General features: G+C 48.7%; 1 protein-coding gene across 1 annotated transcript; it reads right to left on the reverse strand.

Annotated features, from left to right (window-relative positions):
- Positions 1 to 9,089: 9,089 nt before the first annotated feature.
- GNA11 (G protein subunit alpha 11) lies at positions 9,090 to 31,840 on the reverse strand. The gene is made up of 7 exons (XM_044453407.1): positions 31,661 to 31,840; positions 16,057 to 16,241; positions 15,405 to 15,559; positions 13,523 to 13,651; positions 12,190 to 12,319; positions 10,413 to 10,566; positions 9,090 to 9,531 (listed from the first exon to the last, which is right to left on the reverse strand). The coding sequence occupies exons 1-7, from the start codon at positions 31,794 to 31,796 to the stop codon at positions 9,341 to 9,343; spliced, it is 1,080 nt and encodes a 359-aa protein (XP_044309342.1). The 5' UTR covers positions 31,797 to 31,840; the 3' UTR covers positions 9,090 to 9,340.
- Between the last annotated feature and the right edge of the window lie 29,180 nt (positions 31,841 to 61,020).

Consider the following 61,020-nt stretch of genomic DNA (forward strand, 5'->3'; position numbering starts at 1 on the left):
TCCTAGAAGCTATAAAGGGAGGGTTTTTCACACAGAGGGTCCGAGAGGCGACGAGGGGGGGAAACATCCTTGACTTGGTCTTGACCAATAGGGAGGAGCTGATAGATGAAGTACAGATTAGGGGAGCTCTGGAGGCGAGTGATCACTCCATCCTTTGCTTTGAGATCAGGGGACTGGGGACGTGCAGGTCGAGCTCTAGAAGCTGGGACTTCAAGAGGGCCAACTTTGGCCAACTGAAGGCCAGACTGGGGAAAGTCTCCTGGGACAGGTTACTGGGAGGCAAGTGAGTTGAGGAGGGGTGGATAGCCTCCAAAACCTCAAAAGGGAGGTTTTGCAGGCGCAATCCTTCACAATACCTCTAGTCAGTTAGGTGGGGAGGCGGAGGAGAGTGCCGCATGGATGTGAAAGGAGGTGGTAAGAGGGATTAGATGCAAGAGGAACCTCTGTAGGAAATGGGTACTGGGGCAGATAGACAAAAGGGTATACCAGGAGGAGGAGGCCCGTTGCAGAAGGATTCTTCCCAAGGCTAAGCCTGATTACTTGCTGAGATTTGCCAAGAATATCAAGAGCAACAAAAAGGGCCTCTTTCAGCATATAAATAGCAAGAGGAAGAGGAGTCAAGTAGTGGGACCACTAAATAAGGAGGAAGGAGATCCAGTGACTGATATGAGGGAACAGGCACAGATGCTGAATGACTGTTTTGCCTCTGTGTTCTCCCCAAAGCAGGACGGGGAAGGTCCTCATGGGAGATTAAATGAAGCTGGGGATTTAGGGGCACAAATTAGATTCATCCCCCAAGAAGTCAAGGAGCTCCTCAGGGCATTGGACATTACAAAGGCACCAGGCCCTGATGGGTTACACCCGAGAGCACTTAGGGAATTGGCAGGGGTTCTCTCACGCCCGCTGGCCTCCATTTTTGAGGCCTCGTGGAGAACAGGTGAAGTTCCAGAGGACTGGAGGGTGGTATCAGTGGTCCCAATTTTCAGAAAGGGTAGTAGAAGGGACATGGGGAATTACAGACCTGTTAGCCTTATGTCCATTGGAGGAAGAACAATGGAAAGGCTCATAAGAGTGAGAGATCTAGTGATGCCAGGGAGGGAAGGGAGGCTGGCGGCCACACAGCACGGCTTCCGCAATAACAGGTCCTGCCAGACAAACCTTGTGGAATTCAACAAGGTTTCGAGGTGGCTGGATGGAGGGGATGCAGTGGATGTGGTTTACCTGGATTTCAGCAAGGCCTTTGACAAAGTGCCCCATGATATCCTGGTGGAGAAACTGAGGAGTTTTGGGATACACCAAAGCACTGTCCGGTGGATTAGGGCTTGGTTGACTGACTGAAAGCAGAAGGTAACCATTAGTGGGGAATCATCGGGATGGCGGTCAGTGACAAGCGGGGTCCCCCAGGGCTGTGTCCTGGGGCCAATCCTGTTTAATCTTTTCATTAACAACATGGAAGAAGGGGTGACCAGTCTCTGATCAAATTGGCAGATGACACTAAAACTGGAGCAGTGGCCACAACAAGGAGCAGGTAGTCCAGATCCAAAAGGATCTGGACAGACTATGGAAGTGGGCAGGAGACAACAGGATGGTGTTCAATGTGGATAAGTGCGAGGTCTTGCACTTGGGGCATGGGAATGGGTGCCATAAGTACAGGTTAGGGGACAAGTGGCTGGAGAGCAGCACTTGTGAAGGGGACCTCGGGGTGCTGGTTGACTGCAGGCTGAACATGAGCCAGCCGTGTGATGCGGTGGCCAAGAGGGCGAACGCCACCCTTGGTTGCATCGCCAGAAGTGTGGCTTCCAGATCAAGAGAGGTGTTACTGACACTCTATACGACTCTGGTGCGCCCGCAACTGGAGTATTGTGCTCAGTTTTGGGCCCCTCGTTACAGGAAGGATATAGCCAGGTTGGAGTCAGTGCAGCGAAGGGCCACAAGGTTGGTGGCCGGTTTGCAGGGGATGCTGTATGAGGTGAAATTGAGGGAACTGGGTGTCCTCAGCCTGGAGGAGACTCAGGGGATCTGTTGGTGACATACAGGTGTGTTAGGGGGCATCTCATGGAGGTGGGTAGAGACCTGTTCTCCCCTGTAGAGGAGTGCAGGACACACTCCACCAGAGCCGAGCTCAGGGAACCTAGGTTCAATTTGGATGCCAGGAAGTACTTCCTGACAGTTAGGACCCCCAGGGTATGGGATGGGCTTCCATGGGAGATATCTGAGCCCCCATCGGTGGGGATGTTCAAGGATAGGCTGGACATGCACATGGTGGGCATGTCATGAGTGGAGTCCGCTACAGCCGGGGGTCAGAGTAGATTGCCTGGGCGGCCCCTTCTGACTCACTCTGTTTCTATGTTTTCATTGACTCATCGAACAGTGGAGGTGGAAGGGGCCAGGAAGGCCATCAAGTCCAACCTCCTGCTGTTGCAGGACACTATGTTACACCATCCCACTCAGATGACTCTGCAGTTTCTTTCTGAATGTCTCTAGTGTGGGAGAGCCGACCACCTCTCCAGGCAACTGGTCCCACTGCTGTATTGATTTGATCATGGGGAAGCTTTTCCTGATGTCTGGCTTGCTGCAGCTGGACTTAATTATTACATGTCTTACATTCTTTTACCAGTGAGAAGATACCTCGGCCTTCCTCTTTGTGATAGCCTTTGAAGGACTTATTGAGGGATATCACATCCCTTCAGTCTATCAAGGCTGGACATGCCCAGTTCTCTCAGTCTCTCCTCACAGGGCTGTTTCCAAACCCTGGATCATTTTTGCTGCCCTCCCCTGGACCCTTTCTAATTTCCCTGCATCTCTCTTAAATCTTGGTGCCCAGAACTGGACACAGTATTCCAGGTGAAGTCTGACCAGTGAGGAGTATAGGGGAACTGCTACTGCTCGTGATTTGGACTATGAAGCCCAGATTTATCCACAGTCTAGTAGCTCCACAGAATCGGGCAGATGATCTCTCTCTCTCTCTCTCTCTCTCTCTCTCTCTCTCTCTCTCTCTCTCTGCATTCTTTTAATTGGAGAGTGATAACAGGATGAGTTCCACTTTAGTCAGTAACTTCCCCCTGCCTGTGCTGACAGCTTTCCAGCACACTGGCCACTAAAGCAAATAACACCCTGAGGGTGCTGGTTAAGGCCAGAGAGGATCTGAGATCAGCCAGCACATCTCAGGGCTGTTCGTATTCGCAATCCGGTCCTAGAAGTCCAAGTCTTAATACATCCTGCACCACCATGTTTCCCTGGCTCAAGAAAAATGTTTGGAACCCATATGGCTGGTACATGGTATGGAAAGCAATCCATTACTTTCATTTCGCCCACTGTGCAGATGCTAAGAGGAGGCTGGAGGAAGGCAGCATTAATCCTATTGCACTCTTACTGGGCCCGCCTTCATCGTATTTTGATAGCAGGCATAACCAGGGCTTTTGGAGCATCCCCTCCCTGTCCTGATTCTGGAAAAGGGAGCCAGTGCAGCTGATGGAGGACTGGCTCAGAACATATTACACCAGTTCTCTGTCAGATGCATTTGCTCCCTTTCCCAGTCCAGGCCCAATTCAAAGCATTGTCTTCGATTAATAAAGCCCTAAATGGCTTAGAACCAGGGCACCTGAAGGAGTACCTTTCTCCCTATATTCCTACCCATCCACTGGCACCTACGCTTTCCTTCAGGCACCATGTGAAAACTTTTGAAACAAAATTTCAGTTAGTCAATTTTATTTTTTGTTCTGGATCATGCATTTTTAATTTTGGTTAATTTACTGGCTGTGCGTATTGGTGTGTATGGAAATATTTTATTATGTGATATTCTATGTTTTATTGGCTTATCTATTTTATTAGATTACCAATTGTTTTATTGTATTGTACATGTTTCCATTTTGTTTTAGCATTGCAAGCCACCCAGAGAACCTTTGGGTTATGGAGTGGCATAGAAATGAGTTAAATAATTAGCAAAAGATGGCAGGTGCCTGAAAATGTGCTCATATGGTGCCTGACTTGCTTTGCGCTTAAAACCCAGAGGAGGTGCAGACGTTTCAAACCTGCTTCTCACCCAGAAAGACACTGGGGCATCAGAGTCCTTGAAACGGGCTTCTGCACATGCAGGGAAGCGAGGAAAGAGGTACGGGGGATGCAAAGGGGAGCTGGGAAGAAGCACCAGCAGGCAAGAGGGAAATGTATTCATGGGCAGGAAGAAGCCTCAATATACTGCTGAACACGATCTGTTTCTAACAACTTTCCAAGCGCTATGAACACACCCAAGTCTTGAAAGTGCTCAGAATACACCGAAATCTTGAACAAACCAGAACTTGAGTGGCCAAGGCTGGCTTTTTGGGAACTTATGGGGCCAAGGGAGATTTGCCATAGTGTTGCCAGGCTCTCTATTGTCACCAGTGAGGTATGGATGCCAAGGTGAGACACATCCTTGTGGCAGGCGCCATCCGGCACGCTTCTCTATACAAGTCACACGTGCCTCCTCGCACTTCGTTTTGATTCCGTTCTGCATCGCACTCTCCTTGCAGACTGCTGGTGTTTTGGCCAAACTAGGAAAACGACACCTGGTGGCCAAGGGGAAACCCATCAAAAGTGGAACCACCATCAGCAATCAAGGTGCTTGTTCAATGCACAATGCAAGCCTACAACAGATCGACTTTCAGGATGTAAACACGGTAGAAAATGCGTGCAGCACAGGACAACTGGAACTTTTAAGCACACAATGCTCCTAAATAGAGGCATGCAGCTGACTGGCGTGTTTGAACAAATCTCAAATTTGTTGCTTCAGCCCTGTCAATTGCCCCAAGTCTTCCATGCAGCTTACGAAGGTGGGCCTCTCCACCCACCTCAAATGCAGTTGGGCTGCATTTTCACTTGACAGGGTAGGAGAACTACAGACCACTATGAATGTACAGTTATTCCTATCGCACGGAAGGTTTCCATGACTCCTGGTGCTTGTATAAGGACACTGGGAATCAACAGGACGATTCTTGCAATGAAGCTGGAAGTGACAAGCGAATGGCTTGGTCACCCAAGGGCATCTTTGAATCTGATCAACCAAATGTAAAGGGAACCTGCCCCCCCCCCCGCCCATTGAAAAGTGACAACTTTAGCCTTTTTAAGTAAAGCATTGCACTGGAAATCTTTACATCTCTATCTTTACATCTATGTCTCTTAATATCATAGGATGGGGCATCAAGGTCACCTAGTCTTAAGCGTCAACTGAGGAATTTGACATCACCTGGGTACATGGCAGTCCAACTTCTCCTTAAAGGTCTCTAATGAAGAGTGCACCCTCTCCAGAGGCAGTCTGTTACAAGCTCTTCCTACTATTTTGTCAAAATCCCTTTGCCATTTGAACCTGCTGCTTTGGATCTTACCCTCCAAAGCAACAGAAAGAAAATTCACTCTGTGTTAAACCCTTTTTTAATAGATTTGTTGTAACCATTTGTGGATTTTTGCCTAAGCTGATTTAATTGCTGAAATGTAAAAACCTAAACAGATGACTTCCGCCAAGGAACTAAGATTGCAGCCAAGAAGAAAACGAGAAGAAAACAAACAGCCATTTTTATTTTTTTTTTAAGGAACAAATTTTATTCCAATTTCAAACAATTTATTCCAGGAGAAAGATATGAAAATCAATTTCCATCAGGTACTTCTAAACAATGAGGGTCAGCATCCAGCAGACGAGAGGACTGACGTGTTCCGAGAAATCCCATCCTGCCTCACAGGCCAGAGAGACACGCAAGGACCAAGGCCAGAAAGCCATTCCCGGGCCACATCATTCGAAATCCCTGCTCTGCCGCTGCCCTCCCTTGAACACCACATGCAATTTCAAAATGACAAAAAAGGTTTTAAAAACAGCTTTTTTATATATAGTAGTTCCGTTCTCTCTTTTAAATAGTATAATGTTTACATGTTTGCTTTTCAATCAGGATCTTATTTTAATATACAAGCATAACCAAATAATTTTCCACCACACTGTAAAAGAGTCTCTGGTACTAAAGAAAGAACGGGGCATTGGCACAAACCATGATAACGCTTAAAAAAAAGCACACATGCTCACACACAGTTACAGACTTTAACCTCCGATGGACTCAAACAACCTTTGTTTTCAGTGAAGCGCAATACAATTAATGGCTAGCGCACACGCCGGAAGGGGGGAAAAGCATACTTTAACATAGTAATAAAATATGTGGAAAAAACACAACACGGTTGAAGGCAATGGCAGATCGACTGATTTGACGCCAGGGAAAAGAGAAGACGTGGCAAGGGAAGGGGCTGGAAGCAGCTTACGGGCAGTCACTTTGAAGCTCTACAAGGAAATGGAATGATTACGGTTCAATCCTCTTCCAGCCAGTCAGGGGAGGCCCGGGAGCAGGTCACTCGGTCTTCTGCAGAACTCTCTTCATATAAAGTGCACTGTGAACACATTGGTCAGGCGGTTCCTTCATCTCGACGTCGAGGTCCTCCGCTCTCGCACGCTCGGCTTTGAGCATCCTGCACCAGCTTGCCGGCCACTCGGAGGCCTTGCTCGGCTCCTGCCGGCACAATCTGGGGTGCAGTGGGCAGAGCGTCAAAGCATGTTTGGCACTTGCGTGGAGAGCGAGCGAGCGATGGCTGGGCTGGCCTGGCCTGGGGGAGGCAGGCACGTCACACGGAAAGCAGGTCCACCAGAGGTGGCTTCACAAGGGTTATCTTCTCCATCTTGAGCTCTCTGCCCCCGATCCATGGCCAGCAGCTGGCCAGCAACTAGCCCTCTTTGTAGGGCCAAGGGCCCACTCAACAAATATGGCGGGGGCAACATTCACCAGGCCAAGCCCATTCCGGGAAGGCCCATGTTCCAGAGCAGTCGATCGAAGAGGTGCCCCAGGAGCGGCTTCCTAGCTCCTGGATCCCTCAGCGACAGGTCCCGTGGCCGCAGTGGGCACTGCAGGTCAAGGTGTGCGCGGGAGCAGACTTGAGGAGTAAGGAGGTGCTCCGGGCAAGTGGCATTCGGGGGAAGCCATGGCACAGTTTCAAGAAAAGAACTTGTTGGAGGGAAACAAGCATCTCGGGAGTCCAAATGGCACAAAACTTTCCTCACCTGTGCAGGGAACCCCCCCCCCCCAAACTCCTGTCATTCCAAATACATTTAGATCAAAAGGGGTGGGGGGGGAGAAATGTTTATTTTAGAAAGCATTAATTGAACAGCATTCCTCCCATCAACCCAAAAGGATCCCTCACACAGGAACTCAACTGCTTGTTGGTCTCCTCATTTTAAGAAGAGGGAGGGAGGGGGGAGGGAGTACCCAGAAATCCCTTCGAACAGTGGCTCACTTTTGCTTTTTTCTGTAGTGTTCCACGACATGGATTAAACCCAGGACATTTGGAGGGCAACTGGTCTCTGCCCTTCCACCCCACCCCACCCCACCTCGAATACTGCTGGTGTCCATGTGCAAGTTGGATTGTAGTGTTGTGACCCAAACGGATCTAGGGAAGGAGAAATCCCATTCTGCCTTGTGCAGACAAGTCTAGCGAGCGTCGCCGCACACGATGCAGACGCCCATCAGACGCACTGCAGCGAGTGGCCTTTCCCTCCTTTTCACGGAGAAAGGTCTCAGGCAGTCCAGGGATCTTCACTGTTAGCAGTTCTGAAGCCATGTTAGTGTTGTGTGTACCTCAAGGGGCCAGGGGGCACCTTCAGGAAAGCCCCCCACCCCCGCTCCCAGATTGTGCACGTAGTGCTGTGGTAATGCTTCTTCCAGGCAGAACCCGCAAGAATCTTGGCGTTTTGGCACCATCTCCCACTGGGGCTTGAAACAGGCGGTTGCCGAAGCATGTTTGGCACTGAAATTGCAAGAAATGCAACCTTCCGTGGTCCTCACTTTAAAGGTCAGGCACCGTCTCTATTGTTCCTGCTCATTCCGGATCCGGTTTCCTGGTTCGGGCTCCAGCTTGCTGCGGGCCTCTTCCACGAAGGCAGGCTGTGGCCCCCAGCGTTCCTGCAATACTGCCTGCAGAACAAAGTCTTCCAAAGAAGAGGCGAGCGAGGAAAAACAGCAGCTGCCACTCACACAAGCCTCAGCAACGCAGTCCGAAGTGTCCGTTTGCAGGGACACCAGAAAGAACTTTCCTTGGAAGCATTTCGCTAAGATGCTACTGTGGGTCCTTTCCTATTTTGCTCCTTCCTCTAGGATTCCCACATTTGGGTGGGGGATTTCATGAACTCAAGTGCTTCTTGGTGAAACACACACATACAGCCAATAATGAAGAGGAGGAGGACAAAACAAACAAAACACACAAACACACACACGCACACACGCACAGCTACGAGTATGTAGTAGAACTGCCAATCTTTCTTCTAGTCCAAAATCTGCTGCAGAATTTGGATTCCACCACCTAGGCAATGTCACCCTCTTGTGATTCCTTTACATCTGCTGGGTGAGAAGAATCTTTCTAAGTGAGCTACCTCTTTCCTTAAAGAAACTAAAACCCACCACAAACAGGCACTCCCCCCCCAGTCCCCGACCACCCACCCTCCTCCGGCTCATCTGCTATTACTTGGTTCATAGTCTATGAACAAAAGTAAGCATAGCTGGCAAACTATGCACAGAATAATAATTTAAAAAAATCACAGTTTCAATATATCTTTCATAATTGAAAAGGAAAAAAAATCTAGACTAACATGGCACAAAGGAATGAAGGAACGAATAGAGTACTTGTTTGGCATAATTGTTAAGGAGCGCTTGTCCCTCCCAAGATCTCTTCTGAGCGTACCCGTCCGACACATATCCTCCTGGGTGCGATACACGGAGGTACAGCGGAGAAGCGGACAGTGTGAGCAAGCTGCACCAGTAGCATCCTATGACACAAGGAGAAAGTGCTAGTAGCATACAATACTCCTACAGCCCAGCAAGCTCACGGTCTTGGCTGGAAACTCTGGGACTCATCTACCGCCGGACAGAAAGGAAAAATTAACTGGCTAATGCAACACAAATTCCAAGAGGAAGCTGCATGGACTGCTGACACGAAGGAAGTTAATAAGGTGCCAGAGAGAGTGAAACGTGTCCCCCGTTGTTGTTTTAAACTTTGAAATAAAAGCAAATTTGGTTTTCTTTTTTAAAAAATCAGCTATTCTGTGGGGCAGACATGAGACTCCAAGGTAACAGTGAGCAAAAAAGCCCTTGCCACTCCACAGATCAGACAATTTCTCATCATTACATCATTAAAAATTAAGATAGTTTTTCCTGTACATGTTTTGTTTGTTTGAATTCATGGGGTTCTCTCGTCTTACTTTCTTCACAACAAAAGGTCTCCCAAGGAGATTTGGGGAAGGGTGGGTAGAAGGGTGGGGAAAAGGACAGGCAGATCAAGGTCAGACTAGGTTATATTCCTTCAAGTTGAGCTGCAGGATGGTGTCCTTGACGGCAGCAAAGACAAACCGGATGTTCTCCGTATCCGTGGCACATGTGAAATGAGAGTAGATAATTTTGTCGCTGTCAGGGTTTAGATCCACAAACATCTTGAGAATGTACTCCCGGGCTGCTTGTGCATCTCTCGGGGGGCCTGCAAACAGATTGGGGGGAGGGCCACTGTTACAATGAGATTTCTATTGCGTTTGGAGCAATCTGATGTTGAAGGGGTTATATTGAAGCCACCGCCCTCAGGATGAGGGGAATCGGCAGTCGGGCGCATGGCAGGAGAGGCGATGCAAAATCACACGTGTTTATTATGAAGACACACAAGAAGGGAAGAGCCCTGCTCCATCAGACCAGGATTCCACCTTGGCAGCATTCTGCCCAGCCAGCGGCTACAAGATACCAATATGCCCCCTGCCTCTGTTCTCCAGCAACTGGAGTACGCAGGAGTTCCGCTTCAGAGCCTGGAGGAGGCTGAGAGCCATCAGGACTAGGAGCACACGCTGCCCTCCCCTCCCCTCCAGGGATTCATCCCATGCTGCCCAAACGGAGGTCCTACCTCTTGCCTGTTCTGCAAGCCCCACCAAGCACAAACATCTGGGGCTCGGGCATCCCATGATGATCAAACTGGCTGTGCTCCGCTGATGGTGGGGGCAGTTACTGCCCCCTGCAGCTGCCCACCTGGAGATCAACTGGCTTTCTGCCTGCCCAGCTCACCGGAGAGATGATGTCAGGAAGACACGGCCTGGGCCCCTCCTGCTTCCTGCGCCCCCTTGCCCGGCTCAGGCAGGCCAGAACGCTCACGAGCAGCTGCTCCATGCGCAGGCAGACGGCCTTCAGGAGGCTGGGAGCCTGCGTGCAAAGCGCACACCCTCTCCAAGAAGCTGCCGCTCACAGCTCAAGTCTCGGGCTTTCAGGACTGGCAACAGCGTGGGGGAAAGAGCTTATCTTGGATTGGCTTGAATCGCTCGCTGAGTACTTCTGAGGGACTGAAAAGCGCGTCCTAATTTGTTAAAAGCCGTTACTTACCATCATACTCTGGAAAATAATCCGCAATGTGAGAATACATTATCTTGTCTTCCAACAGATCTTTCTTGTTGAGAAACAGGATTACAGAGGAGTTCTGGAACCAGGGATAAGTGATTATTGTCCGGAAAAGGGCTTTGCTCTCCTCCATCCGGTTCTGTCGGGGGGAAGAAAAAGGGCTTTCTAGGTATCGCCTCTGCAATTGCCAAGGGAGACACACATGAAATGAGTGGGGGGGTGGCAGAGATTTATACCCCATGGAGTTCCATCAGCCCCACCACAGCAGGGTGTGAAAGGGATGAGGTCCTGATAGGACTCTGGGCACTTTCTGTGACAGCCAACACGGAAGTGGCACGAACCACTCTTGGCCTTCTCCATCACTACCACGCTTTCCACAATGGCCAAAATGCTAGGAAGCAGCTTTCTCTCCGCCCAGAGAAACAAGGCTTCCTCCTTCCTACCCTGCCTCATTCACCCATGAAGCATTCCATTTACTTCTCAGATTCAGACCCTCCTTTCTGAGCAACATCCCTGCCTTTTAAAAGAGGGATGAGATGATGCAGATGAGCAAGAGAGCTGACAGAGGCTTCCTCCTGCCTCGCCTCCGGACTTTGGAGCGTGCTCCCTGCGGAATCACTACTCGTCTTTATTCTCTTGCATTCACGGCCGGAGGCAAAACACATCTGTAGAGCACTTGTTTCAGAAGAGCCCTACACACGTGCATAAAAGAAATCTACTCCAAGACCTGATCCACCATTTGTTAAATTTGGAAGGGCTCCTATTTTGCCTCGCTCAGCCTTGGCGACACGTAGTTTCTCTGTAGCGCCGGCCCCGGGTGCTTTGAAAAGATGCTGAAAAAGGCGAAGGGAAAGAAAAGAGCAGCGAAGCTCGAATCACACCTGACTGCTGAAAGTATGCCTCCCTTTCACATGAAGAGTACAGACCACAAGGCTTAGAGAGACAACAGCCACAGTTCGCCGGGGCTTTTTCACGTCAAAACAGAACTTCTGCATCTTCTAAGTCCATCGCAGCTGCAGCAGGGGACGTATGCGCAAGGCCCTTGCTGTCCTTCCTGCAGAAATGCCCCCACCACCGGCCTGTCCCATGTTTTACAGCTCGCTGCACGCCCTGCACAGCTGGGAAGCGTGCTGCCAGTCCTCCCAGCACAAAATGAGGGGTTACTACAGACATGCGGCACCGCAGCGTTCCGAGATGCCCTTTCATTTCACACTGAGAGAGCGGCTGTGGGTCAGAAGCAGCGCCACGCCTCGTGAACGGCTTGGGGCCTGGAGGCACCGCCTGCCAACTGAGAATGCGTGCCTGGGCAGTCGCCTTTCATGTGGTGAGGGACGACTGACGTGTGCCTCAGCAGAGGTAGGGGAGACCTCCCCCAGCTGCTCAGGGCCAACCCAGAAGCAAGGCCTTCTTGCCCCCGCCTGGGAAAATCGAGCTGCCCGGGTTGGGCTTGGCTACGGGGGCTGACGGACCTCAGGCTAGTTCTAGCCAACGGGAGCTTTCTCAGACTTTCCAGATGAAGCCACTCAGAGGAGGCAAGGCAAAGAAGGGCAAGGGAAGAGGGAGAGGTGGCATGCTCCTTTTTAATTTTTTTTTGCTTTTAAGTTCTTGAAGGGTCTCCAGACCTTCTTGTGTTTCCCAGTGCGCACACCCCCTGCACACTTTTGGAAGCCGTTCCAAGAGCTGTGATCCCAGCACCGCAATGAGGGCTTAAGGAACACCAAGCCCCACTCGCTACTACCACAGTTTCGTACTTACAGCTTACCTCGTTATCAGATTCCACCAGAACTTGGTCATATTCGCTAAGGGCTACTAAGAACATGATGGAGGTTACATTTTCAAAGCAGTGTATCCATTTTCTCCGCTCTGACCTCTGACCCCCAACGTCTACCATTCTGAGGGGACAAAAAGGCAAGCCTTAACTCTTCCAACATTCATTCCATATCTCCAGTAACGGGGGAGGGGGGCGATGATCAAATACACCTACAAAAGCAGAACCACACGCGATTTTGGAAGAAAGGTAGCAAATGGAAGGCACTGAGTACATTTCAGTGAAAATGTACTAAGAAACCTTCCATCCGTGCCTGTCCTCATCATCCAGCTTTCGCAGGAAGTGCTTGTCCCCACTGCAGCCCGGGCAGGCGACCGTAATCGAAGTAACTGCCCACGGCTCTCTCCCGTCGCCCCCTCCCTTGGCTGCCTCCCCATTTATTTTAGAGCGCTGGCCCCCAGAGGCCGGTCTGGGGCCTGGCATTCCTGTCACTTCGTCACGCGCCATGTGCACAGGCAAAGCGGCCGTCCCGCTTGGCAAGTCGGCCTTCTCCAGCTAGGTGCCTCCCGATGCAACCACGCGGTTTGGAAATCCTGGGAACTCCACTCAGGAGCACCAGGGTGGGGAGGGCTGATGGAAACAGCACCGAGCCGGACGAACCAACGGCCTCTCCGCACCCAGGCCGGCTTCTTCTGCGTGCTCCGTCTCCTATTTACAACAGAACGAAGAACTGGGACGATGGAGCACAGGAGGGGCGGTGCGAGGAGGAGGGCTCCGGGCAGCACCAGGGAAGCACACAGCAGCTGCTCCCACGCGAATGAGTGCGGCGCTGCGGCTGGACCCCACAGCAGGCGGCCCACCGGGGCAGAGGCCACCCGGCGCCACGCTCCTGCCTGGCGGGGCAGTGGAAAGGCCAGGCCGGGGTGAGCTCAGAAGAAGCTAATCCAAGCATCGGTGTTTCCCGGGGGCTCCCCCGCCGGGGCGCCCGCTTCGCTGTGCGTTCGGCAGCGGCTTGCGAAGAGTCCCTGTCACCTGCTGCCCAGGGGCTTCTCGGCAGAGGCGGGCCAGGGGGCAGCCGCGGGTCGCCTGGCATCCGCTCTCCACTTCGGGCTTCTCTCAACAACGCCCCTGCACAGTTTCTCGCCTTGGGGTGGAAATGCTCGGCCAAGCGCAGGGAGGCCTGCTGGGCAGCGCCTCGCCCAGCCTGCGAGAAGCCCCCACAAAGGCTTCGGAGGGAGGGATGGCGGTTTATCATGCCATGGAGCACGCAGGCTGGCTTCGAGCGAGGGGGAAAGCGGCGGGGGCGGGGGGAGGCCAAGGCAGTTACCTGAAGATAATATTCTCTAGGTCAAAGGGGTATTCTATGATCCCAGTCGTTGGAACTCTGACCCGCAGGACGTCTTGCTGCGTGGGGAGGTACCCTGGGGTGGCGATACGGTCCACATCAGTAAGGTAGCTGTAAAAAGCATGTTCGGGGTGGGAGGGAAGATGAGGGGGACATGAGTTTGCTTGCCACACAAAGCACCCCCGCCCAGAGAGCGTAACTGCGGAGCCCCCCCACCTTCTACCCAGCCTCCCCCTTCCGCCAAACGTGCCCTCCTTGCTGTGAGGCACGCAAAGGAACAAAGCGGCGTCTGCCCAGGAAACCACCCGAGGCTCGCTTCTTCACAGGCCAGAGCAGCCTGGTTGGCCGAGTCTGTAGGCTGCCCCACCCCACCCCACAAGCTGCTCTGCTGCGAATGAGAGAGGAGAGCTGCGTTCCTGTGCCGAGCATGGAGACGGGGCCACGCACCCAGGCGCCCCCTTCTCCATGCCAGGCGCGCCATCCACCCCCCCCACACCAGCCCCCTGCTCGCGTCCCAGGCTGCCCAGCGCTCCCTGAACAGTGCAGCCGAGCAAGCCCCGCGCAAAAGCCTCCAAGACAGCAGACTGGTAGCCGTCTTCGCCCAGGCACACATCTAGCTTGTGCTGCTCATGTTGCCAAGTGAGAAAGCTCCCGGGAGACCAGAAAGATCAGTGCTACATGTGCTTTCTAGCAGCGCTTGGTCTCTCTGCACTCCAGTGAACTTCTGCCAGCTCTTCTCCACGCCTTCTCACCCTATTTCTCAGTGTATTGCAGGGCCAGGCAAAAACAGTGCCTCTGGGCATTAACTGTGCTCTCCTGGGCAGGGGAGGCAGGGAATTTGAAGGATCCTGAAAAAAGAGCAGAGTTTCTCATGTGCTCGCAGTGAGGAGTCCTGAGGGGGCCTGAACGTATGCGTGCACAGTGACAAGATGAGGAGGTGGTAGGTCAAAAAGGGGGGAACTGGCTAGCAAGGGACAAAAAGAAACGGGAATGAGTTGGCTGGCAGGCTGACGACGGCTGGAGACAGAAAAGCCACCCGCCTTCTGTGAAATAAGATTTCTGTTGGCGTTCTGTTGGTTCCACAGGACTCACAGAGTGAGTTGTGACACAGACCCCGCCTCTACCACACAATTCGCCTTCTGGGCAGGTGACTTGTCTTTTGTGTTTAGTTCCACCTCCATGGCAGCCATTTTGTGGTAGTGCCCAGGACAGGTTCTTGAATTGCCCAATCTGCCTAAGGGTCCAAAAAATTCCCTACTTTTGGTCTAACCCGGGGCAAGACTGCCATTCTCCTTCAAAGGCTGGGCCCTCAATTTCCATTCTCCTGAGCTTGTCAGGCCAATGGTGGGAACTGGAGTCCAAAACATGTCAAGAGCCACACAGGTTGTCCACCCATCCAAGAAGTATACCAATATTTATTAAAAATCGTGGACCATCTTCCTCTGATTATTACTTCCAGTATTTACCACTTCCCTTTGCAGCACGGGCAATATGAAAGGTCACAGAGGATAAAGCTCAGAAGCAACTATCAACTATTTTGAGCTTTGGGCAGCAACAAGTTGGCAGCATAAAATTGATCAAGAACACATGAGATACATCTCTGATGTTCCCAAATTCCTAAAAATACAGCAGCAGGTGAAGGACTGAGGATTCCTCCCTCCTCCAGTGCCAGAAGGGGATGAGAGAGTTTGGGGGCATCAGCCAGATGTCCCAAGCCACACTTTTTCTGTGAAATCCTGATGGTTGGTTGGTTGGTTGGTTATTTATTTATTTATGGGGGGGGGGGGGGGGGGATGCTCAGCAGTTGCAATGCCGCAAAAGTGCTAGCTTTGGAGAGCTGCTCAGAGAGGCCAGATCTGCTTACTATTTAGCTGAGTCGGACAGCTGGTACTCTCGCCGTCGGTCATAGCACTCCTGGATTCCTGGGTCGTTCCACAAGGTTTTAATTGCACTTACATAAGGCTGCTCGAAGGACGAAACCTTTTCTACATCCACGTCCCGGATCAGCAAGGCATTGTCCTACAGGTTGGGAGGAGAGAGAGAGAGAAGCCAGCTTGAAAGGCCCATCTTGGGAGGCCTTTCCCCCACTCTCCCCGCCCCCCCCCAGGTGAAGCCTTTGCCCCTTCCAGGGCTCCCTGTGATGGTGAGAGGCCCACACTCTGCTCCGAGTCATTACTTAGGATCCCGCCTGCGTGTAAGTAAAAATGCAGGCAGTGATTTTTAGCAGCAGCAAAAGCAACCGCTAGCCTGAAGCCTGAATGATTCACCCGAAACCTCTGCCCCCCTCCCCACCAGACCTCCACAAGTGGCTCCCTCACTCAACAGCATGCCATGCCAGTGCCCCACCAGGCCTGGGGTGGAGGAGATGCTCCCACCTCGGGGCCCAGAGAGGCAGGGAGCTTTGGCTACTCCTGGGCTGCTAGCTCGACTGGTGCTGCTGGACACAGGATTGCAAAGAGGCAGTGATGGGGCACAAGAACAGAGCAGTGGGCCGGGGGGGGGGGGGAGCGGCTCACCTTGTTCTGTTCATATTTGTAAAGGATCTTTAAGGTCTCCATGGCCCTGATCATTGACTGCATGGCAGTGAAGATGTTCTGGTACACCAGCTTGGTGAAACCCTTTTTGTCCTCCTCAGAGTAGCCCGAGCCATGGATTATCCGCATCTGTTTGATGAATGTGCTCTTCCCACTCTCTCCTGTGCCTGAAGGGAGAATGTGCAGCACAGCAAGAAGACATAAGGTGGCTATACTTTGGTCTGATTTCTGTTTTTGGGGTTGTTGTTTTTTTTAGCAGGTACTGTATAATTTTCCTCCTACTCCCAACAAAAATCCTATGCTGCAATTTGTTTTTGCAATACATTTTGCTATTACACTTTTACTACCTGGTGTTTTGGGAGCTACCCAAAAATATTATTCTAAGTAAGATGGCAAAAGCACTAATTACAAGGTGGTTGAACTGACTTTCCATGCTGGTAAGCAATTTGCTGCCGTAATAAACATCCTGTAAGAAAAGATGGGAGAGCACAAGAAGGAGAATCATTGAACAGTAGAGTTGGAAGAGGCCAAGAAGGCCATCAAGTCCAACCCCCTGTTGTTGCAGGACACCAGTTTATACCAACCCATTCCGGTAGCTGTCCAGGTTGACCTTGAACGTCTCTAGTGTGAGAGAACCCACAACCTTTCAAGGCAGCTGGTTCCATTTAAAACTCTCTTTAATGAAATAACCATTTATAATGGCCTGCCCTAAGCTGCTGTTCTTCTGATATGTTGGACTACACCTTTCATCACTCCCAGCAAGCACAGAATCATAGAAACACAGAACAGTAGAGTTGGAAGGGGCCAGGAAGGCCATCCAGTCCAACCCACTGCTGTTGCAGGACAACAGTTCACACCATCCCACTCAGAGGGCTGCCCAGTTTCGCCTTGAATGCCTCCAGTGTGGGAGAGCCCCCCACCTCTCCAGGCAGCTGGCTCCACTGCCATGTTGCTCTGACAGTGAGGAAGCTCTTCCTGATGTCCAGCCCAAATCTGGGTTGCTGCAGCGGGACTTGATTATTGCATGTCTTACATTCTTTTACCAGTGAGAAGATACCTCGGCCTTCCTCTTTGTGATAGTCTTTGAAGGACTTATTGAGGGATATCATGTCCCATCAGTCTATCAAGGCTGGACATGCCCAGTTCCCTCAGCCTCTCCTCACAGGGGAGTGTTTCCAATCCCCAGATCATTTTTGTTGCCCTCCGCTGCCCCCTTTCTAATTGACCTGCCTCTTTCTTAAGTCTTGGTGCCCAGGACTGGACACAGTATTCCAGGTGAGGTCTGACAAGTGAGGAGTACAGAGAAACTGCTACTGCTCATGTTTTGGAAGTAATACTTCTGTTAATGCATTTGCGCTTTTGGTGGCTGCATCGCATTGTTGGCTCATGCTTAGCCTATTCTCCACAATTACTCCAAGCTCTTTTTCAGTTCTGCTAAGCCACATATTCCACATCTTGAATTGAGACTGTGGTAGTCAGACAGTATACAAGTTTTAAATAAATAAAATTTTGATTTCTTTTTCCTAGGTGGAGGACTTGGCACTTGTCCTTATTGAATCGTATTCTGATGCTTTCAGCCCAGTGTTCAAGTTGACCAAGATTGCCCTGGATCTTTATTCTGTCTTCTTGGGTATTTGCTATTCCGCCCAGTTTTGTACCGTCTGCAAATCTGATGATCTTTCCATTATCTTTCCATTTTCTCATCTAAATTATTAATGCAGATGTTGAAGAGCACTGGGCCCAGGACTGAACCCTGTGGCACCCCAGTAGTTATGCTATGGTATTCGCAAAATTGTGCCCGACCCATCACAACCCCATGGGCAACACTCCTCCAGGCCCTCCTGTCCCCCACCATCCCCCAGAGTCCACCTTGCTCACGCCGACTGCTTCAGTGACCCCATCCAGCCACCTCAGCCTCTGCCTTCCCCTTCTCCTTTTGCCGCCAAAGCCCACTAGTTACCTTCATCCAATTTTAGAAGGTGCCATTGAAGAACAGTCTTTGTGCCCAATTTAGCAGGCAATTTTGGATCCACCTAATAGTTTTTTCACCTAGTCCAGTTTTTGATAAAAGCATGCTGGCTTCTATTAATCACCGCATTTTCGTCAAGATGCTTGCAGATGGATTTTTTAGTAATTTCTGCCAGAATTTTTCCAGGAATTGACGTCAGACTAACAACTGGTCTATAGTTCACAGGTTCATCTTTTTCCCCCTTTTTGAAGACAGGGACTACATTAGCCTTCCCCACTCATCTGGCACTTCTCTTGTTTTTCAAGATGTACTGAAGATAATAGCCAAGTGGTTCTGAGAGCTCCTCGGCTAGCTCTTTTATGACTTTGGGATGGAGTTCATTAGGCCCTAGAGATTTGAACATGTTTATTCTACCTAGGTATCCCTTGTCCATTTGTCTGTCAATCTTGGGGTGCCATCTCTCACTTCCAGCTGGAACTTCCTCTTGATTACAGATTTCCCTGTGGGAGAAGACAGAAGCAAAGTAGGACCTGAGCACCTCTGCCTTCTCTTGGGTCTCTGTTACTGCTCTGCCACCCAGTTTAAGTAGCTGGACACCCCTCTCTTCCTCATGTCTTTTGTTCTGGATGTATCTGAAGAAGGCCTTCTCATTGTGCTTGGCATCCCTTGCTCTTCTCAGTTCACCTCCGGCTTTAGCCTTCCGGATGCAATTCCTGCAATTCCTGCTCTTGCGCTTTGTCTTGTCCCTGCTATCCTGTACTTCTTTATCCCAGGCTGGGGACATGAAGAAGTCACTCATTCCTAAATAATCCTGTTAACATAGGAGCCCTAGTATGTGGGGTTTTTCCAACAGCAATGGAAGAAAGGCATTCTCAACAAATCCATTTATTTATTAAAACATTTCTATGCCGCCCCGTGCCGAAGCCTCAGGGCGGCTCACAACAAAAATACAATAAAATATAAAAATAACAATATAAAATTAACAATATAAAATAATAAATAACAATATAAAATCTAATTGTCTCTTCTCCTTGACTTCAAATCCTTTACCCAGATTTCTGCAATCAAGTTGGTTATTTTTCCCAATCAGATCAAGATGCTTTGGATGAGATGCTAAACCCAGCATTCCCCGACCTAGTGCCCTCCAGATGTTGCAGAGCAGCCTCCCATCTTCCAGACCATTGAACATTCTGAATAGTTTAGCTTAAAACACCTGGAAGGACCAAGTCAGCAAAGCTTGTACTAAGCCACAGCTCAGCATGCGGATAAAAGGCTCACTGAGGATTAACAGTGACGCCACCGACACATTTATAAATTGCCAGACTTGTCGTTGTCACTGTCAACCATTCAGTCATGTACAACCCTTGGTCACTTTATGGATCATTGCTCTCTGCCTCACAGTGCTTCCTTCAAGACTGCCATGTCTTGATGATGTCCAGCCAACGGCTGCTGGGGCGATCCCTCCTCCTTCCCCCACTGATCACTCCCAGCATGACTGAGCTCTCACGACATGGCCAAAGTATGACAGCCTTCGTCTGGTGATCTTGGCTTCAAGTGATGTCTTTGGCGAGGCTCAGTCTACGACTTCTTTGTCCGTGATTTCGGCAGATCATGGGATGTGCAACCGTCGTCTTCAGCACTACAATTCTGTCTTTTTCAGAGTCCAAGTTTCACAGCCATATGTGGAAATTGGAAAAATGAGTGTGTTGACTACTCTGCATTTGGTAGAGGCTGATGTCTTTCTTCTTCCAGATGGATGCTGCATTTCTTCCAAGTGCTGCGCACCTTCTGATCTCAGGACTGTGGTCACCATGTTGGTCAAGTTGAATTCCTTTACTGGGATTCAGTTGAATTCCTTTACTGTTTTGATGGTCTCATTGTCAATCGGCACGCTGACCCGTGTGTTCTCTTCAGTCACTGTTAAATTTGTTTTCTTGATGTTAAGGTGCAATCCCAATTTTCCACTTTCATTTTGGACTGAGCCACTCCAAATCTTCTTTGCTTTCTGTGAGCAGAGTTGTATCATCTGCATATTGGAGGTTGTTGATACTCCTACTGCCGATTTGATCCCAGTGGTAGTTTCTTCCAAACATGCGTTCCTTATAACTATTTCTGTGTATATGTTAAATAGTGTAGGTGACAGGATGCAACTTTGCCAAGCGGCTTTTCCAATTCTGAACCATTTTATGTCTCCCTATTCCATTCTTACAGTGACTTCTTGATCAGAGGACAGCGACTGAAGGAGCTGGATGTGGTGTGTTGATATTCCCAGTTCTTTGAAGCAGTTCCTGAGCATATCATGGTCAACACCATCAAAAGCTTTTGTGTAGTCAATGAAACACATGTAGAGGTCTTTTTGGTATTCCTTTGCTTTTTCCATCATCCAGTGTAGATTGGTAACATGATCCCACATTCCTCTCCCTTTACGAAATCCCGCTTTTACAGGCAGTTCTCTATTGGCAGTTGCGTTCAAAGGTTGTTGGATTATCTTCAAGAGGAATTTACTTGTGTGTGGTATCAAGGCAATGGTTCGGTAGCTGGAGCTGTCTTTCTTATCTCCCTTCTTTGGTACTGGGATGAGTACCAACCTTTTCTATTCTTTTGGCCACTAACCAGATTTCCATAAATTTTGGCAAAGCACTCTTGGTGCTTTTGTCGGCAACTCTGCTGGAATTCCATCAACTCCAGGGGCTTTGCAATTAGTCAACTGGTTGAGTGCCCACACTACTTCCTCCTCCAGGATATCTGGTTCCAGTTCTGTTAGAAAAGTTTCTTCTCTTACAGCTTGGCCTTCTCATTTGTGTAAAGCTGTTCTACATATTCCTGCCATCTCTGTCTGATTGCTTGTAGGTCATGCAATTCTTGCCCATCATGTCCTCTAACCATATCCTTTCTTGCCATAAAGGGATATCTGGGCTTCTTCACATAAGTGTTTAATCTCTTCCGGCCGTTTCCTCTAATTTCTTGCATTGTTCACTCCAGTACTTTTCTTTATATTTTCTTGCCTCTCTCTGGAATTCTGTATTTAGTCTTTGTACTTCTTCCCTGTCACCCAATGGTTTTTGCTTTCCTTCTCTCTTCTACATTCTTTATTGTGGCTTCTGATATCCACCTTGCCAACTTTGTTGGTTTCATGTATTGAATATATTTCTGGACTGCTTCAGTGATGGTTGTTTTTATATCCTGCCATAGTTCACCTGGTTGTCTTTCTGTGATTGACACACAGAAAGACAACCAGTTGTCTGGTTGAGCAGACAACCCGAACAGAACAGAGTAGAACCCTGTTGAGCAGTTCACATCAGTTTTAACTTCAATTGCATATGCCAGGGGACTCTCTTCAACATCAAAATTCTGATTTATGGATTTGACACTGCAGCCCCGAACCTTACCATGGCAGTTAGAAGCTTGTGGTTTGACCCACAATCTGCTCCAGGGAATGTTTTCACGGTGAGGATGGAACTTTTCCATGTCCTTTGGCATAACATGTAGCTGATTTGGTTTCAATGTTCTCCATTGGTGAGGTCCAAGTATATAGTCACTGCTGGAGTTGCTCAAACCACATGCTCATGATGCTTAGCTGTTGTTGGTGGCATATATTTTAAAATGTTATTTAACTTATTTGTTGTAAGCCGCCCCGAGGCTTCGGCAAATGGGGCGGCATAAAAATGTTTTAATAAATAAATAAATAAATAAAAATACCTGGATCAGTCATTCTCCTGCCTCATTTCATTTGCCAAGGCCAAACCTGCCTGTGATCCTTGTATCTTCCATTTCTCTCACTTTCATAATGAAATCTCTAATAAGATAGTGTCTTTCTTTGCTGTTTGTTCCAGAGTTTCCTGAATTTCAGTATTCTTCAGTGTTCTCTACCACTGAATCCACAGTGGAAGCATAAACTTGAAGAATGGATATGCTGCAAGGCTTTCCATTATCCTGTCACTGACTGTTCAAAAACTTCCTGTGGTTCTGCCCACTTTTTTATTCAGTATGAAGGCCACTCCTCTTCTTCTGGGGGTATCACTCCCAGAGTAATATATGATATGATCATCAGAGTTGAAGATACCACAGCCAGTTCAATGGGCTTTACTGATGTCTAGTATATTAATACTAAGCCTTTTCATTTCGTTCTTAAGGATGTTCAGCTTCCATAAGGTTTAGGCCACTGACATTGCATGTTCCTAAACTGAAGACCTTTGAACATGCACATGGTAGGCATGCCATGAGCAGAACGGGCTGAAGCCAGGGGTCAGACTAGATGGCCCAGGAGACCCCTTCTGACCCTCTCTGCTTCTATGTTTTTAACAGCACAGAGATCTATTTGCTAGGGGCTGTGTTAGCGTCTGGGGGGCCATTAGGGTTTGTCAGGGATGCTCCAGCTATGATGATCCTCTCTTTGCTCTTCCTCTGTGGCTTTATTGCTGCCTCCCAGCCAGGCGGCTTCACTGCTTGGGACCATATTGTTTGCCATTGAGTCGAACCACCCGTAGAGTTTTTTTGGCAAAGGAAGCTGGAGTAGGTGGACAGGTCCTCCTCCAGGCCAGAGCCATGCTGGCCAGCAGAACAGCACACTGCTCGCCCCCACCACTATGGTGAGGTACAGATGGACTTCAGGAGATGCCACCCACACATTTCTAAACTTCCAGAGCTGACCCGTCCCATAATCTTAGAATAACTTTCCCCAAAGCAACAGCAAATCAGCAAGGCACCAACATGGAAATCCCTTATTTCTATTGCTGCATCAGGACAGCGCACACATGACCGAGTCAACACCTATGATGGCAGATCCCGTCACCACACACAACCTTCTAGCACTTCCATTCAATCCATTTGGGTAACCTCCCAGTTGGACTACTGTAACGCACTCTACATGGGGCTGCCCTTGAAAACAGTCCAGATACTTCAGCTGGTGCAAAATAGAGTGGCCACACTGCGGATCGTTATTCTCACATAACGCCAGTCCTATACCAGCTCCAATGGCTTCCAGTTGAAGTCCGGGCCCAATTCAAGGTGCTGGTTTTGACCCTAAATGGCTTGGGACCAGGATACCTGAAGGAACATCTCCTTCCTTATACGCCCCCATGCCCCCTAAGATCGGCCGGGGAGGCTCTGCTCCGGGAACCCTCCCAAAAGGAGGTAAAAAGGACATATACTTGGAAAAGGGCCTTCTCTGCGATGACACCCAGACTATGGAATACGCTCCCCAGGGAGGTTCACCTGGCACTGAGCCTATATTCTTTTTGGCGCCAGGTTAAAACCTTTTTTATTTAAGTGTTATTTTAAAAATTAGCATTTTTAGTGATTCACAGTCGCCTTTGTTTTGTTCTGATTTGAGTTATTTGTATTGGGTTTTGGTAATTTTATTGTACTGTTTTATTGTTTTTATGATTATTGGTTTTAATCTTGTAAACTGTCCTGAGATGCAATAGTGAAGGACAGCATATAAGTGTTTTAAATAACCAAACAAACAAACCTGGAAATGCTAGCATTCAACCTTGGCCCCCTCTGACCAGCAGGTCGTGTCAGGGTTCAGGACCGCTCAGACCTGGTATAAATGCCCAAAGGCTGGATTTTGATCCTCCCCGATCAACACAGCAGTTAACTCTTGCCTGCCCCAGTAATGACCACAGAGATCCTGGATCAGACAACCTCCATTCCGGCGTTATGGCTGCCAACCTGGTTCCCCTCCCCAGTGCAGAACCAATGGCAATGAGTATGTTTATATGAACTCACCAGTTTGGTACATAAGATATGCCCTTCTGGAGGAGGAAGGCTGGCAACACTGAACAGTGCTGTATATAAAGAAAAGGGAAAGCAACCCTCTCTCTTTCTTTCCTTTTTTTGGGGGTTGGGTAAGAGTAAGACAACAATTAGAAGCACTCTCTACAAAATTCAACAGCAGGTACATGTTATCAGAGAGAATCCTCATCACACTGATCCTGGGATTTCCAGAACATATCATTTCCTTGGGATGAGCTTGCTGAACATCTGCTGAACCAGGCACGTTGAAGTATCAAATGATGTGGACTTTCCAGAAGGCTTCCAAATGTCCTTCACCGTGTTAAATAGATGGCTCTCTCGTTTTAATTGTTTTTTAGCATTTATATGCTGTAATCCCAGGTAAATTGTGCCACGTTAATATCAAAAGCCAAAAGTAATTGAGATGAAAATGTGTGATGAAGAGTCTGTCCATCACATTTTAAAATTTTTACATGCTAAACAGCCACACAGATCCAACACTGACTTGGAAATTTGCCGTGCAAACTCAACAGCGTCCCCTTTTAATTACTTTTACTGAAGAGACTTCTAGAGTGTTGTTAAGAGCAGGATCCCTCCCAAGGTGGCTTTATACAAGGGAAGAGATTAGGTTTAGCATGCCTGAAGCTTTAGGGATTTAGGGATGGTTCCCCGGAAAAAAACCCCAAATTTCAATTTTAAATGATCACACTGTCCTGCCTCTGGGCAACCCAGAATGCCATGCCGTGCCTTCCCTTCATCTTCTAATGATAAAAAACCATTTTAACTGGTCTGCCAAGTGGCTAAGCAGCTTGTTCTTCCATGGCAAGTTAGGGACTCCAGCAGCCTTATTTACAAGGTTGTGGTAATGTATCCACTCTAACTGCCAAATCTGACTTATTATATGCTGCATCTCTCCCCATGTTACTAATTTTATGCAACCATGATGCTTTTTTTTTTTAAGAGATGACAGCAGGAATACAGCAAAGGAATTTTTTTTCTGGCAAATATTTTCCACTCTTGTTATGAAATTGCTGTTATTTCCCAAGATGTGCTCCAGCCCAGCTACATTTGGGGATCACCAGAGAAAATCCCACAGTGGAACGGAGAAGACCAATACCCCAGATCCCAAAGGCTATGTAGGGGTCAGAGACACAGAACAAGATCAATTCCTTTATTTACTTATTTATTTATTTGCCCCAAGGATGCTTCCACACCCCAGGAAAGAGATGGGGGTATCATTTACTACCACAACCACTGACGGCTTTACATTGACACCTTGCATTTCTTCCTCCGGTGAGGAACCCAAGCAGAGTTCTGGGTTGCAGAGTTCTCCTTCTCGCCATCACCCTGCGAGGTAGGCTAGGCTGACTGGCCTTAAGTCACCCAGCGCGCTTTCTGGCCATGTGGGGACTAGAACCCACATCTCCTGCGTCCCCATCCTGCGCACAATAACCTCTACACCACACGGGCTCTCTTTGGGGATTTGCGGATTTAGAGTGCCTGCCATCCTTCCAGAGTAACCTTCAACCTAGCAATCTCTCCCCAAAGCCAAACCTGCTATACTATGTGATCTAGCAGCAGGTGAAGCAAGGAGAGGTTTCTGGGATATAGCTTTTTTAGGGACACCAACCTAAGTAGGCAAAACCAATGAGTATCTTGTTTAGTTGTTAAAAAAAAAAACCCTCTTTTTTTAAAGGCCAGATTTTGTAGATCTGCCTTGCCAGGTGGCCCGGGAGGGGCTCTTTAGCCACCCCAAGTGAGAGGGCTACAAACCATCCAGCCCCTGCCCCCAGCCAGTCTGAAGGGCTGCACTACAGCAAGAATCTCCGCATGACTCACGACCATCAGCAACAACGGATAACCTTCCTTCAAGTAAGTGCTTTCCACTCACTGCCACTTTAGTCAGTAATTGGCAGGCTGATGTGAAGAGAAATATTGGACAGGCTAATGCAGGGAATAAAACGCTTCAAAGGGGAGCTTATACCTAGTGAATCGAGAGAGCTAGGCTGCTACCACCAGATAATGCTCGTGGCCACTTCTCCTATAATCTTCCCATTAGCCACGTATACAGCCCATCTCAAAAGTTATTTCTTTAAAGTTACAGGGGCTAGGGAGACCAAGCAAACGGCTTTTGGTTGCTGATGTTTACTAGCTATCGGAATAGCTTAGCTGCTTCGGTGAGGGCTGAGCTCTGCTGGGGGGGGGGGGAATAGTCTGGGATTAAAAGGCAGGCAAAGCCCAACTGCTTTAAAAGATGGGCATCGCACGTGGGTGGGCGCTGCATGTGGATGCGCCTCTCATCGAGAAACACAGCTGCAAACAAACAGCCCCAGCCTTCAAAGTATCTTTCTTATAACAAGAAAAAATAATCTTACAGCAAAGGAGCCCATGAGCTTTCCTCCATATGGCACAGCACAACGGATGTGGATTTATAAACACTGGTCCTGCAAATACCTGGGATTTTCCAGCCCTAATCAATGGACTGTAGGCAGTATACAAAGAACACAAACTGTTTACAGAGCCAGTGAGGTATAGGGGTGAGGCGTGTGGGACCGGGACGCCGGAGATCTGGGTCCTAGTCCGCACTTGGGCTATGGAGCACAACCCACCACTTAAAGCTGCTGTTGTGAGGATAAGATTCAGAGGAGAATTATACAAGCTGCCGTGAGTTACTTGCAAGAAACAAAAGTATATAGTTATAAAAAAATAATGTTCGGGTTTGATGGACAGCCTCTCTGTTTCAAACCCTTCCCAGAAAGTCAAACCCAAACCAAGACCCTTAAGAGTCACAGTTATTTATGCATCTGAATGCACCTCGAAGAATCAGCTTCATGTAGCGTGAATCAGTGGTTTTCAACCTTCTTACAGCTGGGCAAAAGTAGGAAAATTATTTTGGGGACTGCCGAGGCAGAAATGAAAAGCATTATATACATAATATGGTATTTTGTGTATTCATTTTTTAAATCCAGTACCAAAAAAGAGAAAATTCTCTAAAATAACCAGAAACCGAACAGTGAAAAATGCCAGTAAAAGAATACTGAAATTAAATGTAATCAAATACAGCTGAAACTTTTAGAGCAATATGTAACTCAAATAAGGCTACTGCAAAATCTGCTGTTGTTTCTCTTCAAGAATACTTGATCAAGAATTTACAATAGCAAAATACAAAATCAATATAAATGCAATATTATACTTAGAGCAAATACAAATTCAAATACAGTATCAGCAACAGAGCAATACAAAATCAAAGTTACTTAATACAATAATATTCATAATGTTAAACAGTGATATAGAATGACCCCCCTCCCAAATTCCCATACATACCAGCACAGACCAGCTGAGAAAACCCTCTTAGCACAAGCCTGCCTCAGCGTCTCCCTTTCCAGTAGAAAACACAGCAGATAAAGGGAAAGGGGTCCCTGCCCAGAGGGCAGATCCTGGCTCCCACTGAGCTCCCTCCCACACCCCCTCCCCCTCCCCCTCCCCAGAGAGGAATCTGCAGCAATAGCACAGTGAGCCCGAGCTGGTCCGTGGCTCTTTCACGGACCCGGAGAAAATGCCAGCCGAACGGTGGCTGACCCGTCTAAATGAGGTGGGAGTCACAAAAGAGTTTTAAATTTCCTGGCATTTCCCACTTTCACCTCCATGAGAATAGCCCATCCATCTAGCACAACAAGGAGCTAATACACAGTGACTTAGAAGAATTCTCTCTGCAGTTCATCCAGACATTAAGCCTCAGACCTCAATTCTCCCAAGTTCTGTTCAACCTGGAAAGCTAAAGCATAGACATATTTCTGGTTTAATCTGTGCTTCCACGTAACTCCCACACTGGCTACTGCCAGGGGTAAGTTATGGAAGTTGCAGCAAAAGCAACACTATGCCCATGCCCAGCAGCACATGATGTGCCTGGCTCCCCAAAATATCTTGTGAGTCCCCCAGACACCCAAACTAACTTCCACCTCTCTGCAAGGTCCAAAGGGGATGCTCTGAGGGTACAGAAACCGTAGGACCTCGTCAGAGGTACTTCTAAATAAACTTTTAAAAATGTAAGGAGACAAAGGAGTCTCTCTCTCTCTCTGGAAGACAGCGAGGAGAACAGCTGTGTGTGTGTGTGTGCATCTGTGCAAGTGTGTGCATGTGGGAAGGATGAGGGAGTGTGTACATTTCCCTGGATAGGACACCAAATGGAACCCTCGGGGCAAAGAGGTTGTGCACAGCGCGCACACACAGAACACCTTTCCTTGGCTGCTGAGGAACCACAACCTGCCGGATATATTAGATGGGCAAGGCTTTTTGAACACAAGCATGGAAGGAAGGAATGAAGCATTTGGGAAATAAGCATGGACCACATTTTGCTTGCCCGCATTTTCTTAAATAGTGGTCGAGTTCATGAAGGATCTGGGGTCACTGAGAATCTGTGCACAAAGCCACATTCACAACAATCAAGAGCATTAAAAACAAACGAACAAGCAAACAACCAAGCCGGATTATTGCAGCAGGTGAGCTTGGCCGGTACGCTGTTAAGACCACTGCCTCGGGAAAACAAACAGCTAAAGACTCAGGGTAAACCTCCTTCAAGTTCATTACTTCAGGTTCATAAATAGAAATACAACTGAGAGGAAGATCACCGTTTTGTTAAGTTAGCAAACAAGGAGATTTAGAAGCAGTATTTGGGTTAAAACCATTTTCCATACTAACTCCAGCTGTATTTGGGGTTGATGCCTAACTTTTTAAAAGCTGCTACTGCAGCTTTCTCACCTGAAGGAATGTGATGCTACATTTCAGGTGGACGCATGAGAAAGGTAAGAAAGATTGCAACAATTAAATACTTGAGAGCACCACCTGTATAGAGGAATACTTAGAAGGGGCACAAAGAGAGACCTCATTAAGACAAAGTGCAGAGAAGCATACCAAGGTCAGAATTCTGAGACAGGATGGGAGAGTTCCTTAGAACGGTGGACAAAGTCCTTGGCTGTCAGGCAGTCATGAACTAAAGAGAAGAATCAGATGTCAAGAGGAAAACAGAAATGATCAGAAAGGTTGAAAATGGGAAGGGGGGGGAGCAGGTTTTATGCCTTAGCAAGGCACCTATTCCCTATGTATAGATGGAGATATTATGCAGAGAGGGGTCTTTAGCAATTGTCAGGAAGGAACCACTAGGAAATCCTTTTAGTTTGTAAGCAGGATGTAAACGCTAGAAAAGCAGGGAAGTTATTAAAAGGGACAATTACTGCATGGTGAAAGAGGGTGGTGTCCTTAAGATGGGTGGGGCTGATACCTTTCTGCACCTTGGAAGGGAGCTTTTGTTTTTCATAGAAGCAGCTACATCAAAGGAAAGAGCTAAATGGTCAGGAAGTGGAGCTATTAGGGGAAGGAACCTCACTCCCAGTACAGTTATGTTTTAATGCAACTGATTTCTATAATCACATTGCATTTATATCCCACTTTTTTTCTGTTCAGGATAAAATGGGACTGTTATCCTCACAACAATCCTGTGAGGCAGGCTGGGCTGAGAGGAAGCGACCGGCCCAAAGTGACCGGTGGCCAAGTAGGGACTAGAACCTCCCAATTCCCCAGCCCAACACTCACCACAGAACTAAACTGGTTTTTAACAGAGTGAGATTTGCAGCCTGCCTCTGACCCCATAAGGCTCCTGTGGGGACCAACCTTTCGGACTCGTGTTATCCTCCCTTTTGCCACAGTGAGCTAATTCCTAACACTTTGGGCTTTTTCCCAAGACTTCTATTGTGCTTCCTAAATAAGATAGCTCTTCCTCTTGACAACTGCCAGCCTCTATGAAATAGACACATGCAGCCCAACCATCCATTCCTTAACATTCCAAGTCTTTTAAGACTATTTCTCCTCTGGCAAAAGGACGAGTGAGAATTCTCTGAATCTAAGCCTGAGAAAATAGCTATTGTTAATAAACTGTTCAAAGAAAAGTGATTGCAAAGACTGAAAACGACGTGATCTAGAAACAGAAATCTTAAAGGTGAGTGAAATTGCCCAGGGAGCAGCCCAACTGTATAACAGCTATAGAATAATAATTATTGTCAGGGAGTGATTGAAAGGGATGGATATTATGTGTTGGTGACAACTGCTGCGCAGTAAACGTGTATGCATTATGGTTTTGATGCAAGTGGCCTTGGGATCGTCAACACAATGAATGGCCAAGACCCGGGATGCAGGTCCTAGAGAAAAACTGTAAGAACAAACACGTATCACCAGAGAAAGCACGTTCAAACTGTACTGTAGCTATATGATCAAGGTTGGGCGGGAAGCTGTTAATGGAATGAAAGGTGACAGGAAGGGATGTTTGCTGGTTGTTTGTTCTTAACTGGAGAGGAAAGGGGTCTAGGAGGGTTTAAAAAAAATCCTAGAAAAGAATTCCAGCTCCCAGTCATGCCAACATCACTCATGTTTGTTACAAAGAGATGAGGTAGGGAGGAGTGCAGAGGGAACACCATGGAAAGCTACCCTAAAAGACATTTGAGGGTGCAGAAGCTGGCAAAAAACCTCAGGGAAGAAGTCAAGCCTAGCAGCAGGAAGAAAAGAGGGTGCCTAGGGTTGTTTCACTTGGAGGAGAAAATGTTGGGGGAATTTTTGGTTGGTAGGACAAGAGATTCTATCTTGCCTATCGAACCCTAACCCTGACCTACCTCACAAGGTTGTAGTGAGGATTACCACCACCTTACACTCCATAGAGAAAGCACAGAAGGGAAAAGCATATACATATAATGTTGTTATATGTATATAACATACATGCTTTTTGCAAAGCATTATATGTATATGCTTTGCAACAACATATTGTTGCAAAGCATATACATATAATGTAAACAAGAAGTAAATACCATCACAAGTATTGTATATACAATGCAACAAAATGGAAATGTCAAGAATAGACTGCTGCATAGATTGAGCATTATTTATGTACATACCATGAATGAAAAATCCAACAAAATATGGGTGGGTAAATGGGGAAAAGGAAAAGATATCTCAGTACAAGGATACAGTCAGAGTAAATAAAAACAGAACGGCTACATCAATTTAAAGTCAGACAAACAAAGCAGCAAAGAAATATAAACAAGGGGGGCATGCACACAAGCCAAACACAAATACCTAAGAGCCAGCGTGGTGTCGTGGTTAAGAGCATGGGATTCGGACTCACGCAATCAGGGTCCTAGTCCCACTCAGCCATGGAGTTCAGTGGGGGACCCTGAGCCAGCCACAGACTCGCAGCCTGGCTCACCTCACAGGGCTGTTGTGAGGATAAAATTAGGAGAAGGGGGTCTGTGACAGCTAGTGGGGTGTGGAGGACGAGAGCACAGGACGGGGACCCAGGTGGTCCGGGCTCTCGTCCCCACTTAGTCATGAAGTCCACCGGGAAACTTTGTGGCAGCCCCGACTCTCGGCCTAGCCTCTCTCAGAGCTGCTCCTGCGGACATCAGACTGAGTGCATGTCAACTGCCTGGAAGAGGCAAGGCACGGAGCTCAAAAAGCGAGCGAGCAAGTCCTGGCTCGGCGGCGAGTCTTGGTCTGGGGCTCGGGAGAACTAAGTTCTGGTCCTGCGCGGCCGGGAAGTTTCCCAGCGGACCCAGCCGACCCCGCAGGGCTGCCCCGCGGAGCAGACCGAGGCGAACGGAGCTCCGGCCGCTGCCCTGCTTCCCTCGCGGGGACGGGGACGTGACAGCGCAGCCCGGCGCTCCTCCCGGACTGCCTCGCGGGGCTGTTGTGAGGCGCCCGGGAGGAGCCGGGCGGCGCCGGGAGACGGGCGCGGCGGAGGCAGCGGGGCAGGGCGGGCGCGGGCTCCGCGCCGGAAAGGGGCGTGAGGGCCGGGAAGGGACCGGCGCGGAGGGGCGGGCGGCGGGCAGGCGTACTGACCGAGCAGGAGCAGCTTGAGCTCCCGGCGGGCGTCGCGCTTGTCCCTCCGCAGCTGCTTCTCGATCTCGGCGTTGATGCGCTTCGACTCTTTCGCCTCGTCGCTCAGGCAACAGGCCATCATGGACTCCAGAGTCATGGCTGCCGCCGCGCCGCCGGTACCGCGGGCGGGCGGGCAGGGGCGGAAGCGGGCGGGCGGTTGGTCGGCCGGCCGGCCGGCAGGGAAGGCAGGCAGGCGGCGGAGGTTTCCCGCGTCCTCGCCGCCTTTCCCTTTGCTCAGCCCGCGGCTCCAACCGAACTTCGCCGCCGCTCTCCTCCTTCTCCTCCTTCGCCTCCTCCCCTCGCGGTATTAAAGGCTCAACCGAACATGCCCCCCACCCACCACTGCTAGCAACAGCACCGACGAGCGGCAGCCGCGTCCAATCGGAGGGCCGCGCGGAGGCCCCTGGGAAGGCCGGATTGGACGCTGCCCCGCGCCGCGCGCAGACCAATCGGTGCGCGCGCGGGCGCGGGGGCCCCCCACGCCCTCTGGCGACGGGGGCGGCGTGGGAGGATTGGCTTGGCGGCCGCGCCCTGTCCAATGAGGGGAGCGGAGGGGGCGGAGCCTCGCGAAGCGGATGCGCGTTCTTGCTGGCCGGGATGGAGGGAGGAGGGGGAAGAGCGTTAAGTTATTATTTGGCTTTGGGCCACGCCCCCTTTTCGGGGTTTTTATATGTTTGGTTCTGGCTTAGCCGATAAGAGACGTGAGGAAAAAAACGGTTCGGGTGAGAGGTGTGGAGTGCGCTTGCGCGAGAAGGCTGTGGACGCGCGGCATTGCGGGATAGTGGAGGACTTCGAGCGGGGCAGAGGAAAGTGGAGGGCTAACTTATCTTCCCCCTGTAAAAGTAAATGTTTGTGTTTAAGGAGAGAAAGCAAATTAATCCTTGAGCCTTGGAACCTCCTTCTCTTGGGTGGACTGCGAATATATTTGGGAGATGTGAAGTTCCGGTGATAAAGTGTTCCTCTGAGCATGTGCAGAGTGCTTTTCTCCTCATCTCTTTTTTTAATCATGGAAGGCTCTGAGCAAATGCAGCAACGTTAACCTGCGTCTCTGGGTTTGTAACACACAACGTTTCTACCATTCCTGCTTCCTTTTAGCTCAGAAAGGGTTGCTACCTCAAAACCTACAGTCTCATTCAGACAATAAAACAACATGAAGGATTATCGGTTCGTACAAATGGCATTAAAAGGGGTGCATTGTGTACATTGCATTGTGAACGACATCCCTGCAGAAACGTCAGTTGTGCAAGATTTTTCATTTTCTAGCTCAAGCATCCAGAAATTAGAAGAAAATGAAGATTTGGAAGGACAGCAATGAAGGAACTAGAAAAGTTAAGTGTAAAATGTATGTTTTACTTATTTATTTATTTATTTATTTAGCAAACTTCTATGCTCCCCCATTCGCTGAAGCCTCAGGGCGGCTCACAACAATAAATACACAATTAGCTATATAAAACAATATAATTGGAGACGTCCTGGCCGAAGATAGAAAATCAATAAATAATATTAACAATTAAAATGACGTTTAAATAAAAAGGTCTTGGCCTGGTGCCGAAAAGCAAATAATGACGGCGCCAGGCGGACCTCTCTGGGGAGCGCATATTTAAAATATAGGTATATTTAAAATATACCCTGCCCTATACACAAAAGTGTTTCAAGGCAGCTTACAAAAATCAAAATAATCCAACAATTAACAATCACAAATGAAAAGAAAATCAAAGCAGAATCAAAAATAAAAACATGAGCATAATCAAAATGAAAGTTGAAGACATGCATGCACAATGAAATTCTGAATATAAAATGTAAAAACAATAGATTATTTTGTATTAGTTACATTTTTCTCTCTCTCATTCTCCCCTCTCCTTTTTTAACCTCACACCTGCCCTGTGGGGTGTGTTAAGCTATCGCAGCCCAACAGAGCTTAAAACCTCCCAAAATATGAAATAACCAAAACATCAAAAAAGCAACCATCTCTGGCAAATAAAAGGAGCAACTGTCTTGAATTGGTAAGATAGATTATACCTACGTCTGTGGACAAAAGCCCATTGAATTAAATGGGGTTTGCTTCTGAGTACACAAGGGATGAATTTAAAATGCCCATCTGCATTTCTGTTCTGAAGTTGTCCCATTGCATTCACTACCATTTATCCCAAATGTGGGTAGGATTAAAACTCACCCTTTTGTCCCACTCTTAATTACAAGGGTCAGCTGATTAAAGAAACCCTCTCGCTGATGGATCCTTTGGGATAAGTGCGGCTATTTGACTCAATTAAGCTTCCATAATTCTGCAAAACAACAAAGAGAGCTGCTGCCTCTCTTTCCTAATTATGCCCTTCTAAGTCCTCACCCGCTCTAGCAGACATTTCCTCCTTTGTGAGATAGCACTTGTAAAATATCCTTTATGAGAATCCCCATTAGAAATAATAACTGCAGCCTACTTAGCTACCAAAACCATGAGGTTGTTGCTGTGGTTTTTACACTGCCAGGTGTATTCCCACTGTGGTAGTTAACAATCCGTTTTTCAGAGTCGCATCCTGCTTTCCACAAAGTTTCAAAACCATGCTCATGCCGTGTATTTTGCCATCCAAAAGGGCCGAACATTCAAACTCCACAGTCGGAGCATAAGCTTTGCTGTCTGCCCCAGACTGCAGCTGCCTGGACTGCTCTTCCTAGAAGTAATGGAACTGGAGGTGTGCAAACATCAGAACAGGTGGGGCACAGCTGTCCAGGGCTGGGTGCTGAGCCTTCAAACACTCCTCCACTTTCTCCCTGGTTTCCCCCAATCGTCCAGGAGCTTGTGGCACCCTCCAAACAGCTTTCTCTGTCTCTCTATGTAAAGGCTTGAATTCGCTTAGGGAAATGAATGTTTGAGCTCCCTTGTGGTGTCCTGGTTAAGAGTGCAGGACTGGGACCCCACAAATCCCCCTTCTGGTCCCTCTCTGGCCATGGAGTCATGGGGACGAGGGGCACTTTGAGTCAGTCACTGACTCTCAGCCCAGCCTGCCTCATTGGGTTGTTGTGAGGATAAGCATGAGAAGAGATGTAAACTGCCTCGAAAGGAACAAAGGGGAGATATAAAATGCCAGCATGCATGAGTGTTGGCGGGCCTGAACCCACCGTGCATGTAGCTTTCCTTCTCACACACCAACTCCCTCTGCATCCCATTTTCCTCTCTTTCACCAATCCCTTATTCTCAAATTGATTTCCCTCTTTTCCAGAAACCCTTCTCTCTAACACTGACACTCTGTGTTCTCTTCTGACACTCTGTGTTCTCTTTATGAGCTCTTTCTTGCTCTCATTTGGACACCCAATTTTATCCTCTCCCCCCGCACCACCAATTCTCTATGACTCACTTCATTTCACCTTCTTTCAGCCAGCCAGCCAGCCAGAAAGGGGTCTGAAACTGATAGTTTGCAGGGAACCACACCTTGTTCTCCCCACAAGTTACACTTTGCAAGGCTAACAAACCAAGAAATCATAGCACTCATGAATACTATACAAATTCAGTATGCACTGTTGTCTGCGAAGAACTTTAAATCTTTTCTCAACAATGGCTTGGGATTCTGTAGAGCAAATGACTTTCTATATTTTATGCATTTATACAATCTTTAATCATCCTTCTATATTTTTTTTAAAGCCTACAACACTCAAAGCAATTTATTCTCTTAGAGATTCAGTGCAATTTATACAATGCCTTGAGTGGATTTGGTTCTAAATGGTGGTATAGAAATATGTAAAGGAGATTTTTTTTCACATATACAAAGGGAACACATTCTGAAATTTGTGGACCTGAATTAAGTACTGAAATTCTTGGGCAGGAAATTCATACACACCCCTCTCCATTTAAAGTTGGTTCTCCAGATCCTCATAGAATCCTAGAATAGTGGAGTTGGAAGGGGCCCTGAAGGCCATCAGGTCCAGCCCCTGCTGTGGCAGGACACTAAGCTACACCATCCCACTCAGGTGGCTGCCCAGTTTCCAGCCTCAGATAATCATATTGCAATCATTAATGATACTTTTATCTTCCCCCTGCCCCAAAAGAAAAAAATCTTCCTGTAAATGCGCTTGAGATCTTGCCATTATCTGCCAATGGAAACTCCACATTCAGAAACAGTCTACCAGGAAATCTAATACTAAATGTGAAGAATGGATAATAGGGAAGACAATTTTCATACTCTGTTAGTAGGTTTCTCAGAATTTTAGTTTTGAAGGACCTCTGTGCAAATCAGTTCCAAACTTGTGTAGATGGCCAGGCCAGAATGCCTTAGGCATGTGTAAGGAGCTTTCTGGAGGATACTTTATGAAGATTTTGGACTTCCAATTGTTTCACCACAGCATGAGTAGAATACATGACTGAAATGAAGCAAACCAGTCGGGGATAACCAGGAACAGAGTTTCGTGCAGCATAATTATAGCATTGCTTATTTGTTATTCCAAACAAAATTTGCTTTCATGTATTTGGATGCAAGTGGCACAGTGGATTAAACCGCTGAGATGCTGCACTTGTCTGCTGGAAGGTCAGCAGTTTGAATCTGAGTGATGGGGTGAAGTCCCATTGCTCTCGTCCCCATTTGAAAGCATGGAAGTGCCAGAGATAAATAGGGCTCCAGTTTGGTGTGAAACAGCATTCAGTGTCTACACAAATGCTGGCTCTCTCAGAAAGACACAAAGAACAGCAGTGCCCTCTGGTGTTGGACACGACTGGACTTAATGTTGTTCCGAAATTTCATATATTAGTGAGGAAATACCAGTGTTCTCATCAGTGGCAGAAAAACGCTGGTGCCATTTGTTGCTGAATGGACCTGCCTAAGCATCTAGTCCTGGGCTCCTCAAACTTTTTCAAGAGGGGGCCAGTTGAAAGGTGGCGGCGACTGGCACGGGGTGGTGAGGCAGGGGTGCCCAGGGGCGCAGGCAGTGAGGTGGCGGTGGGCACGCACGAAGCAGTGTCGGGCACACGTGGCGGCGGCTCACTTGCTTGGAGACCTCCCAGTGAGTTCAAACCATCTCCGAGTGAGCAAGCCACCGCCTCCCCGCCCACACATGCAGGCAGGCAGCAGGCACGGGCGAGTCCAAACCTCTGAGGCAGGCTGGATAAATGGGCATGGCGGGCTGGATCCAGCCCGCGGGCTGTAGTTTGAGGACCCATGATCTAGTCCCGAAGAGGCAAGTGCCTGTGCAGTGTGGTTGTAAGACCAAATCTCCTGAATGATTCCTGCATCAGACGCACTTGCGTGCTTAAACAGACATGTTTAAACAATTTGCGAGACTGACGTATCAGTACAGCAATCAGTGATGTTTTCCATACTATCATTACCAGTATTTCTGATGGTTTAGAATGTGGGTCCTCAAACTACGGCCTGTGGGCCGGGTATGGCTCACCAGGCTCATTTATTCGGCCCGCCTCCAAGCTTTTGGACTCGCTCAGAGAAAAAGGTCTCCAAAAGTTCTGAGCTGGTGCAGGTGTTCCCTGAAACTGAGCAGAGAGCGAGTGCATGCACCAAATTGTAACGGCTCAACTGCACGTGCCCCCGCCCCCTCCCCCATTGCGTGCATATACAGAGAGGTAATGTTGTTGCTAGTCGTGAAGTCGTGTCTGACCCATCGCGGCCCCATGGACAACATTCCTCCAGGCCCTCCTGTCCTCCACCATCCCCCGGAGACCACCTAAGCTCACGCCGACTGATTCAGTGACTCCATCCAGCCCCCTCATCCTCTGCCGTCCCCTTCTTCCCCTTCAATCATTCCAACATGAGGGTCTTCTGCAGTGAGTTCTTCCTTCTCATTAGGTGGGCAAAGTATTTGAGTTTCATCTTCAGTATCTGGCCTTCTCAAGAGCAGTCAGGGTTGATCTCCTCTAGGACTGACCGGTTTGATCGCCTTGCGGTCCAAGGGACTCGCAGGAGTCTCCTCCAGCACCACAATCCAAAGGCCTCAGTTCTTCGGCACTCAGCCTTCCTTATGGTCCAGCTTTCACAGCCATACATTGCAACTGGGAAAACCATCGCCTTGACTATACGCACTTTTGTTGGCAGGGTGATGTCTCTGCTTTTTAGTATGCTGTCTAGATTTGCCATAGCTTTCCTCCCAAGGAGCAAGTGTCTTTTAATTTTTTGGCTGCAGACCCCATCTGTGGTGATCCTGGAGCCCAGGAAAATAAAATCTCTCACTACCTCCATTTCTTCCCCTTCTATTTGCCAGGAAGTAATAGGACCAGATACAATTATCTTAGTTTTCTTGATGTTGAGTTTAAAACCAACCTTTGGGCTCTCTTCTTTCACCCACATCAAGAGGCTCTTTAGTTCCTCTTCAATTGCTTCAATTGAGTGGTATCATCTACATATCTGAGGTTGTTGATATTTCTCCCGCAATCTTAATTCCAACTGGTGATTCATCTAGGCCTGCCTTTCTCATGATGTGCTCTGCATATAAGTTAAATAGGCAGGGCGACAGTATGCAGCCTTGCCAAACTCCTTTCTCAATTTTGAACCAGTCAGTGGTTCTGTGTCCAGTTCTCACTGTTGCTTCTTGACCCTGGTATAGGTTTCTCAAGAGACAAATAAGATGGTCTGGGACCCCCATCTCTCTAAGAACTTGCCACAATTGGTTGTGATCCACACAATCAAAGGCTTTAGCATAGTCAATGAAGCAGAAGTAGATGTTTTTCTGGAACTCCCTAGCTTTCTCCATGATCCAGCGTATGTTGGCAATTTGATCTCTAGTTCCTCTCCCTCTTCAAAATCCTGCCTGTACTTCTGGTAGTTCTCAGTCCACATACTGCTGGAGCCTAGCTTGTAGGATTTTGAGCATCACTTTGCTCGCATGTGAAATGAGTGCAATGGTGCAGTAGTTTGAACATTCGTTGGCATTGCCCTTCTTTGAGATCGGAATGTAAACTGACCTTTTCCAATCCTGTGGCCACTGTGGAGATTTCCAAATTTGCTGGCATACATTGTCTTTTAGGATTTTGAATAGCTCAGGGACCCTGAATCCAAAGACTATCGTTCTTCTAAGGACATTGTACTCCTACAAGAAACATGGATCCAGGGGGCCTTGCTACTTAACGGTTTCCAGTCATACTCCATTGATGCAGTCCCTGGGGCAGGCCATGGAAGGTGAAGGAGCCTGATTAGCTTAGCTAACTTACTTGGTTTTAGCTTAACTAACACTATTTGCTTTTGTAAACAGCTGCTTGCATGAAAGCTTGGTTAGCTTAACAAGTGCTGTTTGCTTTTTTTTGTAGAACTGCTTGCTTTAGAGAGGAAAAAAGGCAAAAGAATGGTGATAAAGACAAAGCGGTAGTGTGAAGAAGACGACCTCCCCCCCACGCAAGGCCTGGCACACTGTGATCACACTCCGATCTTACCCCAATACATATGTGATCATGGGAGGGGACTTTAATGCCAGGATGGGCCCAAGAGATCATGCCTTATACTCGCAGCAAAAAGCTCAGCCCCCTAAACCTTGCCTGAATGGGCCTCCTTTTATCAGGCAATCCAAAGACATAAAATCTAACTATGCTGGGCTCTTACTACAACAACTGACCACAAGGCTGAACCGGCACACCCTTAACGGTGCATTTGGAAAAGACCACCCGGTGGAATTTACTTACCTGGCAGGAACTAAAATGAGCGAAATAGACTACCTCATTGCCTCAACAAACTTGATTCCTCTTTTAGCGGACATGGAGGTTGCCCCAAAACTTTGCCGTGGGCATCTTCCAGTCTCATTGATTTGGAAAGCCCCACACCCCTACCCATGAAGTACCACTCAATACATACCTATGATACTCTCAGAGGGGGAAACATATTGCCTTCAAATGGACTCCAAGAATGGACATGGAATTAAGGGACTTACTTGCATCAATAAAACATCAGGGCATCTCTAATGTCCAACACCCAAACTACCAGCCTGGTGGAATTATATCAGGAGTTAGCCCGAGAACTGTAACAAGCTCTCACTCAGAGAGCAAGGATGCCTCAGCAACAGCGCCATCCAGCATCGAAGCTCTGGTTTGATAGGGAATGAGTTCAAGCAAAGAAAGCCTTACGGAATACTTATCAAAAGTACAAAGTCAGCTCTGATATGAAGGTGGCTCAAGATCTCCTTGAACAGAAAAAAATCCTACAAACAGCTATTGATATGAGAGGAAAAAGGCTCAGACGAACTCTGTGAAATTAATTCAGGCAGCCAAAGCTAAGGATTCATCCATGTTCTGGCGGCTGATAAAGATCTCACCAACTTGTGGACCAACAATGCCAGAGTGTAACATCCACCCAAAGGTTTGGGAGATGCGTTTCCATGAACTATACAAAGATCTTGATGCTGCCAGTGTGACCTGGAATACTGTGTTTGAAGGTGTTCCACCTTGACCACTGGTCCTGATTTCAGAAAATTATGAACTAGCTGCCCAGACGAAAATGGGCAAAGCCCCAGGAGAAGACCTGGTTCCTCCAGAGGTGGTCAAAGACAACTTTGAATGGTGGGCTCCAGTTCTTGCGTCACTATTCGCCTATATTGATACGACTGGGCAGATTCCAGCAGATTGGGGCTCTGCCATCATTGTCCCCCTATTCAAGAAGGGAAAGAGAGACAACCTCTCTGATAGAGAGATGACCCCATCAGTCTGTTAAGCATCATCGTTAAACTATATGCCAGGCACCTATATGTGAAGCTCAAAGATTGGCTGGAACAGAACATGCTATTGGCGGAGGAGCAGGCCGGCTTCAGGGAGGGTCGCTCTACCATGGAGCAATGCTTGGTGCTACAGCACCTCACTGAGAAATGCATCTCAGGCAAAGTCACCTCGCTCTACGCAGCCTTTATAGACCTCAAGGCAGCTTTTGATTCCGTCTCGAGGGTTCAACTATGGGAAAAACTAGAGGCCTCCAACATGGATAGGTGCCTTCTCCTACGGATTCAGACGCTATGCAGAGGCACCTCCCTCAAGGCCAGAAGCAGTGCACATGGTCACCTTACAGATGCTGTTCCAACACAAAAGGGTCAAGCAAGGCTGTATTCTTGCTCCATTCCTGTTCAGACTCATTGGTCGGCCAGTTAAATCACATGGATCTGCAGCCCTGCGAAGTCGCTGGGAGGCAGATCACTGCAGCCCTATATGCAAACGAGGCCGTTCTCCTTCAGCGCCTCCACTTGGGCTCGCAAGGGCGCCGAGGACGCTGACCGAGCCTTGCAAGGAGGACAATCTGACAGGGAATTCTCAAGAACAAGCCCCTGACCGTTGCGAAAAGGCCAAGAGCTCGATTGTGCCAGGCAAAGCAGCACAAGCCCCTGCAGGTTTGCCAGTGCACGTATGCAGGTGCAGCCCCACACCCAAACGGCCCCAGGGAGGCCCATGGCGAACACGTGGCATCAAATGCCCAGAGAAGCTCGCCAGCCAAAACGCACTTCAGGAGACGCGGAGGGGGCCAGGACACCCCCGCGGCCTCCAGCTGCGCCAAGCGGAAGTGCTGCCTCAGCCCTGCCTGGGCCTCCCGAACACCCGAGTACTGCAGCGTGTCCAGTCCGAATTTCGGGGGGCAGTGCTGGGTGTTGCTAGGAGGCCTCCAGCGCAGAGAAAGGACGGGAGACCAGTCAGACCCAAGCTGAGGCTGGGCCTGGGGGCCATTCCTGCGCTCTGGGTCAGGTAGTGGTGCCTCCCAGGTGGCCCTGCTCCACTGATCCTGCAAGACGGCCGCACATCCACCTGGCCTGAATCGGCGGAGCAGAAAGCCCTCATGGGCCTCCCTTGCGCTCTGTGCTAAAAGTGCGTTTTGAACAGGCGACGGAAACCATCAAGCAGCCGTTGCAGAGGCTGGAAGACAAAGCGATCCCAGCAGAGGCCCGGGATTGTATATAGACACAGAGGGCCAGCTGCAGCCGATCTCTAACCGGTGGAAGCCCATCAGCACAGAAGGGCTCTTTCCTCGGCCCGCCCTGACGGGCTCCCCTGGCAGGGTTGGGCAGACGGTGTGGGCAGGCCCCCTAGTCGGAGCGCCTCTGCCCCTGCGGTGTGGGATGAAAGGAAACTATGAGCACATCCTGCTGAGGTGCACGTTCCACCTGGCTATTCGCACTGCTCTCATTTCCCCACAGATGAAGCACTTCCCGGGCCGCACGGAACTGCAGTATATTCAAATTTTGATCTCTGACAGGAACCCACCAATAACATATGGTGTCTGAAGACAGATCCTGGGGGATTGTGGCTCTGCGTAGTCGCACAAAGACAAAGTCTGGGATTGTCACCAATTTAAGGTAACATGATTGTGCTGAAGCATTTGTTAATCTGAGTGGGGATTTAAGATAATGTTTTATGTATTTACGTTTTTAATCTATGTAGTTATTGAACATAGCTGGTCTTTTATCGAAATAAAGTTTTCTGTCTATCTGAATAGCTCAGCTGGAATGCTGTCACCTCCACTAGCTTTGTTGTTGCTCAGACTTCCTAAAGCCCATTTGACTTCACATTCCAGGATGTCTGGCTCGAGGGCAGTGACCACCCCATCATGGTTTTCAGGGACATTAAGATCTTTCTTGAATAGTTCTTCTGTGTAATCTTGCCACCTCTTCTTAATCTCTTCTGCCTCTGTTAGGTCCCTGCCATTTTGGTCCTTCATCCTGCCCATCTTTGCATGAAACATTTCCTTCATATCTCCAGATCTCTGGTCCTCCCTATTCTATGGTTTTCTTCTATTTCTTTGCACTGTTCCTTTAAGAAGGCCTTCTTTTCTCTTCTGGCTATTCTCTGGAATTCTGCATTCAGTTGGGTGTGTCTTTCCTTTTCTCCCTTGCCTTTTGCTTCCCTTCTTTCCTCAGCTATTTGTAAAGCTTCCTCAGGCAGCCATTTTGCTTTCTGGCATTTCTTTTTTCTTTGGGATGGTTTTAGTTGCTACCTCTTGTACAATGTTGTGAACCTTCATCCATAGTTCTTCAGGCACTCTGTCTATCAGATCTAAGTCCTTAAATCTGTTTGTCACCTCTACTGTATATTCATCAGGTATATGATTTAGGTCATACCTGAGTGGCCTAGTGCTTTCCCCTACTTTCTTCAGTTTAAACCTAAATTTTGCAACAAGAAGCTCATGATCTGAGCCTCAGTCAGCTCCTGGTCTTGTTTTCACTGATGGTACAGAGTTTCTCCATCTTGGCTGCAGAGCACATAGTCAATCTGATTTCTGTGTTGACCGTCTGGTGAGGTCCATGTGTAGAGTCATCTCCTGGGTTGTTGGAAAAGAGCGTTTGCTATGACCATCATATTCTCTTGACAAAATTCTACCAGCCTGTGCCCTGCGTCATTTTGTACTCCAAGGCCAAACTTGCCTGTTATTCCGGTTATCTTTTGGCTTCCTGCTTTAGTATTCCAATCCCCCATGATGATAAGGACAGGTGTTAATTCCAGAAGATGTTGTAGGCCTTCATAGAACCTGTCAACTTCAGCCTCTCCAGCACCAGTGGTTGGGGCATAGACTTGGACTGCTGTGATGTTGAATGGTTTGCCTTGGATTCGAACTGAGATCATTCTGTCATTTTGGAGATTGTATCCCAGTACTGCTTTTCCTTCTCTTTTATTGACTATGAAGGCTACTCCATTTCTTCTGAGGGATTCTTGCCCGCAGTAGTATACCTGATGGTCACCTGAATTAAATCCACCCATTCCTGTCCATTTTAGTTCGCTGATTCCCAAGATGTCGATGTTCAGTCTTGTCAGATACATCCGTAACTGAGTGTCCTTTCAGCTTTGCCCCAGTCGCTTCATTCTTTCTGGTGCTACTAGTACTAGCCCTCCGCTCTTCCCCACTAGCACATTGGACAGCTTCCGACCTGAGGGGCTCATCTTCTGGCCTCATCTCTTTTTGCCTTTTGGTACTGTCCATGGGGTATTCATGCCAAAGATACTGGAGTGGGCTGCCATTTCCTTCTCCGGTGGAATACGTTTTGTCAGAGCTCTCTGCTATGGCCTGTCCGTCTTGGGTGGCCCTGCACGGCAGAGCTCATCACTTCATTGAGCTACACAAGCCCCTTCGCCACGGCAAGCAGTGATCCATGAAGGGGAAGGCAGTAATACAGAGTGGGAGAAAAAGAGAGCAGGGCGAAAGAGGAGACAGAGAGAGAGAGAGAGGAGGAGGACGACACTAAAAGGTAATATTGAAGGTAAGAAAAATATAACTTTTTAAACTTTTAGGTATGTGAGCCACGTCCCCGGCCTGCGGGCCAAGCCACCACTGCCTTGCTAAGCCTGGGGGCAGCCACTCGATGGCGGCAGCGGCTTACCCACAGAAGGCCATGGTGGAGGCCTGGGAGCCACGGCATTCTCTGGGCAAGCCACTGCCGTCGAACGGCCACCATGCTTCTTCCCCCTGAGGTGGGGAGAGAGGGGAGGTGGCCCACTAGGCCTCCGCTCTCTGGGGGAGCCACCCCTTGATCGCCTCTCCGGCCTCCCGCTTCTGCTTCCTCTCCTGCTCCCATGGAACTGGGGCAGCGGTGAGGACTATAATTCCCATCACGCCCAACCGGCATGGCCAATGGAAGTTGTAGTCCAACTCATCTGGGCAGTACCAGTTTTGGCAAGGTGGCACTAAAATATGGTGGTCATTATCTCTGCATCCAAATGCAGCCATTGTGTATTAGGGAATTGTTCTGGGCTGACTTGCTTCAAATACTACGAGTGGCATTGACAGTATTTGTCCTTAGTGTTTTTGCTTCATTCTTCGTAAATGCCAGTCGCAGTCCTCAGCTGCATTATGCAAAATACTCCATTTGGTTGTGTTGTAGCTCTGTCCCTTGAACAAGGACATGCGCTTCCGCACCTCATCCTGGACTTCTGCTGCAGCCCAAGGGAGCAAAGCAAACATTTTTAATTTTTTAATTAATTCTTTTAATTTTAATTAATTTTTAATGTGTACTGTGCATAGGAATTCGTTCATATTTTTTCAAACTATAGTCCGGCCTCCCAACAGGACAGTGAACCGGCCCCGTTTAAAAAGTTTGAGGATCCCTGGTTTAGAACATGTCATGCCCAAAGATGTCAGGAAACTTAACACTCTGTATTGGTGTACGTGACTAGCAGGTTATAAAAACATCTGTACATGGACTGTAATTTTGCGGTTGGTGGTGAGAACCACTACCCGGGAGCATGCGGTGGTTAGTAACTGCAGGAAGCCTGGGTGATCTTTCGATAAAACTGCTGAGTTCAAGGAGAAAGGGGTGTTTTTGAACTTAACCTGGTTATCTTTGCTGTGGCTGCCATCGAGGCTTTCCGGACAATGTCATGGGGAAAATTTACATTTACTTTTTGTGATCATGCTCTGGTAACATCCTGGTTGGATTACTGTAACACACGCTATGTGGGGCTGCCCTTGAAAACAGTCCTGATACTTCAACTGGTGCAAAATAGAGCTTCCAGGGACTGGCTGTTATTCTCACATAACGCTAGTTCTCTACCAGCTCCAATGGCTTCCAGTTGAAGTCCAGGCCCAATTCAAGGTGCTGGTTTTGCCCTATAAAGCCCTAAACAGCTTGGGACCAGGATACCTGAAGGAATGTCTCTTTCCTTATATGCCCTCACGCCCCTTAAGATTTGTAGGAGAGGCCCTGCTCCGGGAACCCTCCCTGAAGGAGGTAAAAAGGACCTCTACTCGGAGTAGGGCCTTCTCTGCGGTGGCGCCCTGATTGTGGAATTCACTCCCCAGAGAGGTTCACCTGGTGCCGAGCCTATATTCTTTTTGGTGCCAGGTTAAAACGTTTTTATTTAAACGTTATTTTAAAATTTTAAAATTTTAATAACAGTCACATTGATTTATTTTATTGGTTATATATTATTTTATTGTACTGTTTTATTAATTGTTTTTATTGGCTGTAAGCCATCCGGAGATGATTGTCATAAAGGATGGCATACAAATGTTTTAAATAAAGTAAGTAAATAAATAAATCTATCTTGTTTAAACAGCCCTGCATTGGTTAAGCTAAATGATTATTTTGCCTCTGTGTACTCCCCAAAGCAGGATGGGGGATATCCGCATAGGAGTTTAGATGAGGCCGGGGACTTAGGGACACAGATTAGAGTCACCCCCCTTGAAGTCGAGGGGCTCCTCAGGGCATTGGACATTACAAAGGCGCCAGGCCCTGCCGGCTTACACCCGAGAGTACCTAGAGAGTTGGCAGGGGTTCCCTCACGCCCGCTGGCCTTCATGTTTGAGGCCTCGTGGAGAACGGGTGAAGTTCCAGAGGACTGGAGGGTGGCGTCAGTGGTCCCAATTTTCAGAAAGGGTAGTAGAAAGGGCATAGGGAATTACAGAGCAGTTAGCCTTACGTCCATTGTAGGAAAAACAATGGAAAGGCTCATAATAGAGAGAGATCTAGTGATGCTAGATAGGGAAGGGAGGCTGGCAGCTACACAGCACGGCTTCCGCGATAACAGGTCCTGCCAGACAAACCTTGTGGAATTGTATGACAAGGTTTCAAGGTGACTGCATGGAGGGGATGCAGTGGATGTGGTTTCCCTGGATTTCAGCAAGGCCTTTGGCAAAGTGCCCCATGATATCCTGGTGGAGAAACTGAGGAGTTTTGGGATGGACCAAAGCACTGTCCGATGGATTAGGGCATGGTTGATGGACCAAAAGCAGAGGGTAACCATTAGGGGGGAATCATCAGGATGGCGGCCAGTGACAAGCGGGGTCCCACAAGGCTCTGTCCTGGCACCGATCCCATTCAGTCTTTTCATCATTGACATGGAAGAAGGGGTGAACAGTCTCTGATCAAATTCGCAGACGACACTAAAACTGGAGCAGTGGCCACAACTGAGAAGCAGGTACTCCAGATCCAGAAGGATCTGGACAGACCATGGAAGTGGGCAGGAGACAACAGGGTGGCGTTCGATGTGGATAAGTGCAAGGTCTTGCACTTGGGGCATAGGAATGGGTGTAATAAGTACAGGTTAGGTGATAAGTGGCTGGAGAGCAGCGCTTGTGAAAGGGACCTCGGGGTGCTGGTTGACTGCAGGCTGAACATGAGCCAGCCGTGTGACGCAGTGGTCAAGAGGGCGAACGCCACCCTTGGTTGCATAGCCAGAAGTGTGGCTTCTAGATCGAGAGGGGTGTTACTGTCACTCTACACGACTCTGGTACGCCCGCAACTGGAGTCTTGTGCTCAGTTCTGGGCCCCTCATTACAGGAAGGATATGGCCAGGTTGGAGTCAGAGCAGCGTAGGGCCACAAGGTTGGTGGCCGGTTTGCAGGGGATGCCGTATGAGGCGAGACTGAGGGAACTGGGCCTCTTCAGCCTGGAGAAGAGGAGACTCAGAGGGGAAATGTTGGCGACATGCAGGTGTGTGAGGGGGTGTCACACGGAGGTGGGTTGAGACCTGTTGTCCCCTGCAGAGGAAGGCAGGATGGGCTCCAATGCAGCCAAGCTCAGGGAACCAGGGTTCAATTTGTTTGCCAGGAAGCACTTTCTGACAATTAGGACCCCGAGGGTGTGGAATGGGCTTCCCTGGGAGGTGGTTGAGGCCCCATTGGTGCGGTGTTCAAAGATAGGCTGGACATGCACATGGTGGGCATGTCGTGAGCAGAGCCAGCTAGAGCCAAGTGTCAAACTAGATGGCCCGGGAGGCCCCTTCTGACTCACTCTGTTTCTATGTTTCTAAATTGCTCAGATTTCAGGGTAGCACTGAAGATAAAAAGGTAAAGGTTTCCCCATGACATTAGTCCAGGCATGCCTGACTCTCGGGGGCGGTGCTCGCCTCCGTTTCCTGGCCGAGGGAGCCTGCGTTTGCTGACAGACGGTCTCCGTGGTCGTGTGGCCGCATGACTGAACACCGAGGTGCAGGGAATGCTGTTACCTGCCCACCGAAGTGGCACCTTTTAATCCACTTGCATGCTTTTGAACTGCAAGCTTGGCAGGAGCTGGGACAGAGTACGGGAGCTCAACCCATTGTGCGGATTCAGACTGCCGACCTTTTGATCAACCAGCCCAGCAGCTCAGCAGTCAAGCCCCCTGCACCACAGGCAGCCTCATAGCACTGAAGCATCTTAATAAAATAAACCAAGTAATTCAGGCATTTAAAAGACACAATAAATAAAATACATCGAAGCTTTATATGCTGTTTAAAGACCTGAGTAAACAACAGCACCTTAGCCTTGTGCCTAAAGCCATGTAAAACAGGTCCCAAGGAAGATGCCTTCAGGAATCATATTCCACAAACCAGGGAGCCACCACTAAAGTGACCCTCCGCTTCAGAGTTGAATACTACATGAAAGTAACTGGAAAGGAACCTCTGCGGAAGGTCTTCAGGCATGGAGAAGGTGGGGCGGGGGGAATGCTGCCTTTCCCATAGCTGGTCCCCCAAACTTCTTAGGAACTTAGAGGCATCTTCGAGGAGCTGGAGTGTGCTCAGAAGCAAACAAATGACTTGGAACACATCCTGCCGACCACGAGATTCAGCCTCTGGCAACTGGACCGGCAACCCACTTGCAAAGCAAATATGCAAACAGATTCTTTACACATCTTTATAGGCACACACTGACTCACACTCACACATACCTCCTGTCCTGTGGAAAAGCTGCTCCTCCATTTTTGAAATCAGCAGAGGGTGCTATTGCTCTTTGTTTAATAAGCATTGTGGTCCAATTGCAGAAGCAGAGGAGGAAGAGGAGGAGGAGGAGGAAGCAGCAACAGCAGAAGAAGAGGAGGAGGAGGAAGAGGAGGAGGAAGCAGCAGCAGCCGAGGAGGAGGAAGAGGAGGCAGCGGAGGAGGAGGAAGCAGCAGAAGAGGAGGAGGAAGAAGAGGAGGCAGCGGAAGAGGAGGAGGAGGAAGCAGCGGAAGAGGAGGAGGAGGAAGCAGCGGAAGAGGAGGAGGAGGAAGCAGCGGAAGAAGAGGAGGAAGCAGCAGCAGAAGAGGAGGAGGAAGCAGGAGCAGCAGAAGAGGAGGAGGAGGAAGCAGCAGCAGCAGAAGAAGACGCGGAGGAGGAGGAAGAGGAGGAGGAAGCAGAAACAGCAGCAGAAGAAGCGGAGGAGGAAGAGGAGGAGGAGGAAGCAGCAGCAGAAGAGGAAGAGGAAGCAGCAGAAGAGGAGGAGGAAGCAGCAGAAGCGGAGGAGGAGGAAGAGGAGGAGGAAGAAGAGGAGGAGGAAGCAGCAGCAGAAGAGGAGGAGGAAGCAGCAGCAGAAGAGGAGGAGGAAGCAGCAGCAGGAGCAGCAGAAGAAGAAGAGGAAGAGGAGGAGGAGGGAGAAGTAGCAGCAGGAGAGGAGAAGGAGGAGGAAGCAGCAGAAGAGGAAGAGAAGGAGGAGGAAGAGCAGCAGCAGAAGAGGAGGAGGAGGAGGAGGAAGGACACAGAAGAAGAGGGGCAAGCAGCAGCAGATGCTGCTGCTTGAGGAATCTTTCAATGGAATCCCTATTAAAAATTGTCGCTTTTGCCTGTCCTTTTACGGCATCCGCCCCTTCTGCTCCGTCCCCTCCGGCTCGCTGGCAGTGCTCTCCTTGTTTCAAGGGCTGTCCAATCAATGCCTTCTCCGCAGCTTTATTTATTCATGAGACTTCGATCCCCCACTTTTTTTTTTAAGAACGCCAAGCAGCTCATGCCGTTCTCTTCCTCTTGCTCTCCATCTTATCCTCGTCACAGGCCTGGGCCATAGGCTGAGAGTCCTTGCCGGCCCTGAGATCACCGAACCAGTTTTGTGGCCAAACAGGGACCAGGACCTGTTTCTCCCGTCCCTCCTTCGAAAACGCTTCTCCTAAGGGGGAGTAACTGGCAGCTACAGCTTTGGGTAACTATATTCCAGATGCTCCCATCAGCGAAACAGAGCTGTTACTGTTTGGATTCTGACATCCCAAGAGTCTGCCGGCAGGCTTTTAGCGGTCTGTCCATCAATCGCAACCTTTCTCCTTCTGCAAGCCAGCTCTGGGTCAAGGGGGCAGCAGGACCCCCAGGCTAGTGGGGCTCAAGGTCTCCTCTCAGTTGCATTCTATTCTTTTCTACCCTGCCCTATATGTAAAAGTCTCAGGGTGGTCCAGCAGCAAAGGCACAGCATAATAAAATCCTGACTAAAATTAAAAAAGAAGTCTTAAAATAATGGGAAAATAAAAAGGTTTTGGCCGGGCATTGAAAAGAATAAATTGTCGGCACCAGGCACACCTCTCTGGGGAGCATGTTCCACAACTGGGGCACCACCACAGAGAAGGCCCTGCTCCAGGTAGCCACTCTCCTAATTTCTTTCAAAGATGGCTTCTGGAGAAGGGCCTCCATTCCAGATTTTAAGGGGCGGGCAGGCACACAGGAAAGGAGATGCTCCTTCATATAACCAGGTCCTAAACCATTTAGGGCTTTATAGGTTATCAGCAACACCTTAAGCTGGGCCCAGACTTCAGTTGGTAGCCAGTGTAAACAGTAGAGGACTGGTGTTATATGTGAAAACGAGCCAATCCCTGTTAACATTCTGGCAGCTCTTTTCTGAACCAGCTGAAGTACCCGGATCATCTTCAAGGGCAGCCCCACATAGAGCGCATTACAGTAGTCCAGCCAGGAGGTTACCAGGGCATGGGTCACCTATGCTACGCTCTGCTCATTCAGGAAAGGGTGCAGTTGATGAACCAGCCAAAGCTGGAGGAAAGCGCTCCTCGCCACCGCTGCCACCTGAGACCCCAGGGACAGCTGGGTCGAGGAGCGCTCCCAAACTGCACACCCTAACCCTAACCCCATCCAGGACAGGACAGAGATCACTTTCCTGGAAAGCTGAACCACCTACTAACAGGACCTCCGTTTTGTCAGGGTTAAGCCTCAATTTATTGCCCTTCACCCAGCCATCACATCAGCCAGGTACCAGTTCAGTACAGCCACCACCTCACCTGGATTGGATGTAAAAGAGAGGCAGAGCTGGGTGTCATCAGCATACTGGTGACTCCACAGCCCACACCTCCTGCTGACCTCTCCCAGCAGTTTCATGTAGATGTTAAAGAGCACGGGGGACAAAATTGAGCCCTGCAAAATTGAGCCCTGCAGAACCCCATGGCAAAGCTGCCATGGCGCAGCACCACCTTCTGGAATCAGCCAGCCAGGTAGAAGCGGAACCACCACAAAGCAATGTCTCCAACCCCCAACTTAGCCAGCCTATCCAGAGGGATACCATGGTCGATGGCATCAAAAGCCACTGGGAGGTCCAGGAGAACCAACAGGGACGCACTCCCCCTGTCCTTCTCCCTGCACAGGTCATCCTACAGGGCGACCAAGGCAGATTCAGTACCGTACCCGGGTCTGAAACCAGACTGGAATGGGTCCAGAAGCTCAGTTTCCTCCAGGACCACTTTGAGTCGCCCAGCCATCACTTGCTCGAGCACCTTGCCTGAAAACAGGATGTTGGCCACCGGTCTGGTAGGCTTGGCCTCTTTAGGATGGGCCTGAACACTGCCTCCTTCAAGAGGTTGGGGGGTGGGGGGGAACCTGACCTTCCCTCAGCAAAGCACTAACAATTCCCTGGACCCAGGTACACATCCTGTCCTTGGCTTTGGTGAGCAGCCAAGAAGGACAAGGGCTGAATAAGCAGGTAGTTGGACAGACTTATTCAAGCACCTTGGTCCACATCCTCAGCAGCAGTTGAAACTCATCCAATAAGAACAGACAAGATGGCGCTCTGGACACACATCAGCTGTGGTGTCCAGGTCGTGGCGAATCTGAGCAATTCTATCCCTAAAGTGCTGGGCAAAGTTGTCACAGCGAGCTGTGCATGGTGCAAGGAGATCTACCTTAGGCCCGGAGTGTAACAGGCCCCGCACCACCCAGAAAAGCTCAGCTGGATGGCACTGTGAGGAAGCCGAGGAAGCAGAGAACTGCCTTTTCGCCGCCCTCACCGCCACAGCATAGGCTGGATCATGAACTCTCAGTTCTACATTTACTTCTTAGCACTTGGCTGGACAGCTCCATTGCGTAGCTTTCCAGTGGCTGTTCCCCTGGGCAGATCCTTGGACTCACCCAGACAGCTGAGAATCCAAGCTCCACGCCTTCTTCCCTGTGAGGACCCCCATCTTCTAGGCTCCCCATCAGGCCGGCTTGGCCACCCAACCCACCAAAACCTTCCCAGGCTGCAGCAGTCCAAGCCGCCCTCTCATGCTGCCCAGGAGCTGCAGGAAGCTACTGTATCCTCCTTCCATTTGAACATTTGCACCAATGCCAAAATTTCCACTCCTTCTGCATCCTTCAGAAGCCCTTCGGCAGGTTCCTGCCAAGGAGAATGGCTCTTCGGAAAAGGGAGTTTTCTGTTGTGGTCTTCCAACTTCAGAATAAACTTCCCAAGGAGGCTTCCTTGAAACTTCCTTTGTCCTTTTTCCAGCACCAGCTGAAGACCTCCTTGCTTTTCCAGGAATTCTCCCAGGAATTTTCGTTTCCGTCTGTTTTAAGTGCCGTCTTAAAAAAAAAAAAAAAAGACATCTTTGTTTTGCCTAGGTTTTACTCTCACTCCCCCTTTCCTTATCTGCACAGTATCCTGTTTTGAGCTGTTTTTCAAATTGTTGTGAACCGCCCAGAAAACTTCAGCCATGGGGCAGTAGAAAACTCTGCACATGTGCTGCATACATGCATCCGCCTTCCTTCCAGAGCCAAGCAGGGCCAGCTGCTTGCTCCATCAAAGAACAACCAGCCTTAAGAACTGACATCAAACAGTATGGAACAGCTTCCCAGAGGTGCAGTGTCTTTCATGTCATGCTCAGCCTGCTGACTCTTGCTCTGGGAAGCAAAAGCCCTTGTTAGAAAAAGGGAATCTTTGCACACTTTGATACTGAGTTCCCATACTGCCCGACAATTTCCATTTTAAAAAGAGCAGGAAGAAGAGAAAGCGAGTGTCTTTTCCTCTCTTTGGTGTTCTTCCGCAGGATGGTTTTTGCCTCCTTCATGCCAAATGTGGGCAAGGAGGCGCTTATCTTTCTGGTCTGTCGTCACATTTAAGCCTCTGCTAAAATCAAGAGTGGACTCCTCGGATTTAAACTTGCAGGGCTAAAAGGGCGAAACCCCATGCCCAAGAGCTAAATCTATCCCATAAGGGGTGTTCAAAATCCCTGCAAAGTGGACGAGAGGTTTTTCTGTTGCCAGGTCTCTAGAACTTAAAAGGGCCATCCTATGAAACTAAACAGAAGATGATTCAGGGCGAGAAAAATGGGCTTCAGTGTTGGAACTGTCGTATTCACCTCCATGGGAGATGGCGGCCATCTTGGAAGGCTGGAATGGGTTGGAGCCATGAATGGTTTCTCATCATGATGGTACTTGACCTCCAGTATCTGGGCAGGATGCCTCTCGATCCCTTTGGCTGGGGAACATGGGCAGCATGGATGTTTTCAACTCATTTCCTACTCATTTCCAGAAGTGTGGCTTCTAGATCGAGAGAGGTGTTACTGCCACTCTACAAGACTCTGGTGCGCCCACAACTGGAGTATTGTGTTCAGTTTTGGGCCCCTCGTTACAGGAAGGATATAGCCAGGTTAGAGTCAGTGCAGCAAAGGGCCACAAGGTTGGCGGCCGGTTTGCAGGGGAAGCCGTATAAGGCGAGACTGAGGGAACTGGGCCTCTTCAGCCTGGAGGAGACTCGGAGGGGATCTGTTGGCGACATACAGGTGTGTGAGGGGGTGTCACACGGAGGTGGGCAGAGACCTGTTCTCCCCTGCAGAGGAAGGCAGGATGCGCTCCAACGGAGCCAAGCTCAGGGAACCCAGGTTCCATTTGGATGCCAGGAAGCACTTCCTGGCAGTTACGACCCCGAGAGTGTGGAATGGGCTTCCCCGGGAGGTCGTTGAAGCCCCATCGGTGAGGGTTTTCAAGGATAGGCTGGACATGCACATGGTGGGCATGTCGTGAGTGGAGCCGGCTGGTGCCGGAGGTCAGACTAGATGGCCCGGGAGGCCCCTTCTGACTCGCTCTGTTTTCTATGTTTCTATGTTATGGACTTCAGTTTGGCCACCTACATCCTAGACAATTATGACATTGCATTTATTTATTTGTTTATTTATTTATACCATTTCCATGCCGCCCCCATCACAACAAAGCCTCGGGGTGGCTCACAACATTTATACCCCACTTTTTCTTGCTGTTGTAAGGAGCCTAAAGCGGCTTATAAATCTCCTTTCCATTTTATCCTCACAACTGCAGCCCTGTCGGGTAGGGTAGGCCGAGATGCCATGACTGGAACCCACTCTCCCAAGCCCCACCACCGTACTGCTTTTTGACATAATGTAACACAGCCTTTTAAATATTCCAACAATCAATGGACCCCCTGTGTATCAGGTCCTAGGTCCCTATTCCCTCATCAGCCATCACAACAACCCTGCAAAGTAGGCCTGCATATATATTAATGAGGACTGAGAACAAGCCATGGTCCAAGGCTGGTTGGAAATTTGGTTTTGGCCCACAGAACCATGTCCCTGACCAAAGAGAGAGAAGATTTTGTTATTCTTGTCAGCTGCTGTGGGTGGTAGAGACCATAACCCTCAGCAAGAATAGGATAAAAAAGACCTCACAGTTTCCTGTCAGGAGTGAGAAACGCTTTTCACATCTCAGGCGGTAAACGGGTGATAATTACAGCTTAATCAGCTTGCCATGCAAATATTCTGTTGTGGGGGGAGGGGACAGAGAGAAATGGGGAGGGATCATTTCTGCCATGAAAGATGTATGGTGTTTAATTATTTCAAGTCACTGATAAGGGGAGGGGGCAGCTGGTGGAAAGGATTTGTGGTAACTTTTTATCTCAGTGCTCTGCTTTCCACCTCCTCCGTCCAATTTGCTTCTGGAGGGTGTGGGGTGGAGGGGGGTGTCCTTTTTCTATTCAGCTTTAATAAGAGTTGCACAAACAACATCATATACCAAAGTGGGCTTTTAAAAGACATGTGGGCGAAATCTACCTTCCATTTTGTTGTTTAATGACAGGAGCAGCAACCAAAGAAGGTCCTTGTTTATTTTGCCATCTATAATAATAAAGTGCTACTTAGGCATGAAGGCTTTATTAGGTTGAACCATAGAGGAGTATTTTACAAGCAGTAATTAATTAATTAAGCTTTCCAAGCATCAGGGAGAGATTGGGTGGGGGGACGAGAAAGCTACTAAAGAGCCTTCCTCTCTTCTACATTCTCCTAATGGTGGAAGACTAGAATTAGTATTATTAGTAATTAGTATTCCTTTCAACATCAAGCAGAGGCCAAAACAGAGAAATGTTCTTTGAAACTTTCTCTCCATCTGTCCTCATGTGTGCCAACATTTAATTTATTCTTCATAATAACATCAGATTTTCAATAAAATACTGTATAAAGTGCTCCTGTGTAGCATTCTGACCAGCCAACCAGCTAAACGCTTCTCCGCTTTGCTCTGCGCCATCGCGCGCAACCTGAACAATTTGTCCCCTGAAGGGCACGTAAACCCACCAGCGTTCATCAGGATCAAAGGACCTGAAAGAACGTGGACCCTCTGCCCAGGATGGATAAAATCTTGGCACAGAACTGCCTGCACGCAGTCGCATCTGTTTTCCTTCCTAGTGGTCTTTATTTATGAAATCTTTGTACTTCCCATCCTTGGGCATGTTACAAAAGTGCTAGCATTCTGTCATTCGGTCCTTTGTTAAATATTTACAGGGGTTGTCTGTGAAATTCAGGGGTGGAATCAGAGTCTGGTAGCCAATGGCAAGTCTGTTGACGATGCCAAATTAAATGGCAAAGAATTCCTGTAGAATATTTCCAAACGGGCTCAGAATGGCAGGTGCAGAAATCAGCTGTCTGGAGGGCAAAGGACAGCATGCAGGCCTTCCTAACCTCCACGCTCTTCCTACCTTCCATTGGACATGGGTCCCTTTGTCAGCCCTCTCCATTAAGGCAGACAGGCAGAGGACCTCATTCCAGCCTCCACTCAGCCTTGAAGATTACTGGGTGCTTTCGGCCAGTCTAACCCATCTTGCAGGCTGGTGGTGAGAAAAAAAAATAGAAAGATGATGATATACATTGAGGTCAGTTTACATTCCAATTCCAAAGAAGGGCAATGCCAAAGAATGTTCAAACTCCCACACCGTTGCACTCATTCCACATGCTAGCAAAGTTTTGCTCAAAACCCTACAAGCTGGGCTCCAGCAGTATGTGGACCGAGAACTAGCAGAAGTACAGGCAGGGTTTCGAAGAGGGAGAGGAACTAGAGATCAAAATGCCAACATATGCTGGATCATGGAGAAAGCTAGGGAGCTCCAGAAAAACATATACTTCTGCTTCCTTGACTATGCTAAAGCCTTTGATTGTGTGGATCACAATCAATTGTGGCAAGTTCTTAATGAGATGGGAGTACCAGGCCATCTTATTTGTCTCTTGAGAAACCTCTATGTGGGTCAAGAAGCAACAGTGAGAACCAGACATGGAACTACTGACTGGTTCAAAACTGAGAAAGGAGTTTGGCAAGGCTGTATATTGTAGCCCTGCCTATTTAACTTATATACAGAGCATATCATGCGAAAGGTGGGGCTAGATGAATTACCAGTTGGAATTAAGATTGCTGGGAAAATATCAACAACCTCAGATATGCAGATGATACCACTCTCATGGCAGAAGGTGAAGAGGAACTAAAGAGCCTCTTGATGCGGGTGAAGGAGGAGAGTGCAAAAGTTGGCTTGAAACTCAGTATTAAGAAGACTAAGATCATGGCAACCGGTCCTTTCACTTCCTGGCAAATAGACGGGGAAGAAATGGAGGTAGTGACAGATTTTATTTTCCTGGGTTCCAAGATCACAGCAAATGGGGACTGTAGCCAAGAAATTAAAAGACGCTTGCTCCTGGGGAGGAAAGTTATGGCAAATCTAGACAGCATACGAAAAAGCAGAGACATCACCCTGCTGACAAAAGTGCGTATAGTCAAGGCGATGGTCTTCCCAGTTGCAATGCATGGCTGTGAAAGCTGGACCATAAGGAAGGCTGAGCGCTGAAGAATTGAGGCCTTTGGATTGTGGTGCTGGAGGAGACTTCTGCGAGTCCCTTGGACCGCAAGGCGATCAAACCGGTCAGTCCTAGAGGAGATCAACCCTGGCTGCCCTTTAAAAGGCCAGATACTGAAGATGAAACTCAGATACTTTGGCCACCTAATGAGAAGGAAGGACTCGCTGGAGAAGAGTCTAATGCTGGGAACGATGGAAGGAAAAAGAGGAAGGGGACGGCAGAGGATGAGGTGGCGGGATGGAGTCACTGAAGCAGTTGGTGTGAGCTTGGGTGGACTCCGGGAGATGGTGGAGGACAGGAGGGCCTGGAGGCATGTTGTCCATGGGGTCGCAGTGGGTCGGACACGACTTCATGACTAACAACAACTTAGCAGCTATCCAAATGTAGGGACACATGGACACTGTAATGCTCGTTTTGTCCCCATTCTGTCGTCGACTCATCAGCAGAATCAGATTTGCACGAAAGTGTTCAGATGCATGTTCGGTCAGCATGTTTATTATTTATGCATCTATTTATTATTTTTACAACTAAGCACATACATAATTATGGCACATTTCGGAAACCATTCTGCAAGACTGTGGAACACATGCAAATTGGAGAAAGTCAATCTGCTTGGGAACAGCGAATCCAAGAACCCATGGTCGGATTCTTAGAAATTCAGACTCCTTCCAGTTTCCCTGCCCCAAACCTCCCAGACTGATAGGAGTTGTAAGAGATGGACTCTAGCAGAGCCCTTGTGCTGATTGGGGAGAAGTTGTAACAGGGCCAAAAGATGACATAATCCGTAGACTTTATTGTGCATTTGTGTGTGGCAGAGTGGCAACTTTCACCATTTGCACATTCAACCCGGCGAAGGAAACTTTTTTTTTCCCCAATGGACTAGCAGGATGTGAAAAAAAATCTGAATTATTTACAAAGGCTCTTCATTAAAAGGAATTTATTTTTGGCAGCTTCCTCAGACTAGCCCTTTTAGCAACAAAGAGCTGCCTCCTGATGGAGCCCGATTAAGTGACCTTGGGCATTAACCCCTTCACAGCCTGGACATAAATGAACATAAGCACACCAGAACTGTGCAAGCCAAAGGCTTCTCCTTCCCACCATGGTCAAGCAAGTAGATGAGGTCAACATCCACATATCATGTTCCCCAGTGATGGTCACCCAGCATCTGATATTCAGTCTGACATTTGCCCAGCGTGACCAATAGCCACTGGCATGAACTGGCCCAGTCGTTTTTTAAAGCTGTCCATCTTAGCACCAGTTGGTACTTCTTGCAAGAGGGAGTTCCACAGCTGTACATACTTGCAAAGGCCATTCCTCTCATTTTCCTACGGACTCCACCCCCACATACCCAAATTCAATCACAAACAAGAGGAGACTGAATTCAGACACGATTCCAGCTCCCAGTTTTACACCCTTCTCAAAATATATTTCTATTTGACTTGTCTTTCAGTCCCCAAAGAACATCCATGGTGGCCTTACAACTGAAAAACAATAGTTCCATTTGGGAAGTTTAAAACTTAAAACACAGCAGAATTAGAAGAGCCCCTTTTAGGACACAAGGCAAAGCATGTTCAGATGGGAAAAAAAGTTCTCCATCTCCCCGGATGACTTGGGTAAAGTGGATGATGCCTAATAAATAATAATAATAATAAAGATAGGTAAGTAATATTTGTTAATAAATAAAAACTTTGTTAATGAATAATAGGAAGGGGAAGAAGAGCCGCCCCGAGGCTTCGGCGAATGGGGCGGCATAGAAATGTTTAAATAAATAAATAAATAAAATAAAAAGATGACAATCTGCTAGTCCACCAAAACCACTATTAGCACGCAGCTAAGGAACATGTGCTGGAACTTGCTTTCCAGCCCCTCTGGAGGGCTGGATGTGGGGGCAGGATGCAGTGAAGCATGGAAAGCTGCTGCTCAGATGGGAGTGGCTGCCAGCCTGGGCAGACAAGACTGAGTGACATGGGGCTCAATGTGCGGCAGGGACACGTGCTATTGTTTTCATCAGCCCTTTGCTCAGAACCAGGAGAACTAGAATCTTACTTTAATTTTAGGGGGAGTACTATAACCCATTCACGCAGCATCTGCTTTTCATGGACACTTCACTGACCACGGCTAAATATTTGTTTATTTAAAACTTTTGCATGCATCTCAGAACAGCTCACAATCCTTAAAATCAAAATACAATAAAACCACATATATAAACAACATAATGCAATAAAAACTTACCTAAAGTCAAAATCAAAGCGACTGTTCAGAACGATTAAAATACTAATTTCTAAAATAGCAATTAAGTAAAATGGTTTTGACCTGGCACCGAAAAGAATATAAACTCGGTGCCAGGCACACCTCTTCGGTGAATGCATTCCACAGCCGGGGCGCCACCGCAGAGAAGGCCCTGCCCTGGGAAGATATGCTTTTTACCTGCTTTAGGGAGGGTTCCCAGAGCAGAGCCTCTCCCACCGATCTTAAGGGGTGTGAGGGCATATTAGGAAGGAGACGTTCCTTCAGGTATCCTGGTCCCAAGCCGTTCAGGGCTTTATAGGTCAAAACCAGCACCTTGGATTGGGCCCGGACTTCAACTGGAAGCCAGTGGAGCTGGTAGGGGACTGGCGTTACATGAGTGTAACAGCTGGTCCCCGTCAGCATCCTGGCAGCAATATTCCGTACCAGCTGAAGTATCCGCACCATTTTCCAGGGCAGCCCCACGAAGAGCACGTTACAGTAATCCAAATGGGAGGTTACCAGAGCATGAATCACCATTGCTAGGCAGTGTTTGTCCAGGTAAGGATGCAGCTGATGGACCAGCCGAAGCTGGAGGAAAGCGCTCCTCGCCACCACTCCTCGCTCCTCACCGCTGCCTCCTGTGTTTCCAGTGACAGCTCCAGGTCGAGGTTACTCCCAAGCTGCGGATCCTGTCCTTTGGAGGAAGTGCTACCCCATCTAGGACAGGGCCAAAATCACTTACCTGAAACCATGATCCGCCCACCAACAGGACCTCCATCTTACTTGGATTGAGGCTCAGTTTATTGGCCCTCATCCAGCCCACCACCTCGGCCAGGCCCCGGTTCAGGGCAGCCACCGCCTCACCTGGAGCAGATGTAAACGAGAGGTAGAGCTGGGTGTCATTAGCATATTGGTGACTCCGCAGCCCAAACCTCTGGATGACCTCTCCCAGCGCTTTCATGTAGATGTTGAATAGCACGGGGGACAAAATGGAGCCCTGTGGTACTCCATGGCATAGCTGCCATGGCGCAGAGCCATGGTCCCCCAGCACCACCTTCTGGAAACAACTGGCCAGGTAGGAGTGGAACCGCCGCCATGCAGAGCCTCCTACTCCCAACCCGGCCAGCCTATCTGGTATTTCCTGGGAAGGGTCACTTGCCCTTTTAAAGCTCCCAGTGTAAAAAGTTGGAGTGAACCTAGGAAACACAGGATCCAACCAAAGCCCCCTGAGGGCAGAATCTGGCTCCAGTCAGAGCACCAACAGTACTTTTCTGTTCCGTTTCCCAAACACTGGTTTGGAGAAGGGCTTCAGTCCTGGACCGGGCTTCCTGGAACGAATATCTGACAAAGTCAGACTGGGCTACCTGGAATGAATATCTGACAAACACACATTTTAACATCCCTATTTAAACTGGTTCTTTCTTTGGCCATGATGACTGGAACCATCCTTTATGTGTACCGGAAAAGGATGGAAATATCTACTTTCCACCAAAACATCCCAGTCTGGCCTCCTTTCGGTAAACATAGAAACAGCACGAGTCAGAAGGGGCCATGCGGGCCATCTAGTCTGACCCCCAGCTCCTGCCGACTCCGCTCACGACATGCCTACCATATACATGTCTAGCCTATCCTTTAACACCCTCACTGGTGGAGCCTCAACCACCTCCCCTGGAAGCCCATTCCACACCCTCGGGGTCCTGACTGTCAGGAAGTGCTTCCTGGCATCTAATGGAAATTGGCTCCCTGAGCTTGGCTCCGTTGGATCGTGTCCTGCCCTCCACTGCAGGGGAGAACAGGTCTCTCCCCACCTCCGTGGGACACCCCCTCACCTCACCTGTTGCCTGTATGTCGCCAACAGATCCCCTCTAAGTCTCCTCTTCTCCAGGCTGAAAAGACATAGTTCCCTCAGTCTCGCCACATACGGCTTCCCCGGCAAACTCGCCAACAACCTTGTGGCCCTACGCTGCACTGACTCTAACCTGGCTATATCCTTCCTATAATGAGGGGCCCAAAACTGAGCACAATACTCCAGTTGCGGGCGCACCAGAGTCGTATAGAGTGGTAGTAACACTTCTCTTGATCTAGAAGCCACACTTCTGGCTATGCAACCAAGGGTGGCGTTCGCCCTCTTGACCACCGCATCACACGGCTGGCTCATGTTCAGCCTGCAG

This window comes from Varanus komodoensis, unplaced genomic scaffold (genome assembly GCF_004798865.1).
Source record: "Varanus komodoensis strain SLA01 unplaced genomic scaffold, ASM479886v1 scaffold79, whole genome shotgun sequence".
NCBI classification, from domain to species: Eukaryota; Metazoa; Chordata; class Lepidosauria; order Squamata; family Varanidae; genus Varanus; species Varanus komodoensis.

Coding starts and splice junctions, on each gene's coding strand:
- GNA11 (XM_044453407.1), bottom strand. CDS start 31,796: ATGACTCTGGAGTCCATGATGGCCTGTTGCCTGAGCGACGAGGCGAAA. Junction 16,242..31,660: donor GCTCAAGCTGCTCCTGCTCG/GTCAGTACGCCT, acceptor TTCTCCCTTCAG/GCACAGGAGAGAGTGGGAAG. Junction 10,567..12,189: donor TGGTGGAATCTGATAACGAG/GTAAGCTGTAAG, acceptor TCCCCCCGACAG/AACCGGATGGAGGAGAGCAA.